Source organism: Lepisma saccharinum, chromosome 5 (genome assembly GCF_977018435.1).
Source record: "Lepisma saccharinum chromosome 5, izLepSacc3.1, whole genome shotgun sequence".
NCBI classification, from domain to species: domain Eukaryota; kingdom Metazoa; phylum Arthropoda; class Insecta; order Zygentoma; family Lepismatidae; genus Lepisma; species Lepisma saccharinum.
Window position 1 is genome coordinate 57,064,028 of NC_139233.1, and position 72,089 is coordinate 57,136,116.

Sequence of the window (72,089 nt, forward strand, 5' to 3'; positions counted from 1 at the left end):
GATTTTTCCGGTGTACTAAAAATTATCACATCAATGAATGGGCGTCAATTAAATTTTAGAGAAATGTTAATGTACTAATCTTTATGTATGTAACTGATGGTGTAATGTTTAAAATGTATACTTTTCAATGTACGTTAACTCAGAAAGATGTATCAGATCCTTTTAGATAATTTGTCAAAGCTTACGTACGAGGGGGGGCTGGAAAGTTCGTGAAATCACCCAGAAGGAATACAGCTGGAACAACCATTTTAATACATTTTTCAAGGTATTCCCCCCGAAGCTCAATACACGTTTCACAACAATGTTTCAACATTTGTAACCCTTTCAAATAGAAGGTTTTGTCCTGCCATACAAAACAGCCCTCCACCTCCTCAACCAGTGCCTCTTCGGACGGAAAATGTGTGCCCTTGAGATGTTTTTTGAGGTTTGGAAAGAGGTGATAGTCGGATGGGGCGATATCAGGGGAATAGGGTGGGTGGGGTACACAGGTAAAGCCCAGATCCGCCAGCAATTGCATGGTTTGATGGGCCTTGTGCGAGGGCGCATTGTCCTAGAGAAATTGCACACCACGGCTCACTTTTCCCCGACGTTTTTTCCTTCAGAGCCGCCTTCATTTCAATCAAATATTGGGAATAAACAGCAGCACTGATATTTTCACCCTGTTTAAGATATTTTATGAGGATGACACAGTCCTTATCCCAAAAGACCGATGCCAGAACCTTCCCTGCTGACCTTTGACTTCGGAACTTTTTCGGTCGAGGAGACCCACTGTGGCGCATCTTCATGGGTTGCTTTTTAGTCTGTGGGTCATAATGGTGAATACATGTTTCATCTTCAGTCACCAGACAGCGCAAAAAATCATAAGGGTGTTGAAATTTGCGCACGATCTCCCGTGACATCTGCACTCGTGTTCTCTTCTGGTCAGCATTCAGACATTTTGGGATCCATTTCGCACTGAGCTTCCGCATGTCCAGATACTCTGATATTATAACACCCACACACTCACGCAATATCCCCAGATACGCAGCAATGGTTTTGGTGGATATGCGCTTATCCTCCATGAACATGTCGTGCACTTTGACAATGTTTTCCCTAGTCACTGCACTTGCAGGCCTGCCAGAGCGGGGTTCATCTTCAGTCTCACCATGTCCAGTCCTAAAACGCCTCACCAATTTGGCTACTGTTGTATATCCTGGGGCATGTTCCCCCAAAGTCTCATGCAAAGTTTTATGGATATCCATGGGGGATTTGTCTTGCAACACGAAAAACTTGATGACACTGCGAAGCTCATTCTTCTCAAATTTCCTTAGGTCCTCCGCCATCTCTTCTTATTGAACGTGAAACAAAAAAAATAACAATGACAAAAGGATCATATGCAGCAGCGGCGTATACTCTGGGTCACCTAGGTAATCGGAGATGACCCGACTATAATTTTTTAAAAAAGTTGTTTTTTATTTCTTCACAATATTCTTCCGAACCAATCTTTGATTCGCATATTTCTTTACTTCCAGCGCGCGAATGTTTTTCAAACGTTTGCCGCTGAATGTCCGAGAGGCTTTCAGCCACTTTCTCCAGCTGGTGGAATCTGGTGACGTCAGGGTGAGATTCCACCGGCTCCCTTTAAATCCCTTGACGGGAGGGGAAGGAAACACTGCTTCTCAGGCGCGGTTATTCCGTGGCAAGGGTAAGCTCCTTCTGGAGAGAGTGCATCGGTCGCACTCTCCACCCCAGAGCCTTTGCCGTTCCCTCGGCTGGCACCCTCTTCTGCCATTCTTCCCCGGTGGCCTTTGTGTCGTAGGAGCTGTGTTGTTTACGACAGAGAAATTTCTCAGGAAACAGAATTCTGGGTTCGCAAATTACGTACTGAAAAGGAAAGTAGAGAAAATACATCTAAATGTGCGCGAGAAACAGGAAAATGTGAACAACATTTGCGAACCAATTCTATGTTAATTCTCATTTTACATTTGCTTCTGTCTTCCTGATATCTGCTATTTCAACAGATATTGTCATAGGAAAAAAAAGCTTTAATATTGAAGATGACGGTAATTAAATAAATTAAAATTTTAACTAGAAATTCAAGAAATTACACCGGCCTCTGTGGCGGAGTGGTTGCCACAGCTCCCTACGAGAGCTCCAGAGTTCGAATACCGGTCTGGGCATGGGTGCTCTTTGTAAATGTCCCTTCATCAATTTCATATCATCAATCGTAGTGATTAGCCAAAAGTGGCAGAAAAGCGACGTCAAATAACAATTTAATAAATCGATTAATGAAGTAATTAAACTATTTATATGCTTACTTTTATTCATTTTTGTATTTTAAAATGCGTGATTACTTTCTTTGTAGCCTTCAAAACCAGTGAGAGTATTTCTTTCACAGAAATGAATAATTTTTAAAAGGGAAAGCTATCAGAAATAAATTATATATATACGTACACATATATTAGGTAATTTAAGTTGCTTCTCCCCCCTCTAGATTAATAATGATCATAATGATAAAAGATGTTTGAATGTAAATATATAAACAAAAAACGCAATGATTCCAACTTATAGAACCTCGCGCATCGCAGGGAATATGAAGTCTGTGTCAAGCAATAAGGAACCACACATGGACGTCCGCAGGATTTTTTCCAGGGAGGGGCAAGGAAGATATTTTTTCCAGGGGGGGGGCAACATGGCATATTTTCCCCAAAAATAGTGTTCATCCCTCAAAAAACATTGCTTAAATTTGAATTTATCATGTTCATGCAATAATTAACACACATTATTGTGGCTGAAATTAAATTATATGTAATTTTTGGTTGACTTTCGTTTTCCAGGGGGGTGCCACGGCCCCCCTTGCCCCCCTTCCGGACGCCCATGGAACCACAATAGAAGATTGGCGCAGGGAATTGAATTGTTAGTGGTTTAGTATTCGTGCTAGTGCTGTGTTTAAAGTTAAAGGCAATGGATATAATATAATATTTTCGTGTGAAAATATTTGGAAAGGGGTCTTTTCCGGAGAAATTGCAAATAGTTAATGTAGGTAGGCCAGTAGAATCTCTTGTACCACAGGTCTTGAACTCAAACTTCCGTGTATAAAAACAAAAATCAGGAATGCACGAGTAACTGGGTACTGGGGTAACTTGAATTTTACACTTCAATTAATATTGAGGGTTTTTATTTCACTACCGAATTCCTTTCATATTCTTTGTTACAGGTTTTTTTATAGATTTATTATATTATCTTGTTTTATTGTTTGAAATTCTAAACGTAGATTAACTGCAAGTGCAATCACAACAATTATTCGACAGTGGTCGCAACAATAAGGTAACATTTTTCACACATACATTCGTAAATCCTGTATGAATGTTGAGGTAAATTTGCAGGGAGACTTCAGGAGTGAGTGGATGAATCAAGTGTCTGAGATTACCCACTAGTTAAAACCAGCATACGCCACTGATATGCAGGATAAGAGGTTTACAATATATGCTCTTTCTAATGGCTACAACAATTTGTTTCAATTTTTATTTCTTCTGGGTGATTTCATGAACTTTCCAGCCCCCCCTCGTATGTACAAACTACACATTTTATTGTAACCCGCAGTTGTTGGAACTTAACAACTTTCCTAAGCACAACGCATAGTATGCAGAAGAATAACATATTTGCTGCGATACATGAATGGCGTAAAAATGGGGATATGTATGTTATGACACACGAATCAACTTGTCAGAATGTTTGTTTCAAACGTCAACTTCACGTTACAATTACTTGAAAACTACTTGACGTATTACAATGTAACAAACGCCATTCTTAATGAATTTTTCCGTACTTTCAAATGAGCTAAACATAAAATGGGGTTTCCATTTTTTTTTTAAATCTAAGTTTGTGTTGAAACTTATACTTCCCTTATGTAGTTGAACGTATTGTGTGTTTTCAATATGTGTTGTTGTTCACGAAAAATTTTCGGTGGTACTTTTAAGTGCCCCACCCGGTATACATCATTCACAATAGACAAACCGCAGTAAAAATAACAAATCCATAGATTTAATTTGATGTTCGTTACTAAGCGTCGCTTTTCCGGCAGTTTTGGCTAGTATCGACAATAAGGATGATGATGATATGAAATCGATGAAAGGACACTCTGAAATAACACACATGCCCCGCCGGCATTCGAACCCGGGACCCCTGCGCTAATCACTCTGCCACAGAGGTCGGCAGAAATTCATACACACACAGAAAATATTTATATATATATTAGGCTATGGCGAATATTTTTCATTTTTGCTGAATATATGATTTAATTATTCATCAGTAGAAAGAAACCAAGAATAAAAGTATGCAGTATCATTCCACAAAGCTTCTTCTTAATCTTCTATTAAAAATGTTCATTGAATCTGATTTACTTATTTGATGTGGGAGTGCATTCTAGTAGCTAATCACTGTGTACAGTAAAAGAGCTCTCACGTTGAAACTACTAAAATATTTATCTATAAGTAAGTCGTGGTCTACATTGCCTATGCGTGTGGGTTATTCTACGTCAACACGCACAAGTGTTGACCCTCATAATTACGAATTTGGTGGTTTGACCCGTAACGCGATCGACAGATTCTGAATCCTTTTAATTTTTGTACTATTTAGAACGGGGCAAAAAAAACATCGGCTTTTTAAATAAAATGAACTACACATTTTTGGAAAGAGAACATGATAAATACCGACATGCAAGAGAGCTAATTTCAAATAGAACATTACAAGGAATCTGACTCCGTGTTAAAAAAATAATTTTGAACAAATTTTTGAACATTCTGTGCAAATGTTCTAATTTCAAATTTGAACAGCGAAAGAGATTGCCCAAAAAATTTAGTTTATTCTTTAATATTTTATAGTACTATCTTTAATGTGACTTTCTCGAAACTTTTATTCTGTGTTTCATCTATTAGAGAAAAGATTTGAGATCGTAAAGGCTTAACTGCTGTTGTCGCATAAAATCCTGTACACGTGAATGACTCCAGAAGAACTTGGAAAGTATTTTTTAACTACTTGCTTGAGTTTTGAGTTCCTTCTTCTACCATCCCTCAACCCCCCCAACCACACTAAATCTTTCGTGCTAGGTTGATTTCAGGTAAAGCAATCCTGGACGTAAGTCAAATTTCTATAGGTACAGTTAAACATATTTCTATACATATTTTGTGGACTACCCTCTGTTTGACTTCCTATAAAATTTTATTTTATGCTTATCCTATTTTAGGGAGAAAAAAATTAACATTTTGTGCCACGTTACTACTATGGGATCATCTGAACTATTTTTCCTTAAATTCATTTTATGACAAGGACTGAAACTGTGGTTGGGAAGTATTTTCTCTCCACCCTTTCGGATATACACTCACTGCCCTATTATAAACTTCTTACATTAATATTTCAGTACGTTCAAAAAGTAATTACAATTCAGTTCTTAGTCATTATTATTATTATTTATTATTTGAAGTACACTTACACTTAAGCTTACAGTTTATTTTACACAGATTATCTTACTATAAAAACAGCTTTTTGCCCTACATGAAAGCTTTATAATTATGCAAAATGTTTATAAATATACAGAATATAGAAAATTTCAAGTCTATATAGTTGAAACCAAGAGAGAAAAGTGAGTAATTATAAACAGTTTTGTAACTGGTATATGTGAAGGAGGCAACGAGGTACGTAAGGCACCGTGTCTGTATTCATAGATTAATGCCGTCACATACTTGTTTTTTTTTTACTTGCATCAAGAGTATTCATTGGTTCAATCACTGATTTATATTTATATATACCTAGGTGTATATATCTATATATATATATATTTGAAATTTGACCATATTTCCTATTTCTCGTTCTTCTAATAGTGCCTGGTTGACTTAATAGTATGCATTATTTGTTTCTAGGACACGATTTGAAACTTCCGACTCCATTTTCCCATTTTGATGAAGTATGGTTTCGAGGTATTTATAGCTTTTGATCTGCTCGAGGTTATTTCCATTACAGAATAGGTTTAAGTTTCCTACTTGGTCTTCATTACTTTGTTCTTACTTTCATGTACAACAAAAACTTTTCCTTTAATTCTCTATCCATCCTAGTACCGTTCTTTGTAGAGTTTACAATGTATTTGCAATGAGCATTGTATCATCTGCGTATACCAAAATTTTGGCAGTACAGTGTCCTCTCTCTTCACATTACTCGCTTGCTCTTTTCTATCCGTAATTCATCACTCCATTATAATAATTATCATAAATATCTGTGACTGAAAATATATTATATGTGTGAAATAGATATATAATTTTTGGCTCACATACATTTTCAGAGGATGTCCATAACTCATGGATGGAGCTGTAAAACGTGATATTTGAAAATATGCCAGATAGCATAGTAAGTCCGCTTGTATGCGTATACGTGTGTGCGTGGGTGTGTGTGTGTGTGTGTGCAGGCTCCCCCATCCGCGGGAATATTTTGGAAAATAGTTTCCTCTTGCAGAGACCATAGAAGTGATTAAATTGCAATCGCTCTCAAGTCTCGGCCGTCCTGAAACTTTCAGTTTCGCTGTGGAAACAGTTTCAAAAACCGCAAATTCAACGTCGTCTCCTAGAGCGCTCGAACTATTCGGATGCACCGCGCGCCCTCCAAGGCATGGACTTCCCGGCTGCCTATCCGCCAGGGGAAAGTAAAGCTAGAGTTGCGGTCGAGATGGGGGAAGGATTGTCACGTAAATCGTGTTGTTTTTGGCGTCGGTTAATTCAGATATTAAACGCTAGAGGCGCTGCAAGATACGCATCTTATAATTGGAAGAAAAGGAAGAGTTAATCTCTGTTCTCAGTCAAGAACTAACTCAATTGAAGTCTTTACCCTATGACCGCTCTTATCTTGAGGCATTAGAACCAAACTAGTGGTACAGTGGTTAGTTTGTTTGTATTGCGTTTATATTATGTACAGATAATCTCATCGATACTGGAACTACAGTGCCAAGTGTGGCCCAGACTACAGTGCAATGTACAGTCACCGGCAAAAAAAAATGGGACACCTAAATCCTGAAATACTTGTTTGCCTGAAAGGCGTTGTGTGTGTTGACTAAATCTACGGGGCTGGTAGAAGTTGCCATTGTAAAGTATCTATTAACATCAGTTTATCGCCGTAGAGTTAAGCAACACGCACAACACCATGCAGAGAAGAGAGTATTTCAGGATCTAGGTGTCGCATTTTTATTGATGGTGACTGTACCTCTACTCTGGACCCCTTGCCGTTAATATCACGTCATCAGGAGGGCCCCGCTAAAGTGGTTTGTGCAGCGAACATGAATCCAAGGATCCTTAAGTTCGAAATCTGTACAAGGTGTGATCGTTCCGTTGTATTTGTTCATATGTGTATTTATAATGTCCATATTCCTGCATACGTGGTGGAGGTGTGAGCATAGGAAGCCAGAGGTTCTAGGTTCGGACCCGGGGTAAAGAATGGATCGTGTATACCCTCACGACACAAAAACAATTTAATAAGAACTTCCCTCACTATCAAATCATTTCCAAACACTTTAACCTTCTCACACGTCCAAAAGGGCACAAAACATCTGCACGAACACCCAAAGTACATATATGCGACTTTGTAACCATGCTGTTTCTTAGTTATTGTTGATGGCGTTCAAGAAGAGCGTTATTTTCAAGCTACTCTCACGACAAGTCTAAGCTATAATTTCTCCTAAAGAAACATACGTCTACGTTATGCATAACTAAACGGTGCACAAAGGCAATATTAGCTTTCTAAGATTTAGAAAATAACATATACGTAAGGTTGTTTTTGTTATCTTAAAAACAACAATTATGCCCCTTGCTGCTTCTCTGTTACACATTTCTTATAAGCCTGCCACGTTGGAAAAGACAGATCTCAAATGTCCACAAGGCTTATAGCCTACTTTTAAAAGGGATTACTGGAATTTATCCCTTACGGATTTAAGTAATTACAATTCTAATTCAAAAAGTGCTGTTCACAAATCAAGAAGAAAGCGCATATGAATTTCAACAACAACAATAATAATAATAATAATACTAAATAATTGGCTTAAATAAAACTCACAAACATCTTGAAATAATAGTCACACAATATCATCAATACAAAAAACAATTATATTAGAAGTAGTTAATTAGATCTACAACTTAACGAACATATCTTAGTAAATACGCACTATTAAAATTAAATATTAAATGTTTATGACAAACCAGAGAATCATGAAGCGACTACAAGCTGCAAAACTCAATATCTAAAAATAAATTCAATTCATCATACCTAAACTAATCTTGTGAAAGTTTAAAAACTGAAGATCAGCAATAAGAAGCATGTGATTATATAAAGAAGGCAAATATATGAGATAACAACCTGTAAGACTTCGTAATTACTGAACTTGAGACACGGACTCTGTTAATAAAAGTAAAATAAGTTACATAAGTGCATGTTCCGCCATCTGCAGAGTTTATTTTGTACCAGTTTGTAGGTACGATTTATCTTATTGAAAACATTTAACATACAAAATATAAGGTTATTTTCAGGTATTGTTTGTCAATCTGTTACTATTGTCGTATTTATGTAGAAAGAGAAGGAAGAAAGAAGGAGAGAAATGAAGAGAGAGGGGAGGGAGACAAAGAGACACACACAAAACAGAATGGACATTTTTCACAGGAACTGTACAATTGGGAAAATGGCAAGGGATCTTTCCTTACATAGGGAATGGGAAGAGTTCAATTATGTTTCAACAGTGGTGAGCTTTTCTAGGTGAATAATATGTGGTTCTTCACAAACCTGAATTCTACATTCTGTCTGTAGATGAGAAAGAAAAACGAGACTTTTAATCTTCATCATTGACTCCAACAGAAAATCTTTACAAGTTAGTGAAAATCGAAAATTTGTGGACTCAATGCTCAATGGGGGTATATAGTGACACCACGTTAACGTTGTCATAAGAAATCAATGTTTTGAAGAAGAGATAAGATATGACATGAAAGGAGAATGAGAGAAAGGGATGAAGAAAGCGGGATGCAGCAAAATATAGAGCAATAAAGGAGCTATACAACTTTTCCGGAATGTCTGAAGTAGCGACGCGCAGAGGCGAAAGCTTGTGGGCGGGGCCAGACTAGGTGGGGAAGGGCGTGGGATGAAAGCAACGAAGTGCTACGCGGTATAACGGCCGTAAAGCAAAACGCTTTCTGCTGCAAATTTCTTAATTTATTCTCAACAATGGCCAGTGTATTGTTTTACACAAATAACAAATAATATCGCGCGTTTATTGTCTTTTAAGAAAACAATGCAATGCAATGCAAGAACGCCAGTAGTTGCCCTGTAAATGATACATACCTCATTTGTTTACACATGTAATTTCTTTGCACAACTGCCACCAAAAAAAAAAAAAAACAAGATTCCCTGTGAATGAGCCTTCGTAATGCCTCTAGCGCAAACTCATCGAAGTCTACAAATCGTTGATCTCGTTTCGGATGCTTCTTGCCCGGCGTTTCCGACAGGGATGTTCCATCCTTTTCTCGCGATTGTTTCGCTTCCTTCCGGATGATATAAACGGTGGATTCCCCAATTCCCGTTAGGGCAGCTGTCTCCAAAACACATTCATTTACTGTTTTACCTCGTGCAAATAGGTTCTCGAACACAGTCAACACTATGCTGCGCTCTCCTGATGCGAGATGACATGTTTACTACAGAACAACTGGACCGCGAATAAGCAGTCGAGTCGCTCCATACCACGCATGCCCCTCCCCTCCGCGCGTTCATTGGGCGAGGCACACACCCTTCAACGTGCGCCAATAACACGTTCGCGTTCTCTTACTCCAGACATTCCGGAAAAGTAATATAGACAGAGAGAGAAGGAAAATGAAAGTGAAAAAAGGAGAGACAAAGAGACATAAAGCAGTGTGAAAGAAAGGAAGATAATAGCGATGGACGATATCGGAAATTTGATATAAAGAAAATATCGTCACAGACGATATGACATTTTTCCGTATCGTGATATCGGCGATATATCGACTCCGCGATACATTGCTAAATATCGTGACGATATATCACCGACACGATATATAACACCAAAATATCGTGACAATATATCGCCGACACGATATACAGGGTGTTACAAAAGTACGTTTCCAAAGCTTATGAGGTGATTCTAGAAGTGAAAATAAACACAAAAGTTCATGTGACGAAATGCCGAAAATGGCACCCATTCGGAGTTATTGAAGTGGGAAAAAGTATGAAAATTATGTTTACAAGGAAATATTGGCACAACGGCCAACAATATGACCGCGGCGAAGGGCGTTCCACAAAGAAATGCGGCATACTATATTCAAAAAAGGACATGGCAGATGTGTGAAGTTGATGCGCAAGGGATTCCCCCAAAGGAAGCGAATGAGTCTGTTGAAGTCATGGGGGTAGGGAAGGGTTTAGCGAGATGTATTATCCACGGAAACTGATATGTGGAGACTGACAACTAAGAAGAAAGCGAATATCCGTAGTGGACATCACCATTACGTAGAAAAACAAAGATGATGGTGGTGGTGCACTATGTTGCAAATGTGTCGACATGTTCACTGTGTGCAGAGTGGAGGTGCCGAGGGAACCACATCACAGACGATGTTCAAACTGTCTGCCATTAACTTCCACGCAGAGATGACAACTCCGAATCAACGATTGTCTAGTGCGAGCAAACAACCTCGCGATGTCAGCTATCGTCGCTGAGACGACATTAATGCGTGCAACGAGATCCTCGGCTGACATGACAGGTGTTTCGTATACGAGGCGTTTCATCTCTCTCCACAGAAAGAAGTCCAGAGGAGGGATGTCGGGCGATCTTGCTGGCAAAGGTTGTTCCCCAAAGATATGCGGCATGCTCTATTCAAAAAAGCACATGGGAGATATGTGAAGTTACGGTGTTAAATGCTGTCAGGGATCGTCCTGAGACCAGTACGCGCGCTATAGTCAGTGCCCACAACACCTCCCATGTTAATGTGTGGCGCGTCCTATCCGAAGAGGGAATGTACCCTCTCACACTCCAAAAGGTACAACACCTTTTAACTCAGGACTTTGAACCACATATGGTGTTTTGTCAATGGTTTTTGCATCACATGGAAACTATCCCGAATTTTGTGAACAGAGTGTTATGAACCGATGAAGAAATGTTCACCAAAACGGGCGTGTTCAATAGTAAAAACAATTACGTTTGGGATTTTGCAAATCAACATGCAATTCTCGTGGCACACCATCAGCACAGGTTTGCGGTTAAAGTGTGGTGTAGGATAGTGCATGACCATTTGATTGGGCCGTACATTTTCTATGTTCGCCTATCTGTTGGTATGCATTTCTTCGTGATGTTTTGCCTGAACTGTTGGAGGACATGCCCTTGGCACTGATGTAAGGACTATGGTTCCAACACAGTGGTGCACCAACACATTTCGACCAAAATGTGCGTCACTTCCTCAATGGCTTGTTCCACAATCGGTGTATTGGTAGGGGTGGGCCTGTGCCGTGGCCAGCAAGATCGCCGGACATCACACCCCTGGACTCTTTTTTTCTATGGGGAGAGATGAAACGCCTCGTATACGAAACACCTGTCGTGTCGGCCGAGGATCTCGTTGCACGCATTAACGTCGCCACAGCGACGATAGCAGACACCGCGGGGTTGTTTGCTCGCACTAGACAATCGTTGATTCGGAGTTGTCATCTCTGCGTGGAAGTTAATGGCAGACAGTTTGAACATCATCTGTGATGTGGTTCCCTCGGCACCTCCACTCTGCACACAGTGAACATGTCGACACATATGCAACATAGTGCACCACCACCATCATCTTTGTTTTTCTACGTAATGGTGATGTCCACTACGGATATTCGCTTTCTTCTTAGTTGTCAGTCTCCACATATCAGTTTCCGTGGATAACACATCTCGCTAAACCTTTCCCTACCCCCATGACTTCAACAGACTCATTCGCTTCCTTTGGGGGAATCCCTTGCGCATCAACTTCAAACATCTGCCATGTCCTTTTTTGAATATAGTATGCCGTATTTCTTTGTGGAACGCCCTTCGCCGCGGTCATATTATTGGCCGTTGTGCCAATATTTCCTTGTAAACATAATTTTCCCACTTTTTCCCACTTCAATAACTCCGAATGGGTGCCGTCACATGAACTTTTGTGTTTATTTTCACTTCTAGAATCACCTCCTAAGCGTTGGAAACGCACTTTAGTAACACCCTGTATATCGCCGAAATAACGTGACAATATATCGGCTAGTTGATATTTCCTGGAAACAGAAACTAGATAGAAACTAGAGAGAGAGGAAGAGGAAGTAAAGAAAAATGGATCACAATGGGAAAGAAAACATAGAAAGAGAAATTAAGAAGAGAGGAAGTAGGTACTACCGAAGATATTTTAAAACTGAGAAAAGAGCAAAGAAATCTTGAAGGAGAATATGTTAAAAAAAATACAAAATACAGATACATTTAAAAGGAAGAAAGTAAGAACAAGTAGACATTTTCCCTCATTCCAGATGGGGTCATTTGACCAATGTTCTGCATACAGATTAACTAAGTACAGCAGGATCATTCTTTACTAGTTCTTCACAAATGTCCATTGTTGCTTGTGTAAGGAGAGAGCATGTTTGGAACTCTTTTTTGGTTGTTACATGTGGGAATATCAAAGATTGCACATGGATTGCAACTATTCAATTGAAAGTCAACGGTATCCTTACATCCCAAAAGTGCTTTTGACTGTATCACAGAAAATGTAGTCTTCAGAGTGATGGCTCTCTTGAATTCTTTGTCTTTTTTTATGTCCTGATGCTTATTTCTCGTCTGTTACAAACAAGAAAAGAAATTTACAATCCTTTGCCATTTACATTGAGTCAATAGCCATCATAAGCAACCGGATTCCCTATCCAATTGATATTGCGCCCAACGAACGCAACGACCCCCATCTGCATGTTCGTGCCACTAGCGACATCTTCTTTCGCAGCCATTTGCCTCGAGGTTAAAAAGGAAGCCATTTTATTCATGCCCAAGAAAACTTTCATCTCTCCTTGTTCCTTTGCATACATTACGTCCTCCTGCAACCACAGGAGCTGACTCCTGTTGGAAATGGAACATACATCTTCCGTGCGTTGTCGTGGCCCGCTATTAATAGCACCAGGCAACATTGTTATTATGCTCAGCGCGGTGAAGTTAGGCTCTGCACCAGCTCCATTCCTTCTACCTGCGGAGGAGACTCGCTTCCAACTTTCCAAACAAAACTACTTCTGAAGAATACAAAACAGTCGCGAGACATAACACCTGTTACTGCAATCTTTGCTCAACTTTTTACTTTCGGTGCAGAAGTTTATCTCAAGTGGCAAGGGCTTGGAAGGAAGAGAAAATAAAACTTTTAAGATTCCTCGCCAAGATGAAATGAAAAAGATTGCGGATGCTTGTATCTTTATTTCACTAAAATTCTGGCAGGTTTTCACATTGCACAGCATGGGTTACTCTTCATACATAGCGAACAAGTCACATTTTTCCAACACTGAAATAAAGCAAACAATACTCAACTCCCAGATATGTACTATTAAAAATAAGTTAGAAGGTATTAGGTAAGATAAAACCATAAGAAACGAGATGACTACTAAATCAGTAAATGAGCACACGTGTGTTCAATAGATGTCGCTATAATGGTTAATTTGGTGTTTTAAGTCCACTTTATGCACTGTAAGGCTAATCGGGACTGGACCTACAGTTTAAAGTGGAATCCGAACCACTGTACCATGTGCCTCCACCGGGTATCGAACCCGGGACCCCTTGATTACAAGGCGACGACGCTACCTCTGCGCTATCGGGGAGGCCCCGGATGTCGCTATAAAATATACTTCAATAATTGGAGTTTCTTGCATAACACATAAGAGTATATAAACATTTCAATGTGTAATTTCGTTCATTATGTCAATCCTGTAAATATGTGGATGTAAATATCTAAAAATTACGAAAACATTGTAGCTAATAATTTGGGATATAAGTTGTTCATTACATGTAAACGTATGTAACTTTGCAAGTATGTTAAGTACAGAGCTTAGTTCATGTTATTAAGGATTGATATCGGGGAGCTGCACCTCAAGTCACCATACAATGAAACTTGCGGCAAATATCCGACTTCATTCTGTAACTTTCGAATGGTGGTCTGATTTTAATTTTTTCTCTTTTTTTGATTTAAAATTTACTTTGAAACAAAACTTTCTTGTCATCACAAAGTTTTCTTTGAACTCAAAGTGTCCCTCAAAATTCTTCACAACTGAAAATATAGTGCTAAAATGGATTTCTCCATTCAATGACTTTCTATTGTGCACAATATCATTGTATGACAAAAGAAAAAGACAAATAGAATTTCACAAGATTTTCATCGATACACCATAAGTCATAATTTGATCTATGGATTCCTGAAAAATTGCTGACGAACATTAAAATGTAAGATACAGAAGATCAATTTTCTCTCTGTAACTTTTAAATGTTACATATACATGTATTGTTTCATTATTTTCCAGTACTCTGTACAATCAACAGCAAATGAATTAGGAGAAAAAAAGATTTTCTCGACGAAAATGAGTTGGCAATGCTGCGAACACCGAGGCATTTGTGATAAGACGCTTGAGGAGCCTCAAGCAAAGTTTTCTCAACTCACAACTTCAGTACCGAAGGTCATGTCGATTGGCAACTTTCGGGAGCATGTTGTCTGTTTACCTCTACACGGTTCTCCCCAAATGCCTGTTTTTGTTTTTTTTGCCAACGTAGTTCTGACATTGCAGTAATGTTACAATTTCTTTTTTTCTTATTTTGCTTTGTTTTTACCACGACACATTTATAATTTGTCACAACTATGAGGATGGATGATAATTACATTAAATTGATAAATAAAACTCTGGAGAGATACAACTCCATGCCGAGACCAGGCCTCGAACTCGGAAGTAAGAGCGGGGAAGTTTAGTGACATCGTTCTAACTCTCGGCCACGAGTTAGCTTATAATTATTTGTAATTGCTATGGAGTATTTCATCGTATATTCATACCTAATATCTGTTTCTGGACACTTAATTTATGAGTGGTATTAGATCCAAAATGTGTTTGTCGGGGAGAATCCGCTTTTTGTTTGACGGGGCGTTTGGGGAGGCACATTTCGTTCATATCCGAGAAACAATTAGAGTAAAAATTGACATGTGTGAAAGTTTAAGAAATGTGTGAATGACGGGGGATACTACCGAATAGGTGTATTCCTTTTTTAAAAAAATACCGGCCTGGGCATTGTTTTTTGTGTGCTATTATCATATCATGACTCATCCTCATCGTCGTGATTCTTTAACCAGATTTGTTCACCCTCGTGAGGGCAGACCTCACCCTCCGGAAGACTTGTGAGGGTGAGGGCGGTGGAGGGTGAGGGCTACTGCGATCTAGGAGGGTGAGGGAGTTTGATTCCAAATGAACACCTCTGCTTTCAACACGTCTAGTATCCGCATATTCTGCAACAATGCAACTTGCGATCAGTAACTAACTGTCACAAATTTTGACTAAGTATTTTTTTCAATCCACGTTTTGCTAATCTGGACTTGACACACGTTGTAAAGTGAGATCCGAACCATTAAGTGCTTCCACCGGGTATGGAACCCCGAACCGAAAGCAGTAAATAAAAAAAACGTGGCTATACAGCCCTGGAAGGGCCTTGGCCTATCTCCCGGCTGCCAGTCTCCCTCCCACAATGAAAGAAGTAAATAGATGAATAAATAGTTCAAAATTGAAATTATATACGCAAGTATTGCTTTCAGTTATCTTCGCATGCTGTAGAGCAAATTATGGATCTGCATTACAGGGAAGATTCACGAAGACCCACACTTATTTGATATGCAATGATCGAGATGGAAATTTCTGTGAGGTGGATGCTGGATCGATCCTTGAAAACAGGTCGGAGGGAGGGGATATTTAGTGTATTGTTTCGCATAATTTGTAGGTAATTACAAGAGATCTGAGATACAAAAGTAAGTAAGTAATCTCCATAGGTATAAAATACAAACCTATCATATTCAAATTTTACGATATCACGTGTATCATCAGAAAACCAAACATACCAAATTTTGGAAAGTAGGAGCTAGTAAGTGAAATATATTTCAAGTTGATGATTTATATTTGATAGAAATTCTATTAAGATGTCAAACCTGAAGCCCATAGTCAAGTTGTATGATGAAAGGATAGAGGATAAGCTTCAATCAAACTTAGTATATGCTCACAAACAAAAATGGCGACTGAGTGACCTAGAGCAACGCAAAGCAAAGAAGCACTCGATAATTGGAAAAAACAATGAGTTACAAGGGCGGAAAAAATGTATTTGCTTTTGCAAACTCGACTTTAGTTTGCCTGTTCCAAACTGAAATGCCATATTTTGAGACCGTTGTGTCACATGCTAAATTAATGCAGCCTTGTAAAAATCAGAGTTCAAAATGTTTCAAAGAAAATAAATATATTGTCTCTAGAGAAAACAGAAGGAAAGAAAGGACACAGTCATTCAAACAAACAAAAAATAAACTTGATTTTCAATGTTTCAAATAATGTTGACGTGTGTTCAGTAATGAGTCCACCAGCCATTGTTATCGATTATCTCACGTAATCCTCTGGGCATAGATTCAACAAGTCTATGACAAATACGTGACCTGTTCTGTATAGTTCTCCATACGTCATACACATGGCCACGTAATTGTTCTCTTGTTCTTTCATAGCCAGGTTCCCATTCTCTCACCATAATGGACCATACGTTTTCAATTGGATTGAGGTCTGGTGATTTTGCTGGCCATTCGAATGGCTGAATGTCAGGGTGATGTGCAAGTCATTGCTTCGTTCTTTTGGACTTATGGATACTGCAATTATCATAAACGAAGTTGATGATGGGCATTTCCTCCCGAGGATAAATAACGCGAACTGTCGGTAGCATATATTCTTCAAGCACTTTAATATATTCTTCGGAATCCATCCTCGAGGATATTTCTACGATATCTCCTGCACCAGCTGCACTGATCCACGCCCAAAATGCCACTGAAACTCTTCCACTTCTTCGATTGCTACGAACATATCTTGGATCATAACGAGTTCTGTCCGGTTGCCACAAATTAATTTGGCCATCTTCATCCGAACGAAACACTTTCTCGTCAGTCCAAATTACTGTTTCCCAAAAGTCATTTGTCGTGGGTAGATACTGTAAAGCGAACCCAAGACGAGCATTTACGTGTTGCGCTGTGAGTTGCACTTTCTTCGCTGGTGTTCTGTACCGTATCCCCGCACTTGTAGACGTCTTCGTAATGTATCACTTGAACACTGCAGTTGTAAATGTCTGGCAACAATACTGGCTGGAGAAAATGGATGATTTGCAATGTGTTCCACAATGGCAGCATCTTGCTCTCCCGATGTCACTATGCGGCGCCGTGTTTTCCTTCTTGTTTTCAGGCCCTCTTCTCCTTCATGTTGAAAACGCTCTATCCAATGACGAACAACATTTTCATGCCATCCAATGGCTTTTGCGATATCGGAAATTGTGCGACCACATTCGAACATGCCAATTATACGGTCACGAGTAGCTTCAGACCAAGGTAGGCTTCAGACGTGTATGGCATCTTGACTCCGTAGCTCGTCCTGGCCAGGTTTCCGACTACCACATCGCAAGTCATTCACTTGGTCTTCAATTAAGGGTTGCTAACCCTATTTTCAAAAAAATATCGTTGATATGCAAGGAAAATACAGGGATAGTCACGACATTGCGATCCAACAATTCAAAAACGGAATTTTTCTTATCTTGCAAAAGTTAAGGTAAACTAATGCTACTGAATTTCTACTTACGAAATTTCATCGCCGATTCTTGTCATACGAAGTGAAATGTGTATTTGTTTTGGAAAACTTACAGTTGTAAATTATCTTCCCAGTAGAGTAATCAGAGTGCTAGGCACGATAATTGTCATTATTATTGTTTATACTGTATAACCAATAGCATAGTTACGTAAGTTTCAATGAATAATTTCACCTTACCAATAATCATAACCAATATTAACACTCGAATCTAAGTCAATCGAATATACAGCTTGGCGAGGGGGGGGGGCGGAAATGACAATTTTCCCATCCCATGAATAAGCTATAGCGTCCCTGGGCTAGTGTGCTGCATAATTTCTACATTTAATTTGAGAAATCATTTTAAAAGATCTATATTTTTGTTCCTCAGGTCCCAGGAGCTTAACAAAAATATCCTTAACTAGTAAATGTTAACAAACCTGAAACTTTTGGGGCCAAGTGTCCCTCTTTCAGATGCCAGAATTTGAACCCTAAAATAATAATTCTGAATTTACGAATAGTAGCGTGTTGAATGGCAGTGGGTAATTAGAGGTGCTGTGCGTATTATTGCTTTACGAATTCATTTTCGTTCTGAAGAAAGTTGCCATACCGATACAGACAGAATATTTCGAAAAGCCCTTAATCATTCTGAGTCTGAGTTTTATGCACAAATAGGCAAACCGGGACGAGATCTACAGTTTCAACTAGAATCCGAATCACTATGTGCCTCCACCAGGCATCGAACCGAGAACTCCTTGATTACAATGCGACGACGATTTTCCTTGCGCCATCGTGGAGGCTCTCTTAATCAGTTGCATATGCATAAATTAGTATAAATTAATTTAAAGTATATTTCTCATACTACATAGAATTCATTATCACCACAGTCGGGGAAAATAGTTTTAGAGAAAATTGAAAATAGAGGAATATCTATCGCTCTTCACGTTTTACTATTTGTTATAAAATCAGAAGCATTTCACATCACTGTCACAATCTAGAGCCACTATTGAATGCAGAAACAGTAATACTTCAAACTTTGTAATCGACACCGAGGGTGATATTTTTGTTATTTCATGTCACTCTCGGATAATCGCAATGATGAAGGTTGAAGATGTGATAGATGGAAGTGGGATGCAGACAATGACACATCCTCACCTTACTTCGAAGCGCGTGCACCAACCAATTCGCCACGTGGTTGGCTTTTTTGTGTTTATCAGTTCACCAAATTAATTTATTCGTCATTCAAGATCCAGAGGTAGAAAAGCAACGTAAAATAACGAAAACAGAAAAAATACCATTCATTTATCATCACCCAACAATTTCATGCTGACCAAATCCACACACGAACCTCTTTTGGCATTCTTCTTGCAGAATGGCCTTGGGGATTAAACATCGCCCATTTACTGGTTCAGCTCGAGACAATCCAGGTGACCATGTTATCGAAGCTTATCTTCAATCCTTCACACAACTTCGCTATTTGCTTCTTACATCGAACATCGCTCATGGAGTATATTTTATCTATCAGCTCTTAATTAACCTTCTAATTTTCACATATATATTTTTATTTAGCGTCGCTTTTCTTCCACTTTTGGGCAATCGCGACGACGAAGATGAGTGAAAATAAAATAAATAGAACATTCAGAAACAACACCAATGCCCAGACCGGTATTCGAACCTAGGATCCCTGATGTAAAATCGTCTAGTGCTACCACTCAGTCAATTTTCACATAGAAACTTACACTTACACACCTCTTCCTTACATATGTGTTTTGTTTTACCTGCTGCACTTCTCTTATGGTGAATTCTAACCACTCATTTCAGGTTTATCTCATGTTTATAGCTATTGCTTTGTAGTGAATGATAATCCTGATACGCCATGTGAATCTTACTCCAACAAAAACCCTCCTAGAGGATGGAAACGTTACGTGTGTAATGTTGTTAAAAGTCTGCTTTGGTTAGCTTTTTTAATGTATTGAATGAATATTGCATTTTCATTTCGTGTTGAGGCATATTTACGTCACCTAGATTTTGCATTTAAAATATGTAGGTCCAGTGTATATTAGTCATTGTGCTTTCGAGTCAATTAAAACATTTTGCGTTGTTGCGAGATTATCTATGAGGCATAATGAATAAGTAGAGAAAATACAACTTGTATATCAAAATTGCTATGTCCAACTGATCTCCGAAAGTATTAGCAAAGTTTAGCACGTCACATTTCAAGTATAGTCCATGATTGTATCTAGTATATGAACGAGATGTGTCCCTCCTCTCAAACAATACGTGGCTTGTCCCCACCGAACGAAGTGTGTCACTTATAAATTAAGTGTCCGAAAGCCGGTATTAGTCATGAACAGAACAAAAAATACTCCTGAGCAATTACACATTTTATACTCCAGTTCATGGCCGGGAGTTAATGACGGTCTCCCCACCTTACCCGCTTTAGGTTCCGGGTTCGAGTCCTGGTCTGGCAATCCCTTTTTTAAGTGTCTCTTCATCAATTTAATCTCATTATCATCCATCTTCATAGTTTCGATTAATTGTAAAGGTGACATAAAAGCAAAGCAAAATAAGAACAAATACAAATAATTGTAAAATGACTACAACATCAGAACTACATTTGAAAAATAAATTAGAGCAGAAGGTTCATCTTCAAACAGGCATTTGGGGAGAATTGTGTAGACAGACAGCATGCTCCCGAAAGTTGCCAATCCACGTGTAGCATGACCTTCGATACTGGAGTTGAGTTGTGCTTTTCAGGAAAGTTTGCTCGACGCTCCTCAAGCGTCTTATCAAGATTTCCTCGGTGTTCACAGCATTGCCAACTCATTTTTCGTCGAGAAAATCTTTTTTCTCCTAATTCATTTGCTGTTGATTGTACATTCACATTTTAATGCATGGTTTAGTTAGGCTATATTTATGAATGGCCTTTCTCAATATCATCGTGATGATGTTGTTATTGTTGTGACACTGGGATGAAGGACTATCGTGTTCGATCAGCTCGCCGTTCATATGTAGAGTCCGGATTTATTTATCTGGGCATAAAATGTGCTTAAAACAAACGTAAGTGAATTAAGAGTAAATTGGCTGAAATCCGTACACCATGTCGATTGACTAAGTAAAATCAGAAAAACTGTCTCAAGATGGCGCACTTTAAACTTGTAAAAAAAAGTACAAAACTTTAAAGTTCAAAATTGCATCTTGAGTAAAGAGAAAGAAAACGAAATTAGTTACAAAATTAGGTGGGTTTATTGTCACATTACAAGTTATTATCCACAAACGCCTCTTAAATTAATTCGAAATCTTTGCATATTTCCCCTCTTTATTTAACACTTATTTATGAAATTCTGCCGTGTTGCATACTGTCTTATTGACCGCTATTGTGGCCAATAGGAATTCATTATTCCAGATTTAAAGACTAAATTAAATGAAATAGTATCAAATTAACATGTGTTGATACCTTAACGACATTTCTACTCGAAACCATAAGGCTTTTAAAATGAATGTTTGATTTCTTGCTGTAGGCAATTCTCCGTCAAGAAGACATTCCTCTGAAAACTGCAGAGCTGTAAAAGCAAGTCTCATAAATGCAGAAATGCTGAAAAGAAGGAGCATCTGTTTTAATGGTTTCCAGCCTCTGAAACAACGTGCTATAAAATCTCAACATCCTCCATTACAATAAAGCAAGGATAGCCGTATGAAATATTTCCCTTCGTCTCTCTTATAAATTTTCCACAGTCCAAGTTACAAGAGATCTATACTTAAACAAAGCCTCCTGTTAATAAAAGTAGTATTTTATAAGTATATAAAATGTGCAATTGTATTTTCTCTACATCAAGATGATGGTGCGTTACTGTAGATTATCAAATCGGTTGGGTGTCTGACAGACAAGCGAGAAACCCTGGTTCGAGTCCGAGGTGGACGATTTCAGGTGAAAAAATTACCCAGTTAAAGCAACTCTGAGAATCACCCACCTCCTAATTAATATGTCTCTTCGAGTAAGAATTGAAGAAAATAATCACATCACCTTTCACTGTGATCAAGATTGAGAATGTTCAGTGCCACTTTTGCCCTTGCACTGTGATAAACCTTTCCTACCAAGGGAAAGTAAACTGTCCTTGCCCCCCTCCTCCTAGATTTGGCACTTTCCCCCCAATCTTGGAACCTAATTGCCGCCACTGATGGTGCCCTGTGTACAGTCATCGGCAATTAAAATGGGACACTTAGATCCTGAAATATTCGCTTCTCTGTAAAGCGTTATATGTGTTACCTACCTCTCCATATTGTCAGCCATCTCGACGTCTCGCATAATATACGAAGAAGATATGCACACGGCGGGTTTGACACTCTGGCTTGTTGGAAAACCAGTCAAGCAAACTCTCAGATATGTGGGATCAAACCTACAAGACCCCGCGGCGATATTATCACGGCAGGGATAACACAGACTCGTGAATTTTCGATCTTGAAACTGAAGTTCCCGGACTGGAATCCCGGCTTGAGTGTGAGTGTCTGGGTGAGTGAGTGTTCCTTACTTCCACTATTTAAAATTTGTAAATTTTGCACATAGATTGCTTTCTTTCTTTCTTCCTTACCTTCACTTCCATCCCCCCCCCCCACACACACCTTCGAGAGAGGAGAGCCTTATTTCTTTCTTTCTCTCTCTCGCACGCAGGGGGGGGGGGGGGTTCGGGGGGTTCGAAGATATGCTTCCATCGTTACTAAAGTATGGTTCTAGACTCTGTGCGCATAACGACAGAGAAGGGGAGAAAGCGAGTGGGCGGAGCAAACCAATCCGCATTGCTGCAAACGACTGGTAGCTGCAGCCGCGTTTTTCCTTCCATGCACTCACTTAACCTCCCACGCGTTCATTGGTTGAGCCATCTCTAGTCCTAATTGCGCATTGGACAATTTTTCGTTTGTTTGCTCCAGTAGAGTTTATGACTTGTTGATATGTATAGGTTGGTTTCGGTTGTTGACTGAAACGTTGTAATATGAGAACCAAAGGATAATATTAAAAATACCGTATTTCCCATGTCATTCAGATTGCCAAATTACATATACAAAAAATAAATAAATAAAATAAAGTTTTGAGTTGCTTTACATGATTCCGCAAACCGAAAGGCTCTATGTCGAATACTTTCCTCAAAATTGTAATTTGAAATCAGGGAGATTTCATGTGGACACCCTATGTATCGATTGTTGACTTTGATCCTTTGCTCCCATAGATGTAGGCTGACGGAGTAATCGAAATACTATATGTGTTAAAGTAGAATTTGCTGGGTTTCTCAACCAGAAAATGTTGAATTATCATCACATTTACTAGATTCCTAGATAGTCAGGTCGCTTTAAATCAAGCGCTGTACTTAAAGTGTTGCGAGTTATGTTGTTTAAGTTCATCTTTGTTAGGTTTATCAGTGCATGTTGGCTTCATAACCCCGATAATTTCAGAGACAGCCATAGTTGACAAGCTCAGATGAGCCATTAGTACCATAACAACCGAAATAGTTATCTGTGTTGAAAGATTTCATTGTCCCAAAGGAAGGGGTGCCATCTATCCGGGAAGAAGCGAACCTCAGAATTTTCAGTAGAACAAACTAATTATTCACTGTTTGCACAAGGCAGCAGATGAAGCATATCAATGGGTCTTGTGATTGGGTGATTAGCCATGTCCTAGCCTCTGTTGCGAAGCAATCGCGTCTCTCTATTCCCGACACGATTGGAGACGCTGAGCGCTTGAATGGGCACGAGCCGGGGAAGTTTATCGGCCGTTGCATACGTGGCATCTGACCTTTAGGACATTTTCCGCCTTTCGGCAAACAAGATTAAATTTTGGCCATATGTCAGGCCTCGTCTCTGACTCTGGGATCAGTTCCGCCTGTAGCGGGTCCTCACATGCGAACGCTGACTTTTAATTAACGCAGCAAACAGATAGGTTATGGATCCGTTCTTGTCGAGAGAATTGAATCTCTTGTCGGTACATCATGAGAGATGTTGTGCGGTCGGGTACATAAGTCGGCTTTCCGACAAAGAGGAAATGTCTTGTTGCTGTTGATGAGTCACATCGCTGTGTGCACAAAGTTCGACTGCAGTGCTGTTTGTCAACATTCAGCTAAAAGGGAACGTAATGCTCAAACTAGCAAAGACCTGAGCCAGTGGCGTATGCAGCTAATTTGTGAGGATGGCCGTAAGTTGAGGTGTTCTGCCTTCATTTTATGTAGACTATTTTTTTTTTGTAAAAGTATGACAACGGAAGGGATGAGTAGTGTTTCGATCAAAGAGAGTAGAAGCTACCTCCGTGGATTAGTAGTAAGCACACCGCACTACGCTGCCAGGGATCCTGGGTTCAAATCCCGGCTTGGTATGGGTGTTAAATTTCATCATCATCGTCGCGATAAGCCAGTAGTGGCAGCAAAGTGACGATAAATAATGAATATAAATCAAAGAGGTAGGAAAGCCAGGGAATTTACAACGGTTTTTTATACTCAGAGACTTTATACACATAATTTTCTTTCCACTCCACCACCAAAAGCAAGTTATCTTTCCATTTTGAACTCATTCTCAATGTCTCTCTCTTTCTCTCTATCAAAATTATTTATCAATATTTTTCAGAATTTTAACTAATTGGAAAGATGGAAAGCAATAATTTGCCGAGCACTTAAAAATAATTGTCAAAAGAATGGTAATATTCGAATAGTTAGTTGTACAAAATTGTATTTTTTAAGTAAGAATCGTCTGCTGCTTTCTTAATGATATCGTTATTGTGCACTGAAGTCCATTAGGTGGGTCAAAAAATATATTTAAATACGAAAATGATAATACCTCTCTACTTTGATAAAAGTTCTTTCACTCTCCACCCCTTCATAATGGGAACGTAACAGGAAACATCCATAATTGCAGAGATTCTAGTACCGAGTATATTCATGTACAGCCTCATTAAATAATATCGGTTAAAGAATTAATGCTTCTTTTCTTTTGGTAAGTCTTACTTTGTCTTTTCGCTATATTTTTATGTCATTGCTATTACATTCGTGTCCAAGAAGTCTTTCCCTGATTACAAACTTTATTCATATCCGCTATATGCAAGGTAGAGATGTGAAAGTGGTGCCAAAATGTTGGAAAACTAACCAAGTTTTTTGTTGCAGGTTTGAGTAACGTGGCTCTAGTGTAGCAGTGTCAGTGCCCAGAAAACCGGAAATGTTCACAAATCAGGAAAAAGCTCAGCATGTCCTCTGGTATCACGAGACCCGGTCACTAATAACAGTGCAGAGGAACTTTCAAATGTACAGAATTCTTTCGTCTAGAATATCTGCCATCAATAAGTTGGAATTTAAAAAATGGAATTTATCTTCGTTCCCAAATCCTGTCATGTCCAAGAAACATTGTATGGAAAGATGCCACCCGATGTCAAGACCATTCATTCTGCATTCCTTGGCACTGACACTGCTACACTACAGCCACATTACTGAAACCAGCAACAAATACACTTTGTTAGTTTTCCACCATTTTGGCACCACTTTCACATCTCTACATGGCGTATAGCAGATATGAATAAAGTTTGTAATCAGATAAAGACTTCTGGGACACCCGGTACCTATAATTGTAGTGCTCGTGTTTAAAACATGGTAAGTGACATTTTGGTAATTTTTGAGTTACAAAGTAAAATGTGCCATCCTTCAATTTTCGAGTGAAATTGCGATGTCATACAATTTGCATTGGACTCGGTGAAGTCTTCTGAAATTGGTAAACACAACACGAAAACAATTTATCTACAGTATAGCTTCTAATAACCTTTCTCCTTAATGAACTCAGAAATAACCAAAATGTCACTTACCATGTTTTACACCTGAGCCCTTCAATTAGTAATTTGTTCTCTACTATTGGCTGGGATTAGAATCAGGTAAGTGTGGGGCGTTACCCCCACACCCCCTATACGCCTTCATGGCGTGGTGCTAAGCACAGGGGAACACTTTACTTTACTTTACTTTTTACTTTTTATGCAGCAAGCACTCAAATTGCATCCTTACAATAATATCTTTGTTAATAATTGTCTTTCTTACATTAATAATGTTGTTAGCTTGCTTGCTTGCTGTTTCTTGGCTCACACCGCCTATCCTTTGCGATTTCGAGCCAAAATTTCACTCGTTGTTAGCTATAACAAACTCACACATAGCCAATTGGTTAGCGACAACAACCAATTTTCACAGACAAAAAGGCATCACGGAAGGATATTCAAAATATTACGTTATAAAATTCCTTACATTGGATTAAACTTTCAGGGAATAAATAATTTTATATTGTAAACTTATGTTATCAGCTTTGTGTAATATTGTTTTACATATGTGTATTAATAATGTATTAGAGGAGAAGAACACTGTGTAAAATTGTATTTTTTAATGTTTCTACATTACATTTATGTTCCTTTGTGTTAAAAAACTTTATGTATGAATTATGTACGGATTATGTGCGCCACCTAGATGTAATTTATAATGTACAAGCAAGCATTGTACCTCGTGTATTTTAGTTCTCGCGAATTCTCAATAAATTCTCAGACAAGAGTAAGTGTCGTGATATCTGCATTTATCACAGGCACCTTGTCAGTGATAACTCACTAGTGACGATTCATCGCTTGCTACACGAAATCAATGCAAACACAAGATCCTCATTTGCATTGTAAATGCTAATAGCCGTTCTGCTTTATGTACCCCCAGAAAAAACTCCCACCCAACCATATCGCACTCTGTCATCTGCATCAATTCTTCTTCCACTTTCTGGTTTGCTCAATATCTATAACGTCCTCTCCGCCTTCGTCCTAACTCTGGCGCTTAAAAAGCCATTCAGTTTGCATTTGAGATAAAACTGTCTGTCCTGAACCTCCGCTGTTTCTTCACCTCCCCCACACTCCACTCTACCGGCACCAAACCTCTCTCATCTCTCACGAGAACATCAAATCCCCGAGTCTTCTGCTCTCGGTTTTTAATCTTTCTTCGCAAATCCCGCATCCTTGACCTTTTTGCGTCATCCACCAACAAAAATCACTTCCCATTGGTTATTCCTATCCGCAGTCAATGTTGCCAGCGGTGTCGCCGTTATATCACCAAGCTCTGAAGGATTTTATGGTTTTATCCTACAGGGATTTGATGTATCTTCTTGGCCAGAAAGAAGGAAGCGGATCGTAACTTAAGGACACTCTACAAGTGGCAGGCTTGAAGGTAAAGTACAAGTGCTATTAGTTTGGATGATCCAAAACAAAATTAGAAAGACTGAGTGGTGTCTTCAAGACGCAGAATTCTTATAGGTTTAAAGAGCATCTCCAAGCGAATGACCATGTAAACAAACGTCAATCATGTCTTACATAAATGGTTATTAGTAATGTTATTGCCCTGTTAAACGTATTAAAGTGTGTTGAATTCGATTTCTCTTGGTTTTCAGATAAAGGTCCAGGAATTTAAGTAAATTCAATTCCGGTCCAGGAGAGAAAATCAGCAAGCGTAAATTGGTTCTCGACTGTAAATAACCCTTTTATCTGTAAAGTAATTCAATTTGGTCCAGGAAACTTCCTGGATCAATTTAAATACGGTCCAGAAACAAATTTAGAATCTAACGATTTCAAATATTATTTATTTAGTTATTTTTATTTTTTTAAACAAATTACATGCCTAAGGATGTTGAAAAATTTTGCCTGAAAATAGTGTATAATTTCCGGTAAGTTAGGTTTTTAGATGATTTATAATAAGTCCTCCTTTAGATTTTCGTTTCTAGCTTTATTTTATAAATTCATCTTCCCTTGTTTCATTACATAACCTCATATATTTCTTTCATTTTCATTTTGGTTTGAGTTTGTCTTGCATATTTCCTATACTCCTTCTTTGTTCGTCTCTTGAAATATCTCGCTTTTCTCATCTCTTCAACTCTTAATTACACATTTAATTATATTTTATCTGCTAATGCAAGTTTAATAATATAAGTCTTTCCTTTTATATATTGCTATATCTTTTCTGTCATAACATTTCATCTCCTTACTTCCCGCTATCCCCATCCTCCTTATTCTATCCTCAGTTCAACACTTTCATGTTTTCCTATTACTTTCTCCTCTCTTCAGTCATGTCCTTCTCTCTCCTCTTCTTTCATATAAAGTGGACTTAAAACACCACACCACGCCATTCCTGTCATTTATGTTCTTTTTCCTCCATTGTCTTACTTTTTTGTTTTCTTCTCTATTCTTTCCTTATTATCTCATACTACTTTATCTTCTCTTTCTTCTCTCTATCCTTCTCCATTTCCTTCCTTTCTTCTCTTCCACTCTATCTTCTATCTATTGACCTGCACTATCCACATCTTCCAACAATCCATCCATTATTCCCTCCATTTCCTATCCTGCCTTAGTAATCTCCTTCTTTCCCATTTCTCCTCTTGTTTTATCACCGTTTCCTTTCATAACTTTCATACCATTCGAAAGAGCAGTTCTACCGATACGAGACAGAAGAAGAATTGACCAGTATCTCATTTTGTGAATGGTAAAGTCTGTCTCTGTTCTTTAGTATAAAATACATCTAGTTGTACAAAAAAAACTTATTAAAAGAACTACAACCATACACAGACTTTGCCCCATAATATGTAAATTCCGACCAAACTAATCGGATTTTGTTCATGTTGCTTATAGCACCGACATGGCTGTTGCGTCATGCAACAAACGCGCTACTATTGGCCGTTGCTAATAGCCACACCCACAGTAGGGATTCCACACATGTTTCAAAAATAGCTAAAGGGAATGCAAGGTGTATTTTATTTGCTACGCCAATGTAACTTCGGGTGTGTGAATACCAGAGTGTTCGTTAGGATAGCAAGCCATTCCCTAAACTAGCTACATGTAAAGAGAGATAACCAATCACAAAATACAGATTACCTCTTTAAAATTTCTTATTTGTTCTAAAATTACATAGCTCTTTGACCCCTTCGTCCTCTTTTGATCTTTACTTGCGAATTTCGTCTCTGATTTCTCTACTTTATTTATCTTCTCTCTAACTTCAGTCTTTGTAATATATTTTGCGTGGTCCTTTATGCATTGCTTCTCTAATGTTTTTCTTTTTTTCATGCTTACCTCTCGCATTTTCCCATTTTCTCCTGCCTTCAGAAGGGAAAGGGAAACTTGAGTCATAATGCAGAAATAAGAATGGGAAGCTGAGTATTGCCGAGGCTAGCAGAGAAATGAACAAGGATGTAGCTCATTCTCTGAGGACGATGCTCTCCTCCGCTACTTCATTGTACGTGTCCATGGCGAGATGAAAAAAATATACATTCATGAGCAAAGGAGATGAAAAGAGTGTGAGAAGAACTGAAGAAAAGAAGAGAGAACTTTTGTAGTTTAGCAACTTTTTTTCTACTCTATTTTTCTTATGCAGAATAATGTTCAACCCGTTCCCCCCCTTTTCCTTTTTCCTTAGTTTTCGAGTCTCTTCTATATTTTCTTTAGTGGATTTTTTAAAGTACATTTTCTCTTATTTTTAATGCAGACCTGCTGCTGTTTTCCTCTTCAAACGAAAATGCATTGTTAGAGTTTCACACATTTTGAAAAAGTTGAAGTTGTACACTCTCAGTATGTTTGTTCTATAGATTCTGGTCACCTTCTGAAATGTCGACAAGTTGTTATTACCTCTAAAATAGACGCAAAGAGATGATTTATATCAGTAGAAAATCTTATATATGGCTGAAGTTTCGATATAACATTTTATAACAGTGCCAAAATACGAATGGGTCAGTTTTCTGTACACGTTGCACTACAATCAAGGTACTTGTGATATATTTTTTTAATGTCCTTGGCATAGTAAGGCGGTGATTGATGCCGAAGCGCTCTACCTCCTCACTGATCTCAAAATGTTGACCTCCCAACGCCTTCCTAGGTGGTCCAAATAAATGATATTCACATGGTGAGAGATCAGGGCTATAGGGAGGATGTTCAAGCACTGCCCAGTCCATTTTCGCTTTTCTTTTAGTTAAAGAGAAGGAATGAGGTTTCACGTTGTCGTGCAGAAGATGACAGTGCATCAAATTAATGTATTCGAAATAGTATCTGAGTAATACATAGACATCGAAAGTTTCGATTGTTGACTCGAAAAGTCGAATGGAATCTGTACTCGCAAACTTTAAATAACAAAATACCGGGAGATTTCTTTACAGCCTTCAAACCCTTTAAAGTAAAATGTCCTAGAAGACTAAATGTCCTGGACATCAGCTGTCATCTTTTTATATATGTATTGCTACTGTGAATACAAAATTGTAATGACTGCGATTATACTCTGTCCCGGCTATCTGTGGACCAAGCGAACGAAAACAAGTCTCTGCGCAAGTAGTGACGCAAGACGGCTCCACCAATGAACATACGAGAGGTAACTGGATTGCGTGAAGGGGAGGAATGAGATTGCAGTTACCAGCCTTCAAGCAGCGTGTACTGCTTTGCTCTGGCCACTAAATTCGCCCCGCTTCTCTGACGCTAAGCGCAGCCTTGCTCCAGAGTTAACTGGGACAGAGTATAGATGTAGTAGTTCCACCCTTCTGCAACTTTTGCCCTACGCACTGTGGCTTTTAAGGCTAAGCCTTGTGTGTCAAGTAAAAGTAAACTGTCCTTGGTCTCCAGTTTCGGCACCCAATTGCAGTAACTGCAAAATTGAATCAAAATATCCTAGCAACCACAATTTGTAAGTAAACAAAACGAAAACAATATGCAGATACACACCCTTCTGAAACGCACTTAATCTACTAGTATACTACTACGAACTAATAGTAATGAATCAAGCAAAATTGAGTAGAGGGAAATAAAGGAGTCTCGAGACTTTCTAATGCAACAACGCCTTTATTTTCGTTATCTGCAGCTCTTGTTCAGACGCTTCTGTGCAACAATATGTTTAAACTTTGAATTAATATCCTCCTTCCACTTACTTAAACGAAGGATAATTTTTCACGAGTCTTCAAAATAATATTTTGAAGTTTAATTGTTTGGTTGCAATAACAAATTTCATCGCCAGGCAAATGCATTCGAAAATTAATAATACAAAATTTCGTCATTCCTGGAGATAACAAAGTTCGTCCGGGAGACCGGGAGAGAGTGTTGATTCCGAAACACTTCCGGCCATTCCGAGAGGGTTGGCGAGCCTATCTGTAACAGTTTCCGAATATGCAAGTACACTGTTACACTCTCTCCAGTCTCTTTCCTGTCCCGTTGAATTCGTTCCAATCGAAAGGCTCCCGAGTGGTGCAGTTGTCACTTCCCCCGCTAGGTGTCAGCTGCGCACAATACGGAAGCAGAAGGTAGACGACAACGAAGTATTCTACCTACTTAATACTTAAATGGAAAATGTAGCATGTAATTTCTTCTTTTACATCTTTTCAAAATACTGTGTTATTGACAAAATGTCCAAGTAAACCAGTTGTATATCTCCTATTAATTAAGCGTTATATCTACAAAGTGTAATTTGAAAAATGACTACCGAAAACAGCGCTATAGTGAGTTGAAGCATGAACTTCTTGCGCCTTCCAGCTTTCCCCCTCCAATTCAACTTGTGCCGAGGATTCCGTCTATAGCGGTACTATTGTCCACTTCATATTGTTAGACTCCATAGAAAAATTAAATTTTATGTTGCTGTGTCAAGTAATTAGCCATTAGGCCTAATGGAGACGCAATGACCCTCCTGAACATAGTTACTTCGATCAAATAAATGAATGTGCCAACCAATATACCTTCTGTGAAAGAAGCATTACTATAATGTATAACACAACTGAACTAGTAAAAAATAATAATAATAACAAAATCAAGACGCCACAAAGATTCTAATTATAAATTAAATAATTAATAATATGATAATAATATATTTTGTATGTCTGTCACTAAGTCGAGTAGCTGTTGAAAATGTTAATTTGTATTGAAATCTTATTGAACTCATTAGGACATCTATGCAACTATCTAGCTTCAGATGTACAATCCTTGCAGTTGTGCAGAAAGTTTCTTTGCCCAGTTATTCTGTGTGAAAGTTCTTGTAGTGAACTGTTTCATAAGTCTTCCATTCATTATCTCACTAACAAAAGTAGAAGTTTAATATCTGTGATTATGTATGCGATCCTCACCCCTCATATTACAATAACTATGGCAAATGTGTATGCATATCACTGATTGAGGAACATTGTAATAAACAATAGTGAAATTGCTAGATAAAAGTGCATGAATTTATTTCGCTTAGATTGAATTGAATTTTGACCGCCAATTGTGATGAATAGATTAGTTTTGGTTTGAAATTCCATTTCTACCACACTTATTTTAGGAGTTAATAAGTACGTACTAGTACCCATAATAAATAATAATTTACTCTAATCTTTATGCTTTCTGTTCCAATAAAAGTTATATTAGTTTGTGTTTCCATCTGGGAATAGAAATATAATCACGAGATCTTTAAAGTGTAAATGTATAACCATTACACATACTTAATTCTCTTGAGTTTCATATCATTTTCTCAGAATGTGCACAAATGAAGTTGTAACGACCAATGTTAAACTCCTATCTTAAGCAAAACAAACCACAAACAATGGTACATTGAGGGCTTACAGGGGTTATACGCACTGTGCGAATTAAGCTTTTTGCTTTGGGAGGAAGAAAGGGAGGCCTATTCAGTGGCGTATTTCTGATTTAATTTCGGGAGGTAGATGTTTTATGCGGGATATGCAAATTTGTACATGTTGCCAGTCAGTTATCGCCTTGCGGCTCAAAGTACCATAGAACATTGGTTCTAACCTAATATATTAAATCCTATGATAACATTTAAACATAATTTAGAAACATTAGTACAATATTTACATTCTAGGAAAGCCAAAACTCATACACAAAAGCAGCTATCGAACTACGAGCCCCTTGGACCAATATTTATTGTTGTTAATTTCATTTATTATTCTACAAATGATTATTGTTATTTATTTTGTGTTTCTTGTGGTATGTGTTATTTAAACCTATCACTGATAATGTCAGGATAGTGACTGACCTGTATATACATATCTTGTAAGGGATGTTGCCATGGAAATTACGATTGTGTTTTGGTCTTCACTTTAAGTTTCGGGCTTTTGAGTTTGAGAGTTTGAGAGTGGTCAAGTTGAATTGTAAGAAGCTGTTATTTCTTTGAGTGAAATGGATTTTATGTACATATGTTGTTTGCGATTGCCGTAACTGTTTCACCATACTGATTTTTGTACGGATGCAGTAGACGTTTTTTTTTTCTTGTAAATGCTATATTTGAAGAATACACATGATTACATACACAAACTAACAAGTACAACTAGATTGTGTTCCCGCAACACACACGCACGTCTTCGTAGAATGTTCCACTGCTGCCGACTGAGACTGTCTTGAGGCAGTGTTGCCAACTGTTCACGCCGCTTCACTGGCGTGCTGCAAGTCCCACTAAATTACACTGATTAAAACCTGAACATTCTCCCCCCTCCTTGATTTACTAAATCAACATAAAACACTACAACAAATTATTTCTCTGTTGGAAAAGGGATGAGTTTATGAATTGGTCTTTTAAATGTACCCTGAGCAGTGCGAACGTTCACTACTCTCACAAGTTTATCAGATCCTGTGTAGACCTCTTCGATAACTCCAGTCCTCCATGTGAGGGGTGGAACATGGTCTTCCTTCATTAGCACCAGCATTCCTGGTCGGAGATTGGGTTTGGTTGTTGTCCATTTGGTTCTCTGCTGCAGGTTGTTGAGATAGTCCCTTGACCACCGCTGCCAGATGTGTTGGTAGATCCGTTGAATCCGTTGCCACCGATCCAGACGATTTTCTGCTATATGTGTCACATCAAGCTCGGGAAAAGATGTTAGAGGACTACCTGTTAGGAAATGACCTGGGGTGAGATAACTATTGTCAGTAGGGTCATTGGACATAGCAGTGAAAGGATGCGAATTTAAACAGGCTTCGATTTGACAAAGCAAAGTTGAAAGTTCTTCAAATATGAAGTGCTGATTTCCAGCTGCTCTTCTTAAGTGGTATTTCATTGATTTTACCCCTGCTTCCTGCAGGCCATTGAAATGGGGCGCATGTGGAGGTATGAAATGCCATATGAATTCTTCTGATGCTGCATACTTGTGTATTTCAGTCTTGAATTCTTGAGACTCAAACAGCTGACGCAATTGTTGTAGTTCTCTGTAAGCTCCAACGAAGTTTGTTCCATTATCGCTGTATAAATTTCTACATTTTCCTCTTCTTGAAGTAAATCTCCTTAGAGCTGCGATAAAGGCAGATGATGTTAGATCTGAGACTAATTCTAGATGTATAGCCTTTGTAGTGAGACAGACGAAGACTGCTACATAACATTTTCTCGAAATCTTGCTTCTTGCATTTCCTGATTTCACATTAAATGGACCAGCATAATCCACTCCTGCATTGAGGAATGCTCTACCTGGTTGAAGTCTTGTTGATGGTAGTTGACCCATTAGTTGCTCTGACGCAGATGAGTTTAGCTTGAAGCAAGGTAAACGATTATGTATAATCTTCCTGATGACTTGTCTTGCTCTCGGAATCCAGTATTTTTGGCGAAGTGAGGCCAACAGTAGCTGAGAGCCGGCGTGAAGTAATCTCTGATGCTCTGCTAGTGTAATGAGTCTTGTTAAATGATGCTCTGATGGCAATATAAGTTGGTGTTTGCTCTCATAGGGTTTTTGAGCATTTTGTAGTCTCCCACCTACTCTAAGCATGTTGTTTTCGTCTATGAATGGATAGAGACTTCTTAATGGACTATCCCTTGCCACTTGTCCATTGCGTTGAAGCTCCTGGAATGCTTCTCTGAAAACATCTTGTTGTGTTGCCTTGATTATTGCTGCCAGGCTGAATCTCAAATCGTTTGCTGTTAGCTGCTCTGTTTTCTTGTTCTCACGATTCTTTGTGTTGTGAATGAAACGCTGGCAATAGGCAATGACTCTAACTAGTTTCGATAATGACGAAAATTTGTGGATGAAGGTCGTCGATGGAACTTGAATGACTAGTGATGTGACCCCCTTTCTTTCTTCTGTAACTTCTTCTTTCTCTGTGTGTGACGAAGAATTTGGCCATGAAGTAGATTCTTCACTCAAGAATGTGGGTCCATTCCACCACAGTGTATTGTCTTGCAATGTGGCCGGTTCTACACCTCGAGATACAAGTTCCGCAGGATTGTCATGTGATGACACGTGTCTCCATTGTGAAGGACTTGTTGAATCTTGAACTTGTGCCACCCTGTTGGCGATAAAAGTTTTCCACTTGTTTGGCGGCGATGACAGCCATGCTAGGACTATCTTCGAATCTGTCCAAAAATATACTTGACTGATTGCAAGATTGAGTACCGCTAATACTTTCTTCATTAATTTGGCAAGTAAAACTGCTCCACATAGTTCCAGACGTGGAAGTGTAACCTGTTTTACTGGAGCCACTCTTGATTTGGCGCAAAGAAGTTTAACTGCAACATCAACACTTCTGTTTGTTGACCTAACGTAGATTGCTGCACCGTAAGCCTTTGTACTGGCATCGCAGAACCCATGAAGCTGTATGTCATTGATTTTTCCTTCAATCAAGATGAATCTACTGACTCGTATATCATTGATGCGTGGTAGGTTTCTATACAACTGCAACCACTGCTGCAATAACGTCGGTGGTAAGCTCTCGTCCCAATCGATGCGTTGAAACCACAACTGTTGTAGAAATGCCTTGAAACTGATGACTACAGGACTGACCAATCCAAGAGGATCGAATATTGAGGCGATTATTGACGTTACTCTTCTTTTGCTTATTTCTGCTGCGTGTGCAGATGTTGATGCTGCCTTGTTGGCGATTAAGAATTTGTCTGTGCCTGGATCCCAGAGTAGACCAAGAGTTTTGACACCTTTATCCTTATCTAACTGAAGTGGTAACTGCACTTCTCTCTGGCTATGAGGTACTGCCTCTAAAAGTGCGGGATGGTTAGAACACCATTTTCGAAGATTGAAACCGCCACTTCGTAGAAGATGGATTAATTCTTGTTGTAATTTCAGTGCATCCTCTACACTGTCGCTGCCTGATAAATAATCATCCATGTACATATCTTCCCTTACAGCTCTTGCTCCATTCTGATACACGTGTTGTTGTTGTTCGGCTAGCATTTGTGTACACGCTGTTGCGAGAAATGAAGCTGGTTTTGTGCCATAAGTCACCGTTAAAAGCTCGTAAGTGTCTACTGGGCTGTCTGATGAGTATCTCCAGAATATTCTCTGCAATGGTAAGTCGTCTTCATGCACCATAATTTGGCGGAACATTTTCTCCGTGTCTGCCGTGAATGCTATGCTGTGTGTGCGAAATCGTAGAATGACGGAGTACAGATCTTGTTGCAGAATTGGACCTGCTAGTAAAATGTCGTTAAGTGAGTTTCCAGATGTAGTTTTGGCGCTGGCATCATAGACAACTCTGGTCTTCGTTGTGCTGCTGTCTGGCTTGAATACTGGATGATGAGGCATGTAGAATACTTGTGCGTCATCCTTGACTGTGTCTGATTCTAACTTTCTCATGTGTCCTAAATTCTCGTATTCCTTCATGAAGTTATTGTAATCTTCTTTCAGAGCTGGCTGCCTCTTCCATCTTCTCTCCAGTTGTTCCAGTCTACTCATGGCTTGCTGAGTTGAATCTCCTAATTGTGGATGATTTGGGCGTTTAGGTAGACGTACTATGAAACGACCTGATTCGGATCGCGTTGTATTTAATTTAAAGTGCTCTTCACATAGCTCTTCTTCCTTAGATCTGCGTGGTGACTCTATTCCTTCCAACTCCCAGAAGCGTGCAAGTTGTTTTTCCAACCTGTCATCTGTTCTTGCAAAACATGCAGTGATTGATGAGTTGCATTCTTGAGGCATGGATCCACCCAGTATCCATCCAAGTTGCGAGTCTTGCAGAACAGGGTAATTGCCTTCTCTACTTAGACGTTCTGGCTTCAGTATGGAGTAGAAAAGCCCTGCGCCCAAAAGAATGTCTATCTTGCCAGGTTTATTGAATGTGGGGTCTGCCAGTGCGATGTCCGTTGGAATATTCCATGTATCGTAATTTATGTGCTCTGCAGGCATATCTCCAGTGATTTTTGGCAGAACTGAACAAGAGATTGTAGTTGAGAAGTCATTCGCGAGTGATGAAATGTTCACATTCACACTGAAGCGAGTTTCCGACGTTGAGTTATTTATTAATTGGAATGTACGGAATGTACGCCCTTTGTTTCTTGAGACGCAGTCTTTGTACGGTTTCCTCCGTTACGATGTTTGATTGACTTCCATTATCTAGTAAGGCACGACATGTGACCAATCTTCCGTCCTTGTCCTTCACTTGTACCAAAGCAGTTGAAAGTAGAACATGCGATGTGTGTCTGGTCTTGAAACTGCAGTATGATGCTTGCGTATTCTCCCGATTGTGAGTCTCACTCTCCGCCACTGAGCCTTGGGTGTCGGTGTGTCTGTTCTGTGTTTCCCTTCGAACACTACCGAGCTTCCGTTGATCATCGTGCAGCAAAGTGTTGTGCTTCTGTGAACATGCTCTGCAATTGCCTGATTTACAGTCCCTGCTTCGATGTGGCTTCAAACAGTTCCAACACAACTTGTTTTCACGCACACACTGTCTCCTTTGATGTACATTTGCACTGAGAAAACCTGGGCATGCATACAGAAAATGAGAAGGCTGTTGTTTACAATACAAACATGCATTTGATGAAGAAGCCAAATATGAATGTGACTGCTGTGTAGTTTTGTTTTGTTTGGTCCTTGTGTCACTGAATTTGTTATCCCTTGGTGTCTGGCTGATTTGCGGTTTGATAGTTTCTAGAGCTTGACATTTATGCTCGAGAAATGTAAAGAATTCTGAGAGTGGTGGGAAGTCTTGCTCAGTGTGAGTTAATTCCCAATCACGTCTTGTTTGCATGTCTAATTGAGATACGAAGTGCTGCAATAATACTACATCCTCTAAAGGTTGCGACAACTGTAATGCCTTTAATGCCGAAAGATTGCTTGTAATGGTATTTGCGAAGTGACGCAAATCTGACGCATTTTCCCTACTAACTGAGTGAATGTGCAAGAGTTCCTTTATGTGTGTTGCCGCTATGAGCTTCTTGTGTTCATAGCGCTGAACTAGCTGTTCCCAAGCTATTGTGTGATTGCCTTCAGTGATTGGCAAATTCTGGATTAAGCGTAGTGCCTGACCCTTCACAGCTGATTTCAAATAATGGAATTTCTGACTTGCAGATAAGGTGTTATTATTGTGCACTAAGGCTACAAATGTATCCGAAAACCCTAACCATTTGTCGTAACTACCATCAAAAGTAGAAAGAGAAATCGAAGGTAGCTTGATCTGGTTGTCTTTATTTGTAAATTTCTGATTAGCTGATTCTTGACCCTGATTATTGATTGCATCATGTTTAGAAATTATGTTTTGCATTTGAACCCTTATTTGAAAGTACAACTCTTCAACTTCAATGCGGTAAGTTTCATGTTCTTCTGACTCGTCGTCTTCGAGTTCCAGCTGTGTTTGCACTTCATTGAATTTTGCCCAAACATCTGATAAATACAGAGCACGGCATTTCACCTCCTCAATATTTTGAGTTTCCTCAAAGTTCTGAATGAATTCTAACAAACGTGTAAGTTGCCCCTTTACAACTCCGCGCTGTCGTGTTAATTTCTTCCGTGCTTCTTCATTCATTGTAAAGGAAGGGAAAGAAACAAGAGGGAAGGAATTGAGCTTGTGTGGGTGTTGTGTTAGCAGAAATGACTGACCTTTGTACAGCTGATTGCTGCTCCTGACTCCAGACGTCAACAAGGCTGCTCGGAGCTCCGTTGTTGATAGTGGCTGCAACACGAGAAGACTTGCTGGCCGCGACGAAATGAACTGCGCGCGAAATGTGCCACGCCCGAAATGTTCATGTAACTTTCTCAGTTCCCGTACTGAGAAATATACGTATGCTGTGTTCAATGTATGTAATACACATTAATACTGCTGTTCAATGTGTGTAATACACTAACCGAATGTACCGAGTGTGTTCTTGAAGCGACACGCACATAACTGTACTGCAATGACTGTTTTTCACATCACAAACTACGCACTTGATAACGTCCACAATGGCATCCGGCCCGGAGGACCATACATGTTTGCGATTGCCGTAACTGTTTCACCATACTGATTTTTGTACGGATGCAGTAGACGTTTTTTTTTTCTTGTAAATGCTATATTTGAAGAATACACATGATTACATACACAAACTAACAAGTACAACTAGATTGTGTTCCCGCAACACACACGCACGTCTTCGTAGAATGTTCCACTGCTGCCGACTGAGACTGTCTTGAGGCAGTGTTGCCAACTGTTCACGCCGCTTCACTGGCGTGCTGCAAGTCCCACTAAATTACACTGATTAATGATTATAACCTGAACATATGTATTTATTTTGCTAAGAAGTAAAATATAGCCTACTTCTTTTCTCTTAGTGAAAACTTGACTTTGACTTTTACTTGCTGAACGAATAGAGATATGTCTACCCAATACCCTGAGAGGCATCACGTGAATGCTACGAGTCTTCATGTGACCATTTTTATGTGTTTTTTTGTTAAATAATCATGTTGTTTTGACTGAAAGAATGTGTCAAGATTTTGGCTCGTAGTAACACAGACAACTTGACTAATTTCTATTGCTAATCTACCTACAAGTTTCTTGTGAACTTTAATAAATGTAAAATTTCAGCACTATGTCATAAAAAAATTCATAGAAAACTGCTGATGGCTCGGTGAGTTGTTTAATTCACAAGAGTGCATGCTCATCAACAAGAAAATCTTTCATAACTGCACATAGTTAAAAAGATTGTACACATATTCTTTCAATTCCATTTCCTTTGAGGAGATAAAAACATCCCTGGCAGGGTAAAAAATAATTGTATTTTTCCGGGGATAACATCACTGGTTATATGCCCCATTTGTTCTAGTTTGTCTCCCATTTAGGATGGCTCAGTCGGTAACGCGTCTGACTACCATGCTAAAGGTCCCGGGTTCGATCCCCGGCCGGTTCAAATCCGGGAACTTTTCTAACGGTGGAAGCGGCCCCGGCGCCCACCCAGCGTCGAATAACATGGGTACCTGGGGGAAACCCTGGAGGGTAAAGGCGGTCAGGGGCGTGATGCTGATCACATCACCCCCCCTCACGACCGGATCAAGAAAGTGTGGGGCGTTACCCCCACACCCCCTATACGCCTTCATGGCGTGGTGCTATGCACGGGGGAACACTTTACCTTTGATACAGGAAATATGGTAAAATAGAAATCACTAATACATAAGTCTCGGGCACTCCATACATATTCACTGAGAAAGCTTTAGACACGATTGTCAAATAGACTTTTGCGCAGGTTAGTATCAAAGTAATTGTTCCGGAAACTAAGCTTTTTCTCTTTTTTTTATTTGTTTTTAGTTTTCATGTATTTTTCAAATAATTATGTATTACAATTAATTTGTGAATCTAAAGCAGAGATGGTAAGTGGAAGAAAAGGCTTTTGCCTTAACTTCGCCATCCCAAACAACAAATAAATAAGCAAATAAAATATTACAAATACAATTGCATTCTTATAGTCAGAATCGTTCTCAGATTTGTCTCGAATTCTAAATAGGGTACCTGCCCATTTCTTGGTTTCCATTGATTTATTCAACATCTCATGTCAAGTCTCGAAATGTAAAGTATAAACAGCATATACAGGGTGTCGCCGCGCAAAACGTTCTCAGCGTTCTCACTAATGCAAACAACTTTTCTTAATTAACTTTTACTGTTTGCTGTCTTATTTCGTTGCTACTAGTTCTCGAAAATCATGGTAAGTAGAGAGGTTCACAGTTGCCACTAATGAATTAACATTGCATTTACGATAACTCATTCTGTCATTCCAAAGTCTCGACGCCAAGTCTGTCTCTGTTTCGTCTCAAATTTCGATACGACGCCAAGACTAATCTCGGTACCATGTCTACACGAAGACGTCAACAGAAATGTACCCTTTGAACTACAGAACAGCAGAAGCTAAGTCAGATTAAATACCCTCCAGACATGAAGGACAAAATTTCACGAAAGAGCGTAATCTTATTTTCCTTCTTAAGATCCGCTCACTGACCTGCGTCCAGAACGAAGCGAAGCAACCAAATATTGCCGAGTCTGACCTCCACGTCATTAGGAACAAAGGCCACCGCAGTTTTTCACTTCGCTTTCTTTCCCTGGGAGAACCCAACAATTTTTCTCGCCTTCTTCTCCGTATAATATTTCTCAATTTTTCCCCCCTCCCAAACGAAGTAGTTCTCTATTTTCCTCTTTCTCCGGTGGCTTCTCTGTTCTTCCCCCTTCCTCACTTTTATTTCCCCCTGCGTCCTAGATTTTGAAGTGGACCACGAATCGAATTATGCCTCCCTTGGGGGTTTACTTCTACACGTGGTACAAGGGAGATAAAGACAGTGCAAAGCTGGAAAAAAAAGTAAGGGCAATGGGGACAAAGAAAGTGAAGGGGGGGCCTTGGGTGTCACGCCTTTGAAGCTAGGTGACCGTGGCTTGAGGAGTTTTCTTTCTGTAGCTCCTTTAAGCAGTGTTTCCATGTCTCTTAACAAAAGCGAAGACAGCTTATAATAGGAGATAAAACTCTTACACTCTCGTAGAGGCCTTTATTGTTGCCGCCTCATCTTCTTGACTTCTGTGAGTTTTGAGTTCAAAGTTTGAAAAAATGACGACGGGAAAGCAAAGTTAGAAAGGAATAAAATCGACTGTGTGTAATCTCAAAGCGGGGGAGGATACTGTAAATGAAATTCAAGTCCTGTGACGTTTTCTGCATTATTGGATACCTTGTATTTCGCCAGAGAAACAAAATAATTGGTGTCGTTGTGTCAAAATGTTGATGTAATGAGAATTCCTTGTGCAAATTCGTGTTAAGGATTTTGGGAAGCTTTGATCTTAAGGTAGTATGTAAAAGGCAGGACTGATAAATTGTGAACAATAGCTTCTCAAGCGTCCTGTCGCAAGAACGTGCAGGTAAGCAAAAACTAAACGGTTGCATGCAGTGGCCGAATTGGAAATAAATTTCTGCCGGTATGCTCGTATTCGCAGACCTGTCTTTTGATACAAACCTTTTTTTTTTTTTGTGATTTCTTAAACAATACATAGATTTTCATTCTGTCTCTGTTATCACCACAAATTGCGCTCCAATTTCTTTTTAGGGCCACGCATGCATTGTAATACTAATAATGTATTAAACAATAAACCACTCACGTGCGGAAGTTCCTAATACCACATACATCAGCCACAAAATTAACATGCATGATCACTGTGATTCAGCCTGCCAACTCATACATTGTTTAATTTATTGCAAGTTATGTGGTAAATCAGTAAAAGGCAGTCCTTTCTTACCAATATTACCTATATACAATTCTAAACACATTACTGGTTGTGGTCCAGGGATCAATTTAAATGCAGTCCAGAAACGATTTTTCAGGATGAACTTAAATGTGGTTCAGGAACCTTTTTTCTGCATCAGTTTAAATAGGGTCCAAGTTCCGAATTTAAACTGTGCGAGAAAAAAGGGTTCCTGGATATTTAACAATTCCAGGGTTGGGTTAAAGGTCCGGGAATTGTAAATAAATGCAATTCCCATCCGGGAGATAAAATAAGCAAGTGTAAATTTGTTCAAGGCCGTAAGGAACCTTTTCATGCTTAAAGTATTTAAATACGGTCCAGGAACCTTTTTCAATGAAACAATACATAACTTGGACCGAATTTATCGGTTCCTGGACCTTTAACAACCCTGCTCTATGGTATGAGTTCATTTGATATCAATAGATTCTGAAGTTTCAGTCGTCACTGCTTAGTTAGCCAATCATGGTTGGGTTCTAATGAGGCGAGGTTAATATATCCATTCTCAGCAAATTTATGTATGTTCCCTGGATAAACAGCGATATGCAGTTTGTAGTATGGTTCGACTCGCCATTTAATAAACCAGTCCAGGTCCTTTCTGAACAGACCTGAAGAAACTATACAAATTAATGAAGGAGAAAGGAATGGGGGATACTGTGCACACACCCCATTCAATCTTTTCCCGAGGGATGAACACGAAAGGATATCCTGCCGCGTGGCCAGGGGATGAGGATTTCGTGTCGTATATTGGATTATCTTCAGGGGGTACGTTTAGTTTAATCAATGGGTTGGAAATCCGGAATGTTTCGCCGGAGCTCCTGTATGAAAACTCCTGTACATCTTACCATTCGTCTCAGATATCCGTTCTGGCAACAAACCAAAATGGAAATTTTCGGTGGGGTTGGGGTGCAGAAAGTTCTGTAAGATTTGCCTTCGACGCAAGTGTTCCGAACGAGCTTATTCCGATGGACATTCCGCAATTGAAACACGAGAAGACATCCAAGGAGGTGGGTAAAGGTCTTGTTTTCACCGCACCCATTTTCTTTCACAAGATGGCGTTGTTGCGATTAAATCCATGTTTCGTTCTTGACAAAGAACACAACTTCACGATTTTATTTGAAATATTGACACATTAAATTTCGTTTAGGTAGTTACATTTAGAATGTATTCCATATCAAGTTTGAATACTGTTTGGAAGATAAATTGTTAATATTCACCGAATACCACATAAATTCGTTGAAATAAATTCATAAAAATAAAGAAGATCCAAAAACTGATATAACCATTGTCATGTATCATTAAAAGTATATTATATTGCTCATCATATTATTTTATTTTAAGCATATAGCTTAGTAAAAACAGTTATTTTGGTAATATAAAACCTAAATTTCATTGAAATTGATGTAATTTTCTTTGATTTATGACTTCCGTGATAAATCAAATATCAACACGAAGTTTGTTAATGATCGAAATTGAATATTATAAGAATTATCACTTACGGTACTTTAACATAGTTACTTAAGTACTTACGATTGCAATGCTATAAGCATAAAAACATCAATAGAATAATATAGAGCCAATTTTCCAAGTTAATTTGGGTTGGAACACTTGCGTGAGTTAATTTGAAAGCAAGTATAAAAAAATAGCCGTTTTATGTAGAAATTCTTCATAAATCTGTCAATTTTGTCAAAATGTATGATATTTTATCCTACACATATTAGAGATTGTTTTTATATGTCAAACTCTTCTTGTTGGGAAAAAAACTATAAAATACGGGGAAAACCTTTTTCCAGCCGAGGGTAAAAAAAATGATCAAACAATTTTATGATGTAAATTAAATAAAAAAACATAAGTTTAGATGATAATATATCAATTTATTGTATTAAATATGCCTCACAGTAAACATTATAGCAAAATGTGGTAAAAAAATAATATTTAGTACAAGAAAAATTATAAAAGTTTATATTCTGTGACTATAGTGAAAAAGTATCTCATTTGGAAACACTGGGGGAGAAAAAACAAGATGGCACATAAAATGACGTCGCATCTTGTCATGTGGACAAAATATGATGAAAAATGTTGTTTGAAGACATGCTAAAAGTTTAGCAGTAATAAAAAAAGTTGAACAGAATGCCCAGATTGCTGTTTTAACTTGAATTGCAGCAATATATGTGTAAATTCTGTTTTCCGAATTTTGAACAGGAAATCATATACTTGTAAAATCAAGATAAGTATCCTTCACCTTTCCTGGTAAGTGGAAATGGTGGCATTACTAATACAATAGTGACTTTGAATGTTGAAGAATCATAGTAATGCAATTATTGTGATGGAAACTGGCAAATCTTGAAAAGATATTTCATAATTCTTCTTGGTTGTATTCCAAGCTGTGGATTTGAGCTGATATCCACATTAATCAACAAAAGTCATCATATTTTCTCAGGCTAAAGCATGATAAAAGATCTGTAACCTAAAATAAAGTAAAAACAACATTTACTAAAAGTAATACAAATCGTATATTTAAATATAATTTGTAAATAATAATCTGAATAATCTGAATACACTTTCTACTGTAAAGTGGATTCATACCTATGTGAATGAAATATGATTTCTATATGTAGAAGCTAAGTTATTGAAGATTTAATTTAAATTTGTTCTTAGTATATTATAAATCGTTATCATTTTGTATATATATATATATATACAGGGTGTCATTTTAATGGCGCCCACGGACCACGGAAACGTATAGAGGACATCAAAACAAACAACTTTTCTCAGTAACATTTTTCTCGTTGGTGCGTCGATTCGACGCTACAGCCGTTCAAAAGAGACCGTTTAGCCGCCTGGATGCTGGCAACCCAACACAACATTTGATCGTATCTGTGACGTCATATCCTGCGGCGAAACAGCGCACGGCAATGTTGCAAGGAACACACAAACTTTGTGAAAAATTACAAACTACCAACCACATTATTTGTTTTAAAACGAAGCGAGAAACGCGTCCAGTAGACTGAACATCATAGCCTACCAGCCAGAAGATCAGCAGTCATCTCAGGGGAAGGGGGAAGTGAACCAACGATATGGGAAATGGTAAAAAAACGTATTCAAAATGAAGTGTCAATATCGGATTTTGTTTCAGCCTACATGTCATATATCATCAACAATAAATGTTATTGGACCTACAGCTTACATGTGACTGTTTACGCCCAGCTACATGTCAATTATATTTGCAAATCTCGTTGCAAGGTTGATATCTACAGGTTTGCGCCCATATGTCTTTTGGTATTTTTGTGCTTATAACGGAAGTATCCGAGTTTCACGTTGTTACATTACGGCTAAAACACGTACAACCACAGTAACAATGTAATTATGAATCAGTAGCGAATATACTGCCCTGTTCACAGTTGCAAACTATTACATGTGTATCCGGTGCGTAGATAAACACAGTCGTCGGAGAGCTTGTTTTTTGACATCTGTTCAGTGCGTCACAGACAACTAGTATCAGAAGGACGAAGTGGATAGACTAAATTGTAGATGCCAACTTGGTAACTAGATTTGCAAATATTTGACATGTAAGCTGAGACAAAATTCGATATGACCACTTCCACTTGAATTCTATTTTCTTTCTACCATTTTTCGTATCGTTTGTTTACTTCCTGTTAAGTTACAGAACGTGTTTGCTCGTTTTGTTTTACGGTACATAATGTGGCTGATTGTAGCTATGTAATTTTTCACAGAATATGTGTATTCCTGGCAACCCTGGAACGCATCGCTTCACGACGGGATATGACGTCACAAATGCAATAAAATGTTGTGTGTGGTTGCCAGCATTCAGGCGGCAAAACGGCCTTTTTTAAACGACTGTAGCGCCGAAATGATGCACCAACGAAAAAAATGTTACTGAGAAAAGTTGTTTGTTTTGATGTCCTCTATACGAATCTGTGGTCCGTGGGCGCCATTAAAATGACACCCTGTATATATATATATATATATATATATATATATATATATACATTGAATTTGTTGAATGAATTATATAATTATTTAAAATATGTCGATGTTATTTAATCAATTCATTCCCATACTCTTGATGGAGTCAAGCTGCTCCTGTTGCTTATAGAAATAATCAAGACATTTGATTATTTTCAGGTAAGTTCTAGCTACAGAGGTTGAAAAATTATTAGTGTTATTTTATGAGATTAATTTGCTACGAACTCAGATATGTCTTACTGGGTTGTTTCTAATATTCTACCACTTAATTAAAGAGTATATTATTTCCCAGGAATCAAAATTCCAAAAATTCGTCTCATGTTACAAAAAACATAAATTTTCCCAATTTTCTTGAACGAGATATGTAAAAGTTAATAACAAATAAAAAATATACATTTCAGTGCACTAAATGTACGAAATGTAAAGACACAATGAAAAATAGTTGTGCTGGTGGATCTAACAGTCTACCCAAGGTTAGCCGGCCACCTTGGCGGAGTGGTTAGCACATCGTTCTACGACGCTAGGGGTCCCGGGTTCGAATCCTGGCCTTGGCGTGGATGTTTGCGAGTGTCCATTCATCACTTTCATCATGTCATCACTCATCCCCATCTTCGCAAATTAGCCAAAAGTATAACAAAACGCGAAGTAAAATAAAGCAAATCAAAATCAAATGAAAATCTACCAAAGGATATAATAATAATAATAATAATAATAATAATAATAATTTGGAATAAAATTGGTTTATGTGTATTTGATTACAAAATAATAATTACTATGGTTTTTGTTTCTACAATTCAATTTTTACCAATGGCGTGAACATCTACAAAAAATTATGGCGACTCAATGACTAGAAGTAACAAACGTAAGTACATGTCTGTACCTTACCAACAATACGCATCAGCTCCACACTAACTACTTTTTCCACAAAAGCTGGCTAAAAAGGCCTGATACTCTAAATCTAATCCAAAACACATGTTGGTCCACTTACCGGAAGATGTGTCTGTACGACTAATAGCAATAGTGTGTATCGAAATAATTAGAAATTAATTCAAACAATAATATTTTCTGTATGAGTCGCCGTAAATATAATAATACGTAACTATCACATATTATTACAAGACAGGACAAATACTGGAAGTTATTGGCCTTTCCATACCACTATTATCCGCACAAATTATATTAATTATTATAGAAGCTGTCATTTTAAATGTTTTGAATTGAGCTTTCAATTTATTACTTGTGTCTATAAAATTAACCACCTTCTTCCCTCTCTCGACTTTTTGTGGCACGTTATCCATTTCTTATGTATAAGAACAACTGGCCAGTTACAACTGAGTCAAGTTCACCTGAAGAGGTAAGGCTCCACACATAATCGATCTGAGCCATGGTGAAGATGATGTAATATGTTACACAGGGTTACCATAAGGCAACCATTTATTAGAGCCTGGGTTAACCCCAGAGCTGAAAAAATTCCCCCCGAGATCATCTACCCCTGAGAATCGAACCCAGATCTCCGCGTGGTACACAGTCGCCCTACCGACCGAACCACCGCAAAAAAAAATATAAAAAAATAAAATTAAAAAACAAAATCCGGTGAAAGTGTAGGCAAAAATAGCGTATAAGATATAGCCCTGTTATAATTCTTTACACTTCTTCTTGGAAGCGAAGGGAGACAAGAACTACTCTGAAATCACATTGCTTACTAGGGAAAGCAGCAATGACAAGATGACATAATTGATTTTCCAACAATAGAGGAAAAGGTCTAAATATGGGGCCCCCTTTTTATGTTGTCATTGTCGGAGGAAAAAATTAATATACAAAGCACCTGCCTTCAAAATGCATATCTATGAAATATATACTTAAATGTAATAGCATGCTAAAGTATAGAAGGTCTCCATCTTTTTAAAAAAAAGCAATTTCCAAAAAATGGTAAAATTATGTATTTCAAAATTGTGGTCTAAATATGGGCTACTAGTGGCAATATCACAAAAAGCAATTAAAATTTTAAAAACAGTCATCTATCGCTAAAACTATATAAAATTGATATATATGAATAACCTATTGTTTTGAAAATCACGCGGAATGGGAAAAATTGAAATTAAGAGAAACATCCAAATATTTGTTGAAAATGTGATCTCAACCCTAGACCTCATGTCATAGCCCATATTTAGACCATCTTGCTATTTTTCTTCTTCAATTTATTTTCTCTCTCTGTGGTACATATTTCACAAACAAATCATGGCATTATAAAAGCCCGCATTTGTTTTATGTACCGCTAATATCATAACCTATACAAAGCAGATGAGAATTCAGAAAACGCTGAGTTAAAACATTCTTGCAAAAAGTTTTCGGAGGTCGCAATTCTATAACAGCGTCCAAGGCCGAAACTAACCACTACTTTCTATTGGGAATTGGCGCCGCAACCTTTGTCCTTGACAGATAACCAGTTCCAATAGCCTCTGCCAGGTTGCAGCACCCGGGAGCGCTGATAACTCCAAAACCCATATTTAAACCTTCGCCCATATTTAGACCTTCTCCTCTACTAGTACGAAAGGCTCAACTAGCTTTTCCTTGGCAGGGAGGGATCTCTAAGTGAATTGGACGTCGCGATATTATTACCTACGATAAAACTATGGACTGGAATAAGAATATGTTGACCTCCGTGGCGGAGTGGGTATCACAGCGCGCTTTGATGCCAAGGGTCCCGGGTTCGAATCCTGACGATAGGTGTTCATCGTGAGTTCAATTCCATCATATCGCCACTCACCCTGATCTTCGCAATTAGCCAAAAGTGACAGAAATGCGAAGTAAAATAAACAGAATCAGCAACAGGAATATAACTTTATAAACCGAATACAACTAAAATTGTAATTTGGCTACATTTTATGTCACTTTGTGACGTCGTGAAGGAGATAAGGGAAACACAGCATTTAACATCCAAACAATCCGTAAACTTTTAAAAAAATAATTTTGGATTAAAAGGGGACGGTAGAGTTGGTTGATTAATAAAGCTTTGGGAAAACAAAAATTTGATCAAACAGCGTGAAATTGACAACAGTTGAATATAGGGAAATCCTTAGAAGAATGGAATATAAAAGGACTGAAAGTTTCTTGGACGTCAGGAGAAGAATCATCCGGAAAAAATGAAATTGAAGAACTTGAAAGAGTTCAGATGATGAAAAAACTCTCTCTGGAAATTGAAAACTAATATGAGATGAAACGTGATAAGGCAAGACGGAAGGAATCTTCTGGAAGCAATTGGTTTCTGAAAAGGATTCTGGGGGGAAATCTGATTTTTCCTTAAGAAAAATAAATCTACCAGATGCAACTAACGAAACAAAAGATGGCGTTCTTCTGTCTGTTTGCAGAAGAATGGCAACCAAAGAAAACACTTTAATAACATGTCTGTACTCTTACAGACAAATTAAATCTTGATTTTCATCAATTAAAATATGAAATATATCACTGATCAAACTTCAAACTCACTCTCCTGCTACTGGATACATTGAGTTTTCATCAATGCCTGTTATTGAAATTTGATCCTATCTGATCCTACTCAATCACCAGTTGTGGGAGGGATATCATCCAACCAGTTACTTGGTGACGTGTGGTCAGCACGACGAACCATGAGTCGTTGTGTGTTTTCATGGCCGGGTTACGCTACTCACTCGTAGCTCCCCAATTTCCTCACGATGGTGGGTAGCCACCGGTCCCATACACAGGCCGAAATCTCAAGAAGTTGTTACGCTTCCCCCAGGAGACTCGAACCTGAGGAGTCCCGTAGCCGGAGCCCAAAGCATGACGCTTTAGACCGCACGGGCACGGTATCACGATAAAACTATCCTACTTTGTTCAATATTGTTGTTAGAAATTAATCAAATATATCAATTTAAAAAAAATAAGAAACACTATTATGGTGTTATTATTTCTGCTGTATATGCACATAGAGGTTTTGAGTAGTAAAAATCCTAATGAACCGATATTTGTAGATAAGGAGTTTCTGAAATGAATTGATTGAATTACCATTTGTTGGGTTTTTATGTATTTCTGAAACCTTCGTCTTGTGATTTGGTTTAATGCAAGAGTAACAAACAGAATGGCGTAGAATTTCCTACAATCGGAATTTATTGCGTTAAAATAGCTACAGTACAATCGCAAGAAATATTGCATGCATCAAATACATGTTAGAATGTTCAGAAAATATTCATTTGATTTATCTTTACAAATTCAAACTCCCGATTATCACAGTAAAAAAAAGTAAAGTGCTCCCCTGTGTTTTGCACCACGCCATGAAGACGTACAGTGGGTGTGGAGTTAGGGTCCCCACACTTTCTTCATCACGGCCGCAGGTGGGGGTGATGTGATCAGCACCACACCCCTGGCCGCCTTTACCACCCACAGTTTCCTCCAGGTACCCATTTTATACGACGCTGGCTGGGCGCCGGAGCAGCTTAAAAAGGTGGAAAAAATCCGGATCTCTCCCGCCAGGGATCGAACCCGAGCACACACTGCGTAAGCGTCACCAAAAGACGGCACGATGCTCACTACCGAGAGAACGGCCAAATCGGAGTAACAGGCAAGACAGAAACATTCGCAGATAGTTAGCTGTATCACTCCGATAGGAAACAATGCATTTTTTTCTGAATGTTTGTTTCCGAGTAAAAAGTGTTGTCTGTCGTTTGTCACTTCGGTCTGAAAGCTTCCTAAGACGAGCAGCTAGAGACAGCTGTAACAACTTGGAGGTCACCAAACCTAACCTACTCAGGTAAGCATATAATGGAAGAAAAACATGTGTGTAGGTTAGGTAGGTTAGGTTTGTTGATGTAAAGTGTAACCTGCACGGAAATGACAAATAGTTGCCGTCAGAGCATCCCTTCTTTAAACTATGCCACTAAGTAGCCAAAACCGTCTCTACTTGCAATAATCTCTCTAGCATGGGGTTCAGGACGGAACGGTCATACGTTGTCACACACACACACACACACATGTATGTTATGATTGATTGACTGATTTGGTTTATTTTACTTCGCTCTTCTTGCATTTTTTGGTTACTCCCGAAGGTGAGGATGAGTGGTGATATGATGAATTTTATGAATGAACACTCACAAAGAACACCCATGTCCACACTGGGACTCGGCCACAGAGGTCGGCTTAATGTGAGGGTTGTACAGTCTGCGCTGAATTTCAACATCGAATAGTCTATAGCCATTGTGTGCTTGTGATGATGGGCAAAGACGGATCTCATAGTCCATCAGTAAAATGGGATTTGTGTTAAAAGAAAAACTGCCATCACATTCATTGTTTCTCACACTGGAATGTCCCTGGGCGACTTGCGAGAGACCAAAGTGCCAACTGTAAAAATATCACTAAGTATCGAAACAGAAATAATAAACTCCAAAACTAAATTCATGAATAAACCACTAGTTCCGAAATTCGTGTTTCAATTGTTACGAAATGTGATCAAGACATTTGCTGATAGATGGAGACAGAAAAAGCGAGAGCTTCGTAGGAGCCCAACACAATTGCACGTTACCTAAGTAAAGTAATATACACTAACATACGTATATCCGATGCTGTAAGTCGGGTATCATCAATTTTGTGTAAACATCACTCATGAATATCTGAAGGTCGCAGTAAAGCGACGCGAAATAATACATACAAATGCTAATATAAGTCACAGCCACATTACATCTGCTTCCATAAGTGCACCATATGCTCTGAAAAAAAGAGTGTGTGCGTGTCAAGCAAGGAGGGGAGGGGGTCAACACACCCAAATTATCTCAATTCACAATCGGCACGCCCGTTTCGTATAGATCAAATCAAGATGTAGAGTAACATATTGTAGACACCCATATATCATATGGTCCATGAACCCCTCACCACCGCTCGAGGCCAGGCATTCATTCCCCTCTCCCAAAACTTACCCCACCCTATCAGTCGAATCCGAAAATGCACATAGTCGACCTCCCTCGCGTGATTGGCTCTCGTGCAAATATTTAATTAATCTGTTTACATGTTTGATGTATGATTTTAATTTATGCATAATTGCGTAACCTATCGATCTAATTTGAGCTTGGTTGAATTAACACAGCTGTGTTTGACGATTCCCACCGTCATTTTTCACGAACATTTCAACGTAATCAAAAGTTATTCTACATCAAATATTATTTGTGTTCCTTGCGTGCAACAATCAGAACTGTATTTAAAAAAGCAATTAATATAATGGCATGTATTCTTATCAATGCTAAGAGTGGGGAACAGTTCTGAAAATACAACATTTCGTCTGTAGAGAAGGCTGAAATGAAATGTGGACAAATGTTTGTAACTTCTCGACTTTTGTTTGACTAATATTGAGGATTTTTTAAAAGCGAAATCGTGTAAAGTACAATATAATAATTATTTGAAATGTGTGAATTGACTTTCATCAATAAGAGGAAACATTTGTAGCTTCAATATGGATTGTGGTGCCTCATGAATTTAAACAGACCTCTTCTGATACATACTTGAAACGTACTTTGATTTCGTAAAATTCTGTAGTCCTCTTTGAAGATACAACCCAGTCTCATGATGATTTGAAATGAAAATTACAGATAATGCAGCGGAATTGAGAATTCTTCAATTATGTGCACTTCCTAGGAAGTTCCATAAAAATCAAATTTGTCGCAGTTTTCGAAAAAGAATATCTGATATGTTTCATGTCTACACTTGATTGCACAAATTATTTTTGTTTGTGAAACGAGGTTCCAACGAGGATTCTATTTTCTTCAATTGTTCTTCTTATACGAATAATCAACTGTTGTGCTTTTTTATATACTTCACGTTATAAATCAATATGTATTATATTGAAAATATCCTTGTGTTTAATTTTTTCGATGTTGAGATTCCCTGTCGTATCTAGTCATCTTAAAGAGTTTACATCTATATTAACAGAACATAGAGACAGCTATTAACGATTTAAGAAACTTGAATATGTGTTACTTAAGGAAGTAATGAAGAGTTTATATAGGTTAACATATAGGAAGTTATTTTGTGAAATTATTTCGCAAACTTTAAATTGATTGAACATACACAGGCGGCCAGGAGAATTCAAATAATTGTTGTTGCCTTAGATTAGCATTTGATAAGTTTTCAATTTTAGACACTTTTAGAACTTCACAGTTATTAGTTTCAGAGATGTTGATAGGTTATTTCAGATTGATGTATCTATCACGGACAGACGGCCGTGCAGATCGGGTTACATTATTTCACGTTAATCTGTGTGCTATTTGCTAGATCTAGAAGTACACAAATACAGTATTTCATTGCAAGAGAACCAGAGGATCGTATCTCCAATCGGTTGTGTTAACATATCTCCTCTGGAGAGTTCTGTTTGGAGTCAGATCAACGTATCTCCACTTCTAATCCTTAGCAGTAAGGTGGAGTCACGTGTTTGCAATTCACTGACTCTTTTTAAGAAAAATAACTTCATCTCTCTCGTAAATTTCATAAATTGGCGTTAAGTCGGTCTGCAGTGGCGTACACTGCGTTCCAAAGACGGGTAGAGGAAGCTAACGTAAAATCACCCCCCCCCCCCACACACACACAGATAAGAGACGTTCGAAATATTAACTATATGAAAATTAGACATGGTTATTTGATTATTATTCTAAAAATTTTAAGATCGAAAACTTAACGTGCACTAATAACGTTAGCTTAAATTGTAAAAATTGAAAATTTTGAAACATATGAATGTCTGCCATTCCTCAAAATTTAAAATAGTAGAATTTTATTGTATAAAGATTACAAATTTAATCAATATGTTGAAACTACCACCAAAATGAAATGAAGTTTGAAAACAAATTTTATACACACACGCTGGAAGAGTCTGTTATGATCAAAATGCTGACACTTTATCAACATGCGATAGCAAGTGTTGTTCGCAGGCCCGCTGAACAGTGTAGTGTAACTCGAGTCGTATGCCAATGGCTCCTTAGTTCCACAAAATAACACGGAGAAATAAGGAACGGCATCTTGACTACAGACGTGTTCACGGCAGTTCGGTACATACCGGAGATAACTATGAAAAACTCAATATGCTGCCCAAGGCAGAAATTTGTTTTATTATAAAACATAAACTAAACGAAACGTTTCAACCTTCTAGCAAGGTCTTCTTCAGACTATGTACCAAGTAACTAATGACTCACTCTTAATGCTAAGCCTGGTCTACTAAGAAAGTAAATATAATAATTTAGAAGATCTCAAAAAAATTGATACTTTTTTTTTGAAGACGAGACCCAAGTATATGGAGTTAATAATGGGTAGAGAAAGGCTCCCCTTCCCTAATCAGATTCAGAAATCCATAAAAAGCATTTCTACAATGGTTTGGTTTGTATATAAAATGAGTTTTAAACGGGTAATTTTAGATGTCAAAGGGGGCATATGTGGAAAGTGACCAGTTTCTGGCCATTATTTACCATCCCCTGGTTATGTCAGTTATAACCCTCTGCCCACAAATGCATTGAATGTGCTGGTAACATTGCAACTGATGTCATACCTGGATTTGATTGGCTGTTATGCTCAGAGCCGCCAGGAGGAAACGAGCACGGTTTGTCTTGAGGCAACGGTCACGGGGGAAAAGAGCGGTGTAGCTCTGACTGTAAACGTGTATGGTAAGTGTGGCGATATGATGGGGAATTTACGTAGTGTGGTTCCTTTAAAATTCTATAGTTTATTTGTTCATTCCTTTACCCTATATTAGGTTTTTGTTATTCTAACTTATAATTAAATTAATATTAGTTTGGGTATTGAGGAACCTATTCTTAGAATTCTCGGTCGTATGGCCGCATTCACTATACACGCATTGACCCCTAATTACTTGTCAATTTAAGTTGTAGAATATAAATTTAAGTTGCATATCATACAGTTGTGTGATTATGGATATGTAAAGAAAGGGAATATATTTACTTTTTGATTGTTACCATTCTATAAAAGTACCTTTGCACTGTTAAAATAAAAAAGGAAAAAATCTAAGTTTCTGGTTTTGAATTCGTAACTAATTTCCTAGAATAATGGATTCTGATAACAGCTTGCTTTCACTGTCCCTCTGTATGGTAGATCCTGCTTTATGCAGTTGAGGTTGAGCGTGTCGAATATGAGTAAATGGGCCTTTCTTTACAGCTTAGTTGCACAGTTCAATAGTTTACTTGTAATAAATGTCTGTAACTCCTCAATTATTACTTAGATGATAAATCGTGGACTTGGTTTATATTAAATTTTAATAAAGCTGACAATTTTGGGGCTCACACATTCTCGATCTTGGCTATTTTGGAGGTGCTACAAAAAAAACAAATGGTTTGAAACTCATTTTCAATGCATGTCCTGCAGCTGCCCGTCGTAAATGTAAAATACTCTATCTGAAAAGGAGAAAGATTGTAATACAAATTATAAATAAGGTATCGAATCCATATTTGTGCAATTTTTATTATCTGTAGGTTATTTGTTTTTTTTTATTATTCTATGTCTCCTTCCTTCCTCTTTTAAACAAATTAATTACTCCACATGCGAGAAACCTAACTTGAAATTGGGAATAATAGGAATAATATGTACATATATCAACGTTGGGGAATGAAGACATGTTGTATTATTATGATTATCGGCAGAATAAACATCAGTCACCTTACCCATCCTCAAATATACCATTATTATATTATCGCAACCCCCCCTCCCCTTTAAAAGCACTATGCACAGCATTTAAAACAAAATCGCATTTTAATTCAACTTGATTTCGCGTCTAACTGTAAGAACCACCGGGCCGCGAGAGGAGATGATTTTCAGAGAAATAACTGCACCCAAAATTTTAGGGGTTGTAACCTACCCGGTGGCAATATCAGATATATCTCCTCATCTTCCTCGTGGCCGTGCGGAGAGATTTCACACTGTGTTGCGGATCATCAGTTTAAGAGACAAACACGGTCGTGACGAGTAGTGCGTTGTCAAGTGTATTTTAATTAGAATAATTTCGACATAAGGCCAAACAACGGGTCTTATCGAATTAAAAGCAAGAGAAAAATTGGGACCAAGAAGATAGAAAGCACTAATGATAGATAACAGAATACAGGAATAATAATAATAATAATATCTTTAACTCACACACACTATGCAGCTCCTTGCCTACACACCATAAAAGATTGTAGCTTTTCGTGCGTACATCATCTGTTCAGTAATAACGTTAACATTGTCGAAATGACAATGTCACAAAGAGAAGGGTCTAAATCATTTACATGCTAATAAGAAATATGTAGGATGAAGGCTTAAAGCAAGGGGAGTCCGTTAAAGTTCTTTTCAACTTGTAAGAAAAAAAAGTTGCATCTTTATGAAGTTGCCCGTTTGAAGTTTCAAGTTGTTGAAAAAAAGACCACGAGTAATATAAAAGAAGAAAATTGCAATTCGAGCGATGAAGCCCACAGTTTTCAAAATTGCAAAAAGTAGAGAGCTTCAATATTAATGGAGATATACATTGGCCAGTCGGGACAGAGATGAAACCAAATGTAATATGTAAACGAGTGTCGCAAGTACTGCTGTAAAGTATTTCAATTATCTTGATTTTTTAAAGTTTAAATTTAATGTGCTACCCACAAATCAAAAGTAAATTCCAAAATACTTTAAAACTTTCCATAAGGGGGTTTATCATAACTTCATGCAAAATATATTTTCAATTCCATCAGTTCTTGAAATGACAGAGACCTATGGGCCAACCAATTTGTTTTTATATCGCCATGAAAACGTAAGTGGAAAACGAATCTAAAAATTCAAAAACATTTTTTTTTAAAAAAAGGATCAAAAACCGTCTTGTAGGAGAGAACAACCTACAATCGTATCTTGTAATCCTTAAATAATGAAGTTATTGAATTCAACTCAATTTTAAATCAATATTGTTTTCGTTTTGCAAAAATTTGAAAAAATATTCATACGAATCTAAAATTTTAAATGGGATATTTGAAAATTGTAACATATTTAGTACAGTGACCGATCTATTTATGTAATGAAACAGACTCCAACAACATTTGGAAAGAGAGAAAAAAAAGATCTGGCCGAGTTTGAGTCTCTCTCTATCTCTCTCTTTCTCTCATCCATTGCAAATCACAGCGTAATCTGGTTGGATTTATTAAATGGAACATGGGAGTTCGTTTTTCCGCCATAGTTGTGAAAGAAGAGTCTGAGTATGTGAAATGGCAAATGTATTACCGTGCAAATTGGTATTCACGATTTCATAGTAACTTAATTTCCGTTGCTGTCTTGGGGAATTGCGACCTCCGAAAAGTGAGACGTTACTAAAAATCTTAAGTAAAATCTCTTTTTATATTACCAATAATAATTGCAGATTCTGCATTTGCTTGACATTCCCTTGTGTGTGTGTATAGTTTCAAGTAGGATTTGATAAAGAAGAAATCCAAGTATTCAAAATAGTTACACTTCAACTTTTAACTAAACGATTTTTAAAAAGGTAATGGAAATGAATTACAGTCAGGTTTTTAAAACAGCTTTGCTTATGATTTGTGTAATTTAGCGTCGAACTTATTTGCAGTTCTATTAAATTACTGAAGTAATCTGTCCAAAATATGGCTTGAACTTTATACAGTTTATGAACAAAGAAAGAATAAAGCAAGATAAAAATTGAGAGAATGGAGTGAAAAATAGTTCTGAAAATGAAAGCGATTTATCGGATGAAATTCGTGTTCAGATCTTCTTAATTGCTGATCATCAATTTTTTAACGGGGGCATTCCCCCTCGCAGGGAATGCCTGGCTGAAACTCATAATCTGATCTTACGGTTTTTGATGGATTAACACATTTTTAAATCAAGTTCTCGCCGAATGGGATTTGAAGTATGTGATGCTTAAAATTCTATTTTCACCTCCTTTATTTTGATACCCCACCAAATATTTTCGAGGGGGGAATCTTAACCACAACCTTTACATTCAAAAAAAGAAAATGAAAAAGTACTATAGCCATCGTTCGAATATATTCCCGGACAAATTTGGAACAATATGGCCGACTACACCAAACCAGGAAGGCTGGTATTCTATATTAAGTGATATTCTGTGCGAGGATGAGATCTTTATTTCGAAATTTTGCTGACACGATGCATATTTCCTTATTTTTTAAGACGAAATTATTATTAGTAAACTCATTTTCTATTTCTTTCTTTGCCGCTCGACGGTGCCGAACTCATTTATAACACATTATTTGAAGTCAGTAATTGGAGGAGCTCCGCATTTTTTGGGGAATGAAATTGATTTTGCCCTGCTTTTCATAAATAAGATGGACAAAACTTGATTTTTCGAGAATACTGTATTCACGATTTCTTATTAAAAACATTCATTTTGTTTGCACTAATTTATAGAAAATGAGTTTCATTAATAAGCTAAACAAACTTGGGGAGATCAAAAATGTTACAGTTTACCGCCATAGTAAAATGGACAGAAATCTCAAAAACGCATCCGAGATTCGATGGAACCACTTCTGACGAAAGAGGTCGACAACGCATGAGGCAAACGATGTACTGTATGAATTCATTAAAAGCGCAAATAATTCGCATTTCCCCTCCATTTTTAGAAAGAAAAAAAAATTCAACGCCTTCTGCCGCAATGAAGATGATAATGAGTGATAATCGTTTTTCTTCCAGTTTTGGCTAATGGAAATCGACGTCCTTCATTAGTACTTAAAATGCGCCAGTTTCATTCCGGCCACCCTAAGATAAAAATCAAGACATACATATATTTAAATTATATATATACACACACACACATTTATGTGGATATAGGGAATGCTGTAAATACGTACTTGCAACATCCAATATGACTAAATTATTATAATAGATAAACAAACATGGGTTTCCAAAAACCATCTCCTGCTAATGGTCCCGATCGATGTTACAGACTTATTTTAAACTTCATATCTCCGTTAGATTAGAAGAAGATCATCGGGCAGATCATCCATAAGAAGAATATAAAAAGAGGCGCTGAAGACTTAATGAATAATGGACTTCCCAGTTTATAAATATTATTAGAAAAATGTTAAAATATTTTATTCAATTTATTAGGGCTTATGTTAAATAAAGACATGTAAACTATGTTTGAATTTTTCCGCTGTACATGATTACTACGCCTCCCGAAATATAGTTCTAATATTTTGTTATAAACAAAATCGAAACGAAATTTTGTATAGTTATTGAATAAACTTTATTTTTGAACAAATAATTATAAATTACAATTAATCTAGTTAGTCTAGGTGGTATCTATGACGATGAATGTTGTCTCATAAGGACTGTTGTACAAAATACATTAAATAACACACTTATTGCACATTTGTTGCTTTAACTAAATAAGTGAGCTCACTTGCAACATAATTATAGTTCTTTGGACATGTCTCGTGCATACAACTAAAACACCTATTTATTCCTCTGCTAGAACATTTAATTAACGAGCGGGTTTTAGTTCAACCGACGATGCGTAACCAACAATTAGCGTATCGTTTTTCACATATTAACATTCAATTTAGTAACGAAACAATTTATTCCTTAAATAAGGTGAAAATAAAAATGCAATGTGACAGACTCGTGTATTTTCTCGACTATCTCCTTGTCAATTTGCGCTACAATTATTAGTAGCAAGGCTCCCATCTTCAGGGGCGAGGAGATTTCAGTCATTTGAACTACGAGTGAGTCGACCACTTAACCATGTGCATTTCAAAACTATACGTAATAATATTAAATATCCTCCTTGAAATAATCTTAACAGTTTACAGCTAGAAACACATAAATACAACTGGCTTCACTTTTTGGATCATTCACAAGTTACGTTCTGTTTATAATGAAAATAGATTGAAACTTTAAATAATTTTAACTATTTTAAAATCACAATGGACTCAGCATACTCACTGCTGTGACCCACTAAGTAAACACACCATGGTGTGATTGAGTCTGAATCAATTAACACTAAATTATTATCTTCCATCGCGATTACCTTAATATTCACTTTTAGTCATAGATGAGAAATTAATTTATTTAAAAAATGTTAAATTTTATTACAAGGAACCACGTGGACAAAGGCCATCAAAATTAAATGCCACTTACTAAATTAGTTAAAATCCTGGGAATGATAAACATTTCCCAGGTGGTAGTTCTGTCATAGCCATCGAGGCTGACCAGGGTACCGGGTTCGAGAGAACCAGGGCGTTACCAGGAGCGGAAAGACAGGGGCTCGTCGACAGGCGTGCTCGGGCTGGCAACATTCTGGACGGAATGTGCCTCCTTCAAGTCCGACATCGAACGTGACGGACGCTCCTTGCACCAAATTGCCAACCCGCCGCGGATAACAGCGACAAAGTTGGGGCTCAGGGCTATTCCCTGGTCGCCCGTGGCTACCAAAGAAAACATCTTATTTTCTTCTGCCCTGCATTTTAAATTTTGCGGGTGATCGATCCAGACTTGAGTTCGATCAACCTATTGATAGAAGTTAAGAAAAAGATAAAGGATTTAAGGAGATATACTGTGAACCAGTCTAGTTGGAGCAAGTTTGTCTTTTGTCTTTGTTGAATGCCATTCATGTGGTTTTTATCAAGGTTATTAGAAGTATAGGTTTTTATAACATGAAGTTATAAGTTAAATAAATGTTTTTTTTTCTGTTAACGTTTTGCCTGATTGAAGATCATTACAATTGGCGACGAGGATAGAAATGGAGAGAAGGTAAGAAGAATAATATGTATATGAAGATTAGTCTTATTAAGAATATGAAGCTATGAATAATGGAGGTTATTAATCATGTACAGTTTTTTGAACAGTTCGATGTGGAACGCGGCAATATTCAAACATACATTGAAAGGTTTGACTAATTCTGTTTGGCAAATAATATTGCAGCAGATAAAAGAGTTTGTACAATAATTTCCGTGGCTGGCGGAAGAGTGTACGATATACTAAGCGATTTAGTTGCACCAGCAAAATTGCCACACAAGACATATGAAGAATTATGCACTTTGTTACTAACTCATTTTAAGCCTAAAAGAAATGTCATAGCTGAAAGATATATGTTTCATTTCTTGAGACAGGAGGAAGGGCAAACAGTATCTGAATATGTAATAAGTTTGAAGCATCAAGCAGCTAATTGTTCACATGGTACGTTTCTTAATGAAATGATGAGAGACCAATTAGTTTTTGGCTTACGTAGTGAAGTAACAAGCAGTGGCGTCTCGTGGCCTCAAATTTGGCCGGGGCTTATTTTTTAAAGAATTTAAAATATTATGACAATTCACAGGAATTACAAAAAAAGGTATTTTTTTCTTTTAGACTACAAAACTGGACTTACTTTTTTGAAAGAATTTAGAATGTAATGACAATTCACATGATTACAAAAGAAACAGGTATTGTTGTGAAACATACCTTTCTACGAACGTTGACTCCTGTTCTTCTGCTCAGCAAATTTTGTTATTACTTTTTCGTTGAAGCCCTCTTTGTTTGAAATGTATATCTCTATTGTAAGCAAGTGCCAAGGCATTTGGTCTGTCTTGTCCCATTGCATTTCTTAAGCAGGTTTTAATACGCTTCAATGTGCTGAAACATCGTTCAAATTCAGCTGTTGCCACTGAAGTTATTAAAACTATGTTTGTCATTTTTACTGTTTCTGAAAAGGTACCCTCTAAATAATTTTAAATAAAAAATGAATGCAATCTACTGATAGAGTTTATGTTTTTCAACTCTTCACTACAATAAAGAACACGAAGTTCCCTCTTTAGTTTTCCCTCTTCTATGAAGGGATAATAAATCTGGGAAGATGCCTCTGTTTAAAGATTGTTCTCTTTCATTATGTCCTCGTAGACCAAGTTCATGTCGACACAGAATTTTAAGCAATCGATAATTCTATTAAATATATGCCTATTTTTCCGGACAAATTCATTGTGTCTTGTAATTGACAGCCTATGTCCTTCATCAAGTTGTGTTCGAACATCAACCCTGCCAAACTCCCTCAAACATAGCGAATGAAAGCCACCAAAACACTACAGAACAACACGCGAGATCGAACGCGACGCAACGGAGCTAGCCCCGAATCAGCACTCAAATCCATTGCACTCTTCCCTCCTCTCTCTGCTAGCATGTGACCTTCACTGTAGCGTAGGTGGGTGTAGGCCACGCCTTCCTTTGCGACGTGCCCCGTAAAACGATAATTGACATCAATGCCGCTAGGAGCGCTGTCGTATCCATTGCAACAGACGATGATTTTACGTGGGTAAAAATCGCCTTTTAAAAGACTGTGTGATAGTTATGCGTTATGGTGATTGATAATTACGTGAATACGTCCGTTTTTCTTTAGGGGCTAAGCCCTGGAAGCCCCAAGGGACGAGACGCCACTGGTAACAAGAAAGAAATTATTAGCTGTACCAGAGCTTGATTTTGAGAAAGCAGTATCCTTATCATCAACCATGGAAATGGTAGAGCAAGATGTGAGGTTATTTTGTCAAAAAGATAAGACGGTATTTAGTAATGTACATCATGTACATAAAGATAGAACAGTTAAGTCAGCAAAGTAAGAAAGCGGCTTTTAAATGTACAAGGTGTAATAACGTTCATGATAAATACAAATGTCCAGCTTGGAATGTACATTGTTTTAAATGTGGATTAAAAGGTCATTTTCAGCAGTGCTGTAAGAATAAAATTAGCAATGTTATTAGGAAAAAAGCTTCAACCAAGGTGAGACATGATGTTGATACATCTATGAAGCCTTTGTTGTTCAACGGCGTACATGTGGAAGTTAATCAACCAAAGTACATTAATAAGAAAACTAGATTAGACATTGTGAAGTTTAATAATAATTGAAGTGAACCTTCACATGGGATTAAGGTACATAAAAATCAATTATATGTGCAAAAATCGGATATTGAAATGAGTATCTCTAGAAGTGAAGCTGATAATTGTTTGGTTAGGTTGATGTGCAATGGCAAAGAGGTCCAATTCGAAGTGGATACGGGTGCAGCAGTATTTGTTTGGGATGAAGCATTCCATACAACGAATTTTAGGAACATTCCAGTTATAAAGAGTGTTCTCACTTTACGGAATGCAGATGGGAGACCACTACCAATAGTAGGGAGAGTTATGCTGGATGTGCAGTTAGAAAATGGAGGATTAAAAATGCCCTTGTACATTTCCCGAAATAATTTGAAAACACCTATTTTAGGAAGGACCTGGTTGGATGGATTATGGCAAGATTGAAAATCTTGGTTTCAGTTAACGATTTCTAGGGACAGTTGTTTGTTAACAGTATCTAAACAACCAACTTTTAGTAATCAGAAAGTTGAATACTTAATAAATAAGTCACCCTAGAATTCTCCTACTTTTTTATAAAAATTGCTTCAGAACATACTTTGATTACGCATCATTTTGTTATGGGAGAGCATCCCCCAGATTTCTATTGAAACTGGACATACTCCAAAGAAAGGTATTAAGAACCTGCTTAGGGGTGATGCATTCCAGCCCGAATGTCAGTGTTTATGTAGAAAGTACGAAGTGTTCTCTGACTGCTCGAAGACGGCACTTAACCTACAAGTTTCTTCTTCAGACACGGACAAAACAATCGCACCCCTTTAATTTACTTTTCGACACTCAAAAGCAATTGTTACAGGCTCAGGTAATAAATCCTGACAACACATACTATTATTTCATATACTGCTTTCATCTTGACACTGAAGCATACTTCAACACACACACATTTGCACATCCACCACTATATACTCTGGACATTCCGCTTATTTCACCTTGTAATATATCTCTTCTTGATAGGGGAGAACATGAGTCATATCGTGAAAAATGGCAACACCATGTCTTTATATATACGGATGGTTCCAAACAAGACCAGTGAGTGGGATGTGCATACTATATCCCACACATGCGACTCACTCACAGATTCAGATTACCGAGTGAAACATCAATATTCACAGCAGAATGTTATGCCATATTCCGGGCTATAGGATTCGGAATAGAACACAATTTTTCTCACATATTATTTCTTACAGATGCACAGAGTGTACTACAAGCCATAACTACCCCATATCCTCTGCTTTGCAAACAATCTATGTATGTACAGCTAGTAATCAAACATGTTCAACAGGCTATACAGCACAATATAGAGATACAATTTACTTATGTTAAGGCTCACCATGTCAATACGGGCAATCAGCGAGCAGATGATTATGCTAAACAAGCCACCCGATTAGAGAACACTACAGTTATACATCTTCCATACACGGATTTGCTACCGAGAGTCAAAAAGAAATTACACTCTCTCTGGCACTGCTGGTGTGAAGAACAATTTCAGACTGTCGGCCACACATACAAATGGGTGGCTGATGTCACATGCACACGACCCTGGGTTTATGCATATAACCTCCCAGAGCGGTCTTGATATCCATCATTCGCTTAAGGACAGGTCATGTCCGTACTAATTCTCATCTAGCTCGACTGAACATACTACCCAAAACACAATGTATTTGTGGGACAAAACATCAAGACACTAATCACTTCTTCTTTCAGTGTTCTGAATTTCAATACCAACAATCAATTCTATACAGAGGATTACGCAATTGTCAGGTCCCATTCCCTACTTCTATCATTTCACTAATTTCCGATCCATCAATTCATATACTAATGTGGATATTCTATGGATATGCCAGGAGATGTAGAATACTCTTTTAAACATTGCTCTTTTCTCACACCCAACAATATATTTCTCATCTTTTTTACATACCCACATGCATACTCCTCCTGATACACATATATCACAACAACCACAATCACAAACACAAAAAAAAACTACCATAGATAGGATACCAGTGTTCATTGTGTTATCACAAGTGTAAAAGGTTCGCCTTGTGCTTTGGTGTGGGGCGGCCATATGTGGTGTTAGTGTGGTTTTGATTGTTAACAATTGCGAAGAACCTATTTATTTCTATAAATAGGAGGAAGAGGTTGATATCGTTCAGGATGTTATCTGTGACAGATACATTCCTACATTACATATGTCCAAAATCGCAATGGCGCGATAGGGACACGAAGAAGAAGGAAGGAATTAATAAATAAGTACAAAGAAGTTTTTTCTGGTAACATTTGTGAGCCTATTAAGCAATTTAAAGCTACAATTCCAATCAAGGAGGGAGCAGTTCCAATATTCAAGAAAGCATACGAGGTTGCATACAGTTCACAACCGAAAGTAAAGGTTGAATTGGATAATTTAGTTCAATTGGGAGTTTTGTCACCTATTCAGTATTCTGATTGGGATACACCTTTAGTGGTAGTAAAGAAAAATAACGGTGATCTGCGGCTGTGTTCTGATTTTAAGGTAACCGTCAATAAAGTGGTAGAAAAAGTAACTTATCCTTTGCCACGAGTGGATGATTTACTTAATTCTTTAGTGAATGCAGACACATATGTAGTGTTGGACCTGACTAAAGCATATCTTCAACTATTACTCGACGATAGTGCTAAAACGTTATTGGCTCTCAATACTAAATGGGGATTGTTTACTTATAACAGGTTACCAATCGGTTTAAGTTGCAGTGCACAGATTTTCCAAAGAACAATGTATCAAGTACTGTTAGATTATACATTTGCGAAATGCTACCTGGATTATTTCATTATAACAGGCTGTGGAGAAGAAGAATGTTTCAATAACACAAAACTAGTTTTGGATAGATTGACATATTACAATATAAAAGTTAATCTCGATAAATGTCAGTTCTTCAAAAAAGAAGTAGACTATTTAGGATACAGGCAATCTAGCAATGGTTTTCAACCTTTAATCAAGATTAAGACCGCAATATTGAATTGTCCAGAGCCAACAAACGTTAAAGAGTTGAAGTCATATTTAGAAATGATTTCATTTTGTCATAGAAGCATGCCAAAGTTCGCTATGAAGATAACACATCTTTATGAATTGCTAAAGAAAGGAGCACTGTGGTCGTGGACAGATCAACACAAAGCTAAATTTCTTGAATCCAAAGAAGCATTGCGAAAAGCTAAGATATTAACTCCATACAATACAATCCAGATCAAGATATGTTATTGATTGTAGATGGAAGTGGTGTAGGAGTTGGGGCTCAGTTGTGTAATAAGATTGAGGGTGAATTGAGAACAATTTCCTGTACTTCGGCGACACTAGCGCCTTCATAGAGAAATTACAGCCAATTTGAAAGGGAAGCGTTAGCTTAGTGACGGGTATAAAGAAATTTCATAAATATATTTATGGAAAACATTTCATAGTTTATAGTGATTCTTTACCTGTAAAATATATTTTTGGCAAGACACTAGCAATTCCATCGTTAGCATGTTCACGTTTACAGAGATGGGCCTTGTTATTATCACAATAGTCATACACAATTGTTTACACAAAACGTGTTGATATAGCAGATTTTTTATCTAGATTGCCAACAGAGGAAGACACAGGTGATGGTGAGGAATCTTTAAATTATATTGACACCTTTGAAATGGAACGTCTAGTGTTAGATAACTTAGTAAAGAAGACAAAAGAAGATGACATTTTACAAAAAGTTGTACAATGGGTTGATGTTGGGTGGCCTAATTTACTTCCAAAAGAGTTTCAAAATAATGTAATCTTACATTATTATAGAAGGAAGAATGAAATAACAATGACTAAAGGATGTCTTATGTGGGGAATACGTATAATAATTCCGAAAGAATGCAGAGAAACAGTGTTGAAGCTGTTACATGCAGAACATATGGGTACACCTAAAATGAAAATGATGGCTACAGAGTTTTACTGTTGGCCTTTAATAGATGACGATCTTGACAGATTGGGAAATCAATGTCTAGAATGCAATAGTTTTCAAAGAGGAGCCTCCAGAAACAAATATGTCGGATGGAAACAAACAGAGATTCCTTTTCAGAGAACATATGTTGATTTTTTTAATAGGGAGGAAGGAAATTTTTGCTATTCGTTACATTAAAGACAATTTTTGAAAGTACGAATATGCAATAGTTAATACATAATAACATGTTAATACATAGTAATATACGTAATATACTCAAGATTATATGATTAGGCTATTATTATTATTTTTATTTTACTTATAAACTGTTCTGTATGTTTATACTTCTGTAATGAATACAATTTGTGAATAGATTGCATATGTATCCATCCTAATTGAAGTTGTATTGTAATTCTGTAATTTTGTAATTATTATTTATTATTATTAATATTAATATGTACGCCTTCTGTAATTGGAGGATATACCTCTGTTGAAGGTAATAATAAATAAATAAATAAATAAATAGTTGCTCTAGATGGACAGAAATGTGGCAGGTGCGATCGACAACATGAGAAGAAACTATAGAATGTTTAAACAAAAATTTCCAGATCTTTGGTTATCTTTCTGTTGTTGCGTCAGATAATGGACCGCCCTTCAGGAGTAATCAACTTGAGAAATTTTGTGAAAAGCATAGAATAACATTGGTAAATTCACCGCCTTGGAATCCGGAAAGTAATGGTTTAGCGGAAAGGTGGGTGCAGACTGTTAAAGGCTTATTAAGAAAAAATATTTTCAAAGTAGAAATGAGGGACGTAGAATTAACTGGGAAAAAATGATAGATAGTATGTTATACTATCTCAGATTTTCGAAGTGGCAACGATTAGGAATGTCTCCAGCAGAAAGAGTTTTGAGTTATCAGCCAAGAAATATATTCAACTTACCAAATTGCCAATAGATGAGGAGATAGACAATAATAAATATGAGGCTGAAACTTGGATGCCCAAATCAGGTGAAATAGTTTGGATAAAATAATTTCCATTCTTAACGCCTAAATTTATAAAAGCTCAGGTGATTAAGAGAGTAGGAGCAAGGCTTTTAGAAGTGAAACTCAGAAATGGATTGACAAAAAGAGTGCACAGACATCAAGTGGGAAAGCTTAAGAACAACCATAAAGGTCAGAGATTGGAGGTTCAGAAGAAAGAAGAGGAGTTGGATGATTTTTGGACGTTTCCAAGGTATGCAGAGGCAGCACCAGGACATGGGGAACCAGAGGCAGATGTAGATATACAAACGAGGAACATAGAGAACAGAGAATTTCGAAGATCTTCTAGATTCAAGAAAGAACCAGATAGACTACAACTTACCTTTGGTAACAAGACCTATGAATTATTATTTTTTTGTTAGAGGGGGAGAATTGATAGAAGTTAAGAAAAAGATGAAGGATTTAAGAAGATATACTGTGAACAAGTCTAGTTGGGGATAGTTTGTCTTTTGTCTTTGTTGAATGTCTTTCCTGTGGTTTTTATAACATGAAGTTATAAGTTAAATAAATGTTGTTTTTTTGTTAACGTTTTGCCTAATTGAAGATCATTACACCTATCACTGGGGGTAGTGACTCTGAATTAAAGCCGAGTATCGACATTGAACATCATTAACAATAGTGACACACTATAATAAAGCCCACCAATTCTAACATGTCACTAAAAAATTGAAGAAACCACCATGTCTCGATGCCTAATTATTTCGATGAAAATAAATGAAAACTCCAGTACCAACATTAAGTTACGACTCTTTTCATTTCCGAAAAAATGAAAAGGTCCGCATGAATCCACCACATAGCGCTCCAGCCTTTGGAACGCGGGGATCAAAACCTACGGATGTAACTCACCCCACGAATTAAAACACTTGATGGTAAAGACGGCCCTAAGGGACCAGGTACGAATAATTAGATTATAATTTAGTAATAAATTAGAAAAACCCATGTTTTAGATATAACACTTCTGACTGAGCAAGTGGGAATGGCAGATATGGTGAATGTAACTTACCCCTGTTCGGTAACGAAATCAAGCTATTGCTCAACCTCCTCTCCTGTCGACGATTACCAGCAAAAAGCCCACGTTCTACCTTTCTCACCTCCTTTTGTCTCCTCTCCCTGACCTCTCCTAAAGGTAGGCGCCCTCGCAGTTTCCTGTATAAAACCCTTCTTCTACAATATGCAGAGCAATTGCTGATAAATCTTGCCAGCTAGCTTTATTCGTTGCCGTACAGGGATGGTACGATACAACTAACAGCTCCTTTAAAATGCAGCAAAGTGGCATTCATATTGGTTTTATCGAATGCATTTGAACAGGGAAAGCGCTGATGTGCATGTTCGTAAAAAAAGGATGAAAATCACAGAGAGAAAATATCAGAAAATCGTGATCATACCTGTTTACCTAAAATGTGTAAAACTGGCACAGGGAACATACCGGTTAGCGGTTTAATGCTAAAAATATAATAGATAAACCCTTTCCTCACGAATAGAGCAGACTAATCCTAGTAATAATTAATTGTCTTTGTCATTTTGGGTTTTTTAACTTATACGTCATTACAGTAACAAGAATACGTTTATCATAAAATAGCTATGTTACACTCACCTACAATATAAAATGGACCTCTCTATGTGCAGAGCGAAGTGAAGCAGCAATAAAGGCTGACGCACAGACACAAGTCCACCAGGCGTACAGGTTCCATATTTCTACAGGCCTCAACGCGAAATGAACTAAGTAATGGAAATAATTTAAAATGTAATCAAAATTCGTGAAAAATAAATCTAATTCAAGAGTTGAAAAGTGAAGACTTGGATATGAAAAATCGAATTATTGTGTGATTTTCCAACTTTGTAATGTTTTGTTAAACTCAGTGTGACATTATCTTCTCTTAAAATAGCTATTTTTTCTTCTGTTAATACATATATTTGCTGTATACAAGTGATTCTAGTAAAAATAAAACATTGTAGCACTGTCCTTGTCCCCTGAAGGAAATTACATCTTGAGTTGGTATAATATTCTTGCATATCACGAAGTCACTCTAGGCATATCAAATACTTTCTACAGCTTCAAGAATACTGCAAATTATGAACAATACACACATATAATTAATACGAAGGGAGGTTCGTAAATAGGTAACAAACTGATGTGGGATTGCTGAAAATACTAGTGAGGTGAGTAGTGAGATGAGTAGCACAATCCAGCTTGATGATTTTCAGTTAGTAGATATTTCGCACATGATGGAAGACGTACTTAAGTGCGACTGTGGCTGGGACAGCAGCAGGTTTTAGTGACTGATAAAGCTATGGGATAAGTGTATCAATAGGCCATTGCAAAAAAAATTTTTTTCGAAAGTTTCTTGTGCACCCCTGCCATATTGTTACTATTATTGAAACATAATAGCCTGCAAATTTTCAGGTCTGTAGGCCATGTTTTGACCCCCGCCCACCTCAAAAATAGTTGTCTGTTCTGTTGTTTGTAATTTTATATACTTTGTTCATTTTTCGGACATTGACAACATGGCAACAAGTTATCTTTTTCTTTTATAGGTTGTAACCAAGGCAGAAATGAGTGAAAATATTGGAAAAGAACCACGTCATGAAGCAGTTCCTTCAATTTCATCCACACCAAACTGCCCGGTACTTAGAAAGGATGATAGAGAAGTGTCCGAAGCGTGGCTCTTAAGTAATTTACTGCAAGATTTGACCCCGAAAAAAGGATCTCAACTGCCCACCGATGGGGATGTGCTTTGCTACTTTGTTTTTCTCAATCGTGGACCCATGCAGAAAGATAAAAGGGATGATGTTATAAAATTCGTTATCCTGAAGGCAGAAAAGTTTTGGGAGCTTTCTGGCATTCCAGTGACACCTGTCAGAGAGGGTCATTCCAAAGCAAGCACATGACAATGCTATTTCTATTATAGAACATGACAGATGTAGGACTAGAAAAATGATTCTGGAAGATGTGCAATTCTTAGAAGATCAAAGATCATGTCGAAAAATGGAGTTAGGTGTTTTTAATAAGACATACTTTGCAAAAGTTATGAGGAAATTATCTCATAACGAAAAATAAATTGAGCGTGCTGCGAGGGAGAAGCGTCGCCAAGAGTAAGCTTCAACCAACACAAACATAAACACAAGTACCAGCCTAGAATTTGATAAAATTGGTAGCCTTGATTCAAGTGATTTGGATGGCTTGGATGCTGAACCTGATGCAATTGAAGATCCTGAGTTTGTATTTCCTTCAACTAGCAGTGGCGCAACAGGTACAGGTACAACACTTCATAGAAAAAGGTCATCAATTGCTTTAAATCTACCCAGAAATCCATTTACAAGCAAAATCATATCAACCATGGGAGACAGGCTTAATCTATCAGCTGGTCAACGAACAATGGGAGCAATTCTTACAAAAGGTGGAGTTCCACTGAAAAAAGCAACTCTTTCAATTAAAAGCACATGGGTAGCAGGTAAAGAAGTTAGGAAATCATCAGCGCAAGCAATTAAGGCTACATTCACAGCACCGAAGCACTCAACACTACATTGGGATGGTAAGCTGGTTCCAGACTTCAAAAAAGAAAACAAAGAAAGACTAGCGATTTTGGTATCTGGTATGCCAGTCTGTGAAGAAGGCAAAGTTCTTGGTATCCCTGTAATTACAAACACAACAGGTGAAGAACAAGCAAGCGCCACGTTAGCCCTCGCAAATGAGTGGGAGATTTCAGATAATGTGAGATCCCGTGTTTTTGACACTACAGCTTCAAACTCAGGATGGAAAATTGGAGCTTGTGTTAGGCTGGAAAACCTCTTTGACAAGAACTTGTTTATGCTGGCTTGTCGGCATCACATATTTGAAAGAATTCTGAGTTCAGTTCACAAAGAATTGTTTGGTGCAACATCACGTCCTGAAAACACCAATTTCATTCAATTCAGATACTCTATTTGGTCAACTATTAACACAGAAGCTCGTTTTAACATCATAGAAATCAAAGACAGGAGTTTGAAA

The 72,089-nt window shown here is 37.8% G+C and overlaps 2 protein-coding genes across 2 annotated transcripts; both read right to left on the bottom strand.

Moving 5' to 3' along the window:
* Positions 1 to 33,366: 33,366 nt before the first annotated feature.
* On the bottom strand, positions 33,367 to 36,954 carry LOC145988040 (uncharacterized). Its single transcript, XM_083122877.1, has one exon. The coding sequence runs from the start codon at positions 36,952 to 36,954 to the stop codon at positions 33,367 to 33,369; it is 3,588 nt and encodes a 1,195-aa protein (XP_082979003.1).
* Positions 36,955 to 37,060: 106 nt separating this feature from the next.
* On the bottom strand, positions 37,061 to 38,569 carry LOC145988041 (uncharacterized). Its single transcript, XM_083122878.1, has one exon. The coding sequence runs from the start codon at positions 38,567 to 38,569 to the stop codon at positions 37,061 to 37,063; it is 1,509 nt and encodes a 502-aa protein (XP_082979004.1).
* Positions 38,570 to 72,089: the final 33,520 nt, after the last annotated feature.

What these genes read in the sequence shown, in the direction of transcription:
- LOC145988041 (XM_083122878.1), bottom strand. Translation starts at nt 38,569, where the DNA reads ATGAATGAAGAAGCACGGAAGAAATTAACACGACAGCGCGGAGTTGTA.
- LOC145988040 (XM_083122877.1), bottom strand. Translation starts at nt 36,954, where the DNA reads ATGCCTGCAGAGCACATAAATTACGATACATGGAATATTCCAACGGAC.